This window comes from Molossus molossus, unplaced genomic scaffold, assembly GCF_014108415.1.
Source record: "Molossus molossus isolate mMolMol1 unplaced genomic scaffold, mMolMol1.p scaffold_m16_p_13, whole genome shotgun sequence".
Taxonomy (NCBI): domain Eukaryota; kingdom Metazoa; phylum Chordata; class Mammalia; order Chiroptera; family Molossidae; genus Molossus; species Molossus molossus.
Window position 1 is genome coordinate 53,790,520 of NW_023425348.1, and position 71,207 is coordinate 53,861,726.

Here is a 71,207-nt window from a genome sequence, read left to right on the forward strand (position 1 = left end):
GAGCAGGAGGCTGGAGAGAGGGTGTGTGTGGAGAGAGGGTGTGTGTGGAGAGAGGGTGTGTGTGGAGAGAGGGTGTGTGTGTGTGTGTGTGTGTGTGTTTACAAACTAGAGAGCAGGGGGCTGGAGAGGGTGTGTGTGTGTGAGTTGAGCTACAGGAAGCAAGGCACCTGTTTGAGAGCTGTGACCTCGGAATCTCACCTTGCGAGAAGTCCCAACGTGGGCGGAGGTTCGGGAAACCTCGGCCCGCGGGCGGCGGCGGCGAGATCCGCGGAGCCTGGCGGGCCTGACCCCGAGGGAAGCGGGCGCGCTTCCGGCAGACAGAGCGGCCGCCGCGCCGGGCGGCTCAGGTTTCCGTGGCAGCGCGGCCCCGAGCTCAGGTAGCTGCGGGCAGGCCTGGGCGGCGGGCTGCGGGCAGGGAAGACCTGAGTGGCGGCGGGGCCGGCCCTCGGCTGCCAGCTCCGCGCCCCTCCTCGCCCAGCTGGGGCACCGACTGACGCGGCGCGCGGCTCGCGGGCTTCTTTCCTGCGGAGGCGGCTCCTCCTGCCTCTGCGCGGGCCGGGCGCCGGGGCTCTGGGGCTCCGCAGCGCTGCGCCCCGGGAACGCTCGGCTCCCGCCCCTGCTGCGGGCTGCACCGCGGGCTCCGGCCGAGCGCGGGCGGGAGGCGCGGCCTGGCCGGGATCCCGCCGGGCCGGCTGCGGGGCCGGCCAGTCCCCCGCCCGCGGTGCTCACGGTGCGCTCTGCCCGGCGCCGCCACCTGCGCTCCGGCCCTCGGGCCGCCCCCACGGCATGGCCCTGTGCCCTGAGCCCGGTGAGTGCGCGCAGTGCTGCGCTGCTGACCTTGGGTTCGCGCCCCGCGAACCGCGCCGCCCGGGGCGGGAGTGGGGTGCCCGGGGGACGGGACCTCGGCTCCGAGGCGCCACCGCCGACCGGGCTCCTCCCCTCCCGGGCCCTCGTCTGTGCTCCTGCCCCTGCCTGCGGTGGCCTGGGCTCCTGAGGCCTCAGGTGAGCCAGCCGCATCTCAGCTCCCTGGTGGCCTAAGCTGGGTTCACAAGGTTTAGAAATATTAAGGGACCTTAACCGCCACTTAAGCGCTGGGACAGGTTTCTAGGTGCTTGAGGACCGGCAGGATGACTACTGTGGAGATGGACTTCTACCTGGAGGCAGGGAGGACAGGATGACAGGTGATGGGGTCGTTTGAGGCCTTCATCCTTACCTCTTTGGCTCTCTCCTGGCGAGGGAAGTGTACTGGGCTCTGGCAGTCTGCTTTCTGCCCTTGAACTTCCCGGTAGCTGCTTTGCTAGGGGAGCTGCTAATGGCTTGTCTTGGCTGGAGAAAGGCTCTGGGGTGAGTTTTGAGAGCGCCTGGAGTAGGAGAGGCTTGCTAACTAGAGTGTCATTTCCTCAGGCTGTTAGGTCCTTGATGTGTTCGGAAGCTTGGTGATAACAAATTGGCAAAGAAGCGATGGTGAAAGCTGGAAGCACTAGGGGGACTTTAGCATGGTCCTGCCCCCTTCCTGGCTCTCCCCCTGGATGTGGTGACCAACATTTGTCCATCTTCAGGGAAAAGCTGGCTGCAGCTGGAACCCTTCTAGGAAAAATTCCTCCTCTGGCTGTGAAGCATCAGTGCTGAGTGGTCCTCAAGCCATGGAGCCAGGCAGACAGAGCCCCTGTCAGCTTCACCTCTCTGAGCGCTGATGGCAGGTTTGGAGTAGTTAGCCTGGGCTGGCTGCAGATCCGAGGGGCTGGCTTGCTCTGAAGATGAAGGTAGGGCTTGCCGAGGTGGCTGCTGGAAGGTTCGGGGGCCTCTCAGCCCCTCTCTCAGCTCCACCTCAGTCCTTCTGAGATTCCGGATAAGGGGTGAGTAGATCTCAGCGAGGTCAAGAAATGGTGTGACATAAGGCCTATTTCTTTTGTCGTGACACTAGGTAAATTAATTTTCAGATGGCTGTAGAATTAATCCAGATCTTGAAAATATTACGGGAAAAAAAAAAATAGCCTTAGAGAAAAGCAGGATTTTCTTCCTTAAAGCTATTCAGTGGGCTTCCTGGTTCTCCCCGCCACCCCAGTATACTAATCTCTTAGTTCTCCTGTGTGCTAGCTCCATATCTAGGACAGGAGACCATGGCTTTGGGCCTTGATGTACGAGGGGCTAGGGCATAAGAGGCTGGGCTCATGGCTGGAGTATTAGCCATGCACTCTCAGCAAGAAATATCATTCATAGAGAAAGCTATTTCTCCTGCTCTGGTTTCACATTTAAACATGGTTTTCTTCTCCTTGCACCCAAGTGGGAGCTTGAGAGATAGTCTGGCACACAGTAGTACTCCGTAAGTATTGTTGAATAAAAGGATTCAGTGTCTAGATGAAAATTTATGTTCATTTTCTCAGTTGGACTCTCTTGTACCTGATGTCATGATGACAAGGATGTTGATAGATAACCCTTATAAAGCACAGAGATTTGCCAGGTACTCTTCTGAGCACTTTGCATATGCTAACTACTTTGATTGTCATGACAACTTATGAGGTCAGTACTATTATTAACCCCATTTAATAGGGAATAAAACTGAGCCAGAGAAGTTTAGTCACTTACCAAGGTTATGAAACTAAGTGGTGGAACAGGATTCAGACCTAGGTAGTCTGGCTAGAGTCCATGTTTTAAACCATACATTGTACTGAGTCTGAGCATGCTATAAATAGATGAATCATTAGCTCATCCACTCATTTATTATTTTATGTGTTCATGCATTCATAAAATATTTACTCATGCTTACTATGATCCAGGCTTGGGGACACAGTAGTGAATGAAATGGGCAAGGTCTGTCATGGAGCTGATAAAGTGGGTGAAGCCCCTTAGCCCAACTCCCATGTGATTCATGTACAGTAAATGAAATAGAAAGTGAACCCCTATAGGCAAGCCCACAGGATCCTTTTGGGGAGGGGACATACTTTTCTTAATAGGACATCATTTGATTCCAGCCTTTCTTATTTCTGTGTGTTTAGAAGGGACACTTAAGTGATAAAAGAGAATGTAGTGTGGTCTCCTGGGCAGGGCATACAGGGCCTGGGCCTGGTTATCGTAGACTGTCTTAGTGTTTCTTTGGAAGGAAAGTAGGGCTTTGAGCTGGGGACCAGTGCTTCTCAGTCCAAGGAGACTTCTAGGCCATGAGGAACAGTGACATGTTAGGTTTCAGGTGGAATTTTGAGGTCCTAAGTGACGCTTGCCCTCCTGAGACAGAGCCACAGTTTCCTCTTCAACTGCTACTCTCCTTGAGGGTCTTGAATTCCTTTGGCTCCAGCGAGACTCTTCTTGCCCATTGTCCCATCCTGTGTCATGTTAGTGGCGGTACTGCCTGTCTCCATCTGGACCTGATGGAGTGGGTCTCACACCCATAGCTGGGCCCCAGGAAGGCAGCTTTCTGTAGGCTGGAAAATGAAGGCTCATAGTGGAAGGCATTTTCCAAAGCCCAGGCCACGGGATATTAATAGGTGTTTTTTCCTTTGATGGCAGGGGTGGGAGGTCAAATAAGTCTGCTGGGTTAAACGAAGTTAAGCAACTTTCTTTACCGCAGGGCTTCTTGGATGTTTAGAGTCCGCCAATAGGAATTGTCCATGAGTCCCCATAAGGGACTATGGCATGCAGTATTTTCCCAGCCTTCCGACCTTTTATGTTCTGCAGACTACAACTTGGAATATGCGTGTTTAGACTAAAGTTAACCATAGTGTGTTTCAAGGTGCAGAATGAAATTCCCTGACTGTATCGAGTCCAGGCAGTTTCTCAGATCCATGGGCTAGGATGCTCCCATTGCAGCCCCTCTACTTCCCCCTCCCCAAAAACACACCAGCAGAAGGAATCCTTTGCCCCTTCTCCCTTCTGGCAGAATAGTACGAAGGGTTTGAATTCTTTTTCTCTATGATTTAAGTACGTTTAATTATTTAATGAATAAATATTATCCTCCCTCTAGGTTGCTTGCAGTCTGCTGGTTGCACTGCTTATGAAACAGCTGTGAGGACAGGTGGGTCATAATCTCTGGGTAGCTGAAGCCCAGCAGTGGCCCAAGGATCGTGTGTCAACCATGTAATCCTGCTCTGTACGCACAGGAATTATTATGTGGGCTCAGGAAGACTCAACCTCACGATTGGATATGAGAAGGTGACTCAGGCCCAAATGAGGGCTAGAGCCAGCCTCCCTGTAAACAACTGACCCATCCTTTCTGGGCTCTTCTCCTCAGGATTTCAACAGCACCACAGAAATAGCCATTTTGCTCACGGTTATTTCCCAGACCCATGCCACTCATCTAAGTCACTGGGAGGCTGTGTGTCTGTTCCGAGCTTCCCCACACAGGGCTGTCCTTCCAAAGGGCAGATCACGAGTGGAGCTTTGCCCCCTGTGATTCTGCTGTAGTCCACCCTGCTTGCTCTCAGAGGACTGTTTCTTTGAGTCCCTGGAGGCAGCCCTGACTTCCCCAGGGGGAGCGGCAGCTGTTGGTAGCAGGGTGATTGAGTCCACCCGGGGCCCGGGAGGCTTCTCAGAGCTGGAGGCCCACGAGGGAGCCATGAGCGGCAGTAAGGAGAGGGTGGGAGGATGGGCTCAGGTGGGCGGGGCAGGACATACCTTGTGTGTGTGTGTACACGTACGTGCGTCCATGCAGTCACACTCTGGTAGAGTCTGTCAGGCTGCCCAGTCACCTGTGATGCATAGGTTCCTTGAGGCAAGAATGGAAGGAGCGGAACAAGGTATGCCAGCTTTTCATCCGAGCTGCTCCTGCTTCAGTATCCCCTCTTTCTGAGCCTGTACTTTCCTGGGAAAAGAGGGAGCAGTTCATAGACCTTCCCTCTCTTAGAGGAGGAGGGGCGGGAGAAACTCCTGTTGGCAACTGGGCTCAGAGCTCCCCCTGCCAGTCCTCCAGTGCCCCGAGGAGGGTTGTTTTGGTGGGGCCTTCTTCGAGGAGGCAGCAGAGCCGTGTTACTGCTCAGCTGTGGGGAGGGGCCTGGGTGGTGGAGGGAGGCTGTGCTTATCTTCTGTGGTCGGTCAGGAAGGCTGAATGTACTGTTGCGTTGGGGCAGCAGTGGTTTTAGCGGCTTGCTCTGGAGAGGGCTGTGAACAGGGCCAGGACACTGCATTCAGGATCTAGCAGCCGTGGATGATTGGCATGACCCGAGCCCTTTAGGACTCTTGGAAATTTTCCACTTACATTTCATATTCACGGGAGAATTTCCAGGCCAGACTTTTCCTGCTCTTGCTGAAGGCTGATCACAGATATGCAAAGCAGAGACCTCCCACCCCAGCAGTGCAGATAGGAGCCAGCTAGCTGCACTTACACTGACTCAGCTCAGCCTCTGGGCAGTTTGCAGCCCCTGGCCTGTGTACGTGGCCTGTGTGGCATCTTCAGGAGCAGCCATGGAGACTCCAGTGCCAGGATCAGGTCTGTGTCGTGGGTTCTGACAGTGGGAGGCTGGCAAGAGCAGGAAGCAGCTTCATTTATGAAAGGAGGGGATTTAAGTGGCACTATACTTCCTTTCTGGAGGGACTGTGCTGCCATAAGCATTACCGTTTGCTGAAATTGGCATTTTACAGCTTTCTAACTCAGGGGTGCTTCTGTGGGCTCCTGGCAGGGCGTTGTATGTAACGGTGAGCTGGGCTGCATCACCGGCTGATGCCGGTGAATTCACTGAAGCCTCCCACGCCTGCTGGCTGTAGCTGGCAGAAAGTTGAAAGCCAGGCTTGAACAAGCAGCTGGAGCTGGCGCTCTGCTTTGCATCTGCAGAGTGGACTTTCCTCAGCATGCGGCCGCGTCTGGGGCTGAGAAGAGGCGAGGATGGAGGGAGGAGTTGGCAGGTGGGAACTCTGCCCAGGATATCCAGAAGACAGCAGGAGTACAGGAGGCTCCTGAGGACCACTGACGCAGCCCAGCACCCTAGCTGGGTTCCTTGGTTTACAGTAAGGCATGTCATGAAGCCTTCACCAATTATTTAAGACATTGGTAGTAGTTCTGCAGGAGATTCATAGTGGTTCTGTAAAAAAAAAGGGGGGGGGTCAGAAGGAGGGGGAGCTGTGGGGAAATGCTACTCTGACCCTTGAGCCTTTGATGTGCCTTGTGAATCTGGGTTGAGGAGCTATGGAATGTAGCATTTCCCTCATATTTGTCTATAGGACCTATTTTACCAGCAATAGGTCAACGTATGGGCTCCAGTTTGAAAAAGGCTAATTTAAGCTATTTAAGCTAAAGAAAGAGGCAGATTTGTGTAGAGAGCTGCATCTTGAAAGGCATGTTTAGGTGACTTGAGCAAGCTACAAATGCTTCATGGAAGGACATGGCAGGGTCTCACATCAGAGCCCTCATACACGAAGGACCCCCAAATGCCCATTTCTGAGGGGTCTGGGGAGGTGTGGCAGGATTAGGCTTGTGTGTGTTTGTGGGAGTAAGGCATGGGGATAGGAAGGTGGTGGTGGGTAGCTTCTGTCCAGGGTAAGAGCTACTGCAGAGATGGGTCTCACCGGTAGAATTCCCTTCGGGCTGGTCTCTCTGGGGTGAGTTAGGTGGGGGAGGACTCTAACCCCAAAACCTGGGATGTTGAAGTTTGCTTTTCTATTTTTCTCTCTCTTTATTTTTTTATTTATAAATTCATCAATCCCTTTCTGTCTCCTTTGTGTTTGTTAAAATGACAGTATAACAGCACTAATGATCCAGATCACACATTGCCCCTCACACAGGCAATCCTGCCGTCTGGTCATTCGAATGTGTGTCTCTTACAGCCTTGTCCACAAGGCGATGTACGTTCCTACCATTGTAGTCAGAGCATGGGTATCGTTTTATGTATTCATCTTTTCACTTTCTGTTATTTTGTCAGATCTTTTGACGGGGTTGCACTGCTCTCTGAATGACAATTTTGGTTGCTGAACAGTTTTTTCAAGCGAGCCGGCTCTCATTTGGACATTTTAAAGCTATGCGCATAAACCTTGCTGTGCCTTTTTCTTCCTTCAGATTCTTAGGAGCAGTTTCTAGAGAATGTTAAATGGTATGGATGCTTCCTGGCATTTGCTGCTCCTTGCCTGGGCCTCTTGGATGTCTGCTTCTGAGATACAACGTGAGCTTTTGGAATGCTGCCCTTGACCTGTGGCATTAGACTGGGGATGTGAAGGTCCAGATTCGCTCTGACCTAACAGCTCCTCCTGGGGCTAGCTCTCTGTCTTTCTTTCCGTTTCTCTCCCCTGTCACCTTCTTCTCCCAGCCTCCGCTCTGATGGTTCCCAGCGTCCTCTTCTTTCTGCTATCAGGATGTGGCAATCTCCCGTCAGCTCTGTTCTTCCTCTTTGCAGCCAGGCCTTTGCTGTCGTCTTGGTCTCGGCCCCCATAGACTAGCACAGTGACAGGTGCATCTGTCCACTCAACCCCCTGAGGGTGAGCGAAGCCCAGGAAAGGGATCCTGCTGTGGAGGGAAGGAGGAAATTGGTTCAGCAGTTAAGGGACCACAGATGTTCTTTGACTGCCCGTTACCAGTCTGCTTTCCTCCTTCCTGTCTGTGTCTTGAATTAGACCCATGTGCTGCAGAGAAGACCCAAGCAGCAAGCCTCCTGGGCACTGGAAACCTCTTTGGTACCTAGAATTATGGCACTTAGGACTGAGAGGGCCTTGGGGACCACTTAGTCTGGTGTCTTTATCTCATAGCTGAGAAAATGGTGAGATGCAGGGAATGACTGTCCCAAGGTTGCTCAGCGAGTCCCTCCTCCCCTGTAATTGCTTCCTCTCCCTGCCAGACAGCAATTGGGCACTGTCTCACCTTCATCCTCAACTGTTGGGCTGACAAAGCCACTTCTCTCTTTAAACCTTCCCTAAAGAAACCATGGGTGGACAGGAAGCTCTGCTCCCAGAGCCGCTCCTGAGGAGGTTGAAAAGATGCAGTATTCACCAATTCCATAAGTGTGAGGCTGGGGACAGTGGGGGCACCTTCCCTGACACCCAGATGGACAGAGAGAAGCAGCACAGTGTAGGGGCTAAGTGTAAAAGTGGAACCAACTGCTGGGTTCAAATCCCTGAGCAGAGGCTCAGAGAGGAACGGGACAGGGGAGCCGAGGCTGAGAACTACGTAAGTCTCTGCTCACTTACTAAAAGTGTGACCCTGGCAAATGAGCTCTCTGTGCCTTCATTTCATCATCTGTGAAATGGCAACAACAGGATTAACTGAGTTAATAAGTATAAAGGCAGAATGCACATAACAAGTGCTATGTAAGTGTAAAAATGATAGACAGGCAGAAAAACAGAAAAGAAAGGAACCAGCCAGGTGATTTAGTAACCAGGATGCAGAGAGCTGGTTAAGGGCAAGCTTGTTTCAGGAAGTGACTTTGCAGCTGGGCTGTGAAAGGTAGTGTCCAAACCTGTACAGTAGTCCCCCCTTATCTGCAGTTTTACTTTCTGTGGTTTCAGTTACCCGTGGTTGCCTGCGGCATGGAGATATTAAATAGAAAGTTCCAGAAATAAACGATTTATACATTTAAAAAAATATGTTTATATTGGTTTTTAGAGAGAGAGGAAAGGAAACGGAGAGAGAGAGAAGCATTGATGAGAGAGAAATATCTGTTGGCTGCCTCCAGTATGCTCCCTACTGGGTGGGGATCGAGCCTGCAACCCCATGCATGTGCCCTGACCGGGAATTGAACTGGAGACCTCGTGGTGCGTGGGACGACGCTCAGCCAAACTGGCTGGGTCAATTCATATGTTTGAAATTGCATGCCACTCTGGGTAGGGTGGTGAAGTCTCGTGCTGGCCTGCTCCGTCCCACCTGGGACATGAATCATCCCTTTATCCAGTGTCCCCATGCCATAGACTCTTCCTGCCCACCAGTCACTTAGCCATCTCTGTCATCAGATCGACTGTCTTACGGTGCTTGTGTTCAAGGAACCCTTATTTTACTTAATGGTGGCCCCAAAGCCGTTCACATAATGTTTATTCACATCACTTTTATTACAGTATATTGTTACAATGTTATTGTTATTGTTAATCTCCCACTCTGCCTAATTTATAAATTAAACTTTATCATATATATAAAAATATCATGGTATATCTAGGGTTCAGTATTATCTGGGGTTTTAGGCATCCATTGGTCTTGCAACGTATTCCCCATGGATAAAGGGGGGACTACTATATTTTATTTGCTGTGTCTTATTAAAATTTCCAGAGGGCGCCCGGCCAGTGTGGCTCAGTGGTTGAGCGTCAACCCATGCACCAAGAGGTCGCCAGTTCGATTTCTAGTCAAAGCACACGTCCAGGTTGTGGGCCAAATCTCCAGTGGGGGGCATCCAGGAGGCGGCCAATCCATGTTCTCTCTCATCGATGTTTCCATCTCGCTCTCCCTCTCCCTTCCTCTCTCTCTAAAATCAATAAAGAAAAAAAGAAAAAGTTCCAGAGGTCTTGGAAGACTGTGGAACCATGATTGCAAATTCTTTCTTTTCAGCACAAGGCCTTGTTTTATGTGATGGAGATGCAGCCTGGGACTCCCCAGGGCTCTGCTGTCATCTCATAGGACCTTACGATCAAACCCTTTGGGCTTTGGCCTTCCCTCCTTGCAGTGGGAGTGAGGTTTGACCGCTGCTGCACATGGGATGGTCTCCTCAGAGTCTGCACGAGGAGGGCGCTGACCTCTCCTTTCCTCTCTCCATCACCAAACAAAGCTAAGAGGCGGGGCTGCTGGGGTGCTGCACCTTTCCCGAGCTCAGGCAAACGGAAGCTCATGAGTCAGTTCATTCTTTGACTTCTGATCACTTGCTTTCTCATGAAACGTAAGTGGCCCTACACTGTTCACATCCGGTTACTTGTTGAACTAGTTTTAAAAATTGACACGCTGGGTTTTTGTAGTGGAAAATCCTGAGGAGACAGCTGACCCAAGGACAGGGGCCCTGGCCCTTATTTCAGTACCTCGTCCTCCCCCACATGGTGACTCAGGCCATCGAGTCATTCACGAAGGTTAATGCTTGTTCTTTTTCCGCTAGCCGAGATGCCGCGCCAGTTCCCCAAGCTGAGCATCTCTGAGGTGGACGAGCAAGTCCGGCTCCTGGCCGAGAAGGTGTTTGCTAAAGTGCTCCGAGAAGAGGACAGCAAAGATGCCCTGTCCCTCTTCACCGTCCCCGAGGACTGCCCCATCGGCCAGAAGGAGGCCAAGGAGAGGGAGCTGCAGAAGGAGCTGGCGGAGCAGGAGTCCATGGAGACCGTGAAAAGGTTTGTCCCCACTACTCCTCTGTTGTGTGCACAGTTGTGGGCGTTCGTCCTGAGCTGAGGTGGCTCATGGGACCTGGCCTGTCCCTGGGAGCTGAGTTTATGTCTTTCCCAAACCACTCGACCACCACTTATTTCTTCAAGGACACTTCAGTGCCTCTGTTTGACTGAAAAGATTTAAAATACCCTCTCTCCTTGCTGTTGTTTTAATAAGGAGTCACGTACGTAAATATACACCATTTCCAAATGAAATTTCCATTTTCTTTTTGGAAATTTCGGGATCTCTTGGGAATATCAACTTCACTTTCTTTTCATCCCTTGCCAAGTAGTTTGAATTACTAATGAGCTCAGTTCACTATTTACCAGGCTCTGTGCTCGGCAATGGGATGTGATAATGAACAGGGCAGATGCCGGCCCTGCTCTACAGCGTTTACAGTCGGTCTAGACAATAATTAGGTAACTGGGCGAATTAATTAAAAAATGCTAAATTATGTGCTGTGTCAGCCAGGGTGTAATCAGAAAAACAGAAACCACTTGAGTATCAGAAATAGAATTTTAATGCAAGAAGTCAGTTACAGAGGTGGCAGAGAACCGAGAAGACACGCAGGGGAGAGAGGCAGCTCGGAGATCGGACACGCAGGAAGCAGCCACCACTGTAAGCTGCAGTGCGTGAAAAGAGGTGGCGATGCTGGAGCCCAGGTGGGGAAGCTGGAACTGCGGTGCCCTTTCAGATGAACACTGAACCAAGGAGGAAAAGAGATGCCTCCCAAGGCAGAGATAGACATAGGAGATAACTGGCTTTAATCCTCCTGGTACCTTCCGGTTTCCCCCAGTGGTTGCCATTGGCCAAACCTAGCCAGAAGCCAGCTGACGCATAGCTGGACACACAGGGGAGGGTGGGGAGTGGATCTGAGGACCAAGAAGCCCAGGCCCAGACCAGGTGCTCTGAAGGAGATGAATAGGAGTTGAGAGAGGGGGGGAAAGAAAAGGTGTGTGGGTGGGGTGCAGTGGGGAGAGAGAGTCCTTTTTCAGATGGGGTAGTTAGGGAAGGTTTCTTGGAGGAGGTGACATTATAGCTGATACTTAATGGGTGTGAAGGACTAGCTATGTGTGGAGCTGGGTGAGAGCCAGGACAAAGGCCCTCTATCTGTAAGGCCCATGACCGAAGCATTAGATCAGGCTGGTCTTGTGCTCCTTGATAAGAAGTTTAGTCCAAGTACAATGGGAAACCCTCACCCTTTCCGTTGATCTCACCTGGGAGGGCATAATTAAAGAGTAGGAAGCTCTGATGAAGTGCCCAGGCTCTAGCGGGGAGCCTGCCTGGCCAGCATACTGCAGGCTTTCGTAGCTAACATAGTGGAACTGGGCTCTTTCCTGCAACCTGGTCAGCAATCAGGTTCTTCCTAAGGCACCTCCTTATTTTTAAAGGCAAGTCCTTTCCTTTCTTGGTAGTATAGAAGTTCAGTCTTTCCTTAACTTTTTTTGGAGGGAAGTAACATGTCGAGTATTGGTATGAAGGCAAGAACAGAGCTTCACCATCCAGACAATAACTGCTTTCCCTCCTCAGAGGTTATGCAGTGAAGGGGCTGTTGGTGCCACCGGCCAGTTCTGAGTGCCAGCCTTGTATTGGGAGAGGTGGGGTGGCCCGAGGCTCAGCGGCATGGTCACCCCTGCTGGGTGAAGAAGAGCATGACTGTAGAGACCCTCGTCCCCCCTGAACTGGCTTAACAGAGGGCAACTTTATGGACTGACTGGTCTGTAGGACCTTCTGTGTTGTATGAATGGAGCATTTTAGACCTGTAGTAATAAGGAGTCCTGGCATTTTTTATTACCAGGAATAAGAGGCTTCTGACTCCAGTTTTCATTACAGAGCGACACAGGGCCTGGCGTCTGTAAAGAAGAGTATTCTCTTCTTATTAATGCCCAGGCTAATGACAGAATGGAGGTCTTCTTCCTCCAGGTCTGAGTGGTGCTCCGTGGTTTCAGAAATTCCTCTGCACACTCCTCCCCAGAAATGTTGTCCTGTCCCTGCTTATTTGGTTGTGGTGGTCTTGGTTTGCAACTGTCTGCCCTTTTGACTGGAAACTCCTTGAGGAGTGTATCTGGCCCCCACACACCCCCAGGACCAGCCCAGGACTCAGCCCGTGTTGCTGAGCCGTGGCTGTGTAGCGGAGGAAAGACGTCCTGTTCCCCTCTGCCACCAGAGACTACGGCAGGGCAACCACAGCTCCCTGGACCGTTGTGTTCTGCCACTCACTAGTATGCTCTGTGATCTTGGGCAAATTAGGAAACCTCTCTGTGCCCTGATTTCTTCCTCACGTATAAAATGAGGATACTGCCCAGCCAGTGTGGCTCAGTGGATTGAGTGTTGTCCCGTGGACTGAGAGGTCCCAGTTAGATTACCGTTTGGGGCACATGCCTGGGTTGCAGACTTGACCCCCAGTAGAGGGCGTGCAGGAGGCAGCCAATTGATGTGTCTCTCTCACATCAATGTTTCTATCTCTCTCTCTCCCTTCCTCTCTCTCTAAAAAACCCAATAAAAACATATTTTAAAATGAGGATGGTAATAGTAGTTGTTGCTTTCATTAGGTGTCATGAGGAATGAGGGAATTAACATCTGTAAAAGGCTCAGGACAGTGCCCGGATCACAGTGAGCCCCATGTATATGTTCAGCATCCAACTTCCTGCTGCCAGGGTGGAGCTGGGCAGCAACAGCAGCCACTTCTTACTGTGGGCTACGCGTTTACTTTTGTCCTGTAATCCCCGCATCTTATTAAGTGGATCTTATGACCTCGATTTTGCAGATTAGAAAACTAAGGCTCAGAGAAATTAGATTAATTTGCACAAGGACACACAGCGAGTAAGTGACAGAGCAGGGACTAAAGCTCGTGTCTTTTGCTGTGGAAACAAAGAAAAAGATTTGGAATATGTACATACATATATTATAATGCAATGTGTAAAAAGATTGTCAAAAATACACCCTTTATTTTAGTGTTGGCAATATAAGTGAATTTTAAAACATTAACAAATTTAGCGTTAAATGAAAGACATTTTAAAAGGAGTGTTAAAATAAAATAGAACTCGTGTCTTTTGAGTGCTGGACCCCCCACTTTGCCCACGAGGCTCTCCCACCGTTGGTCAGGGGTGGGGTTCCATATGTAGGCTCTGGAATGACTCTGGGTGCGGCTCCCCAGGGTGTGATTACCAGCTTCTGAATGAAATGGAGGGAAGCCAGGCCAAAGCTCCACCCTACCCACTGGCTTATTTTCTGCCAAAGACATCCTGATCTGGGACTACCTGACCAATGTCTCAGTGCCCTCTGGGGCCGTGCACCCCCAATTTTGTCTTTCTGTTTCACTGCTCAGGGGAGGTTCCGTTATGCAAATACTCAGGTGTGGCCAGTTTTGTGGAGGAACCCTCTCCTCAGCTTCCTCTTCCTCTCTAGCTCCTCCCTGACACTTGAATGTGAATGGTGATATGGAGCCTTCCTGCAAGGAGCCCAGAGGCCGGCAGCCGCAGCAGGTCCGCAGAGAGGCGCAGTTTGTGAATTGTGCTCCAGGTTATGACATGAGAGGGGCTTCCGGTTTGGGGAAAGCCCTCCCTCACCCTGGCTCCTTTAATAAGCCTGAGCATTCCTGCTGCCTGGAGAAGGCTTTTCACATTCTTTATCTTTACAATGATTTTCTTTTTCTCACTTATTTAAAAAAAAAAAAAAAAGACTCGTCTAAGTCTATTGTGAAAGCACAAGCTAGAACCAGGAAGTAGAACAGTTTCTTACAAAAAAAGAAGAAAAACATGGTCTGTGCATAAGAGAGACGAACACTTGACATGTGGCAGCTCGCTGTGTAGGGTTCCGGGAGCTGTAAGAACTGAGCTGGGCTCAGACATCACCCTTCCAGAACTGGGGACCGCGTCCAGAAACCAGAGAAGCAGTGGTTACACGCTGGGTCCCAGCCTGGAGGCCAGCAGGGACGGGTGCTGCAGGGTCTCCTCGTCCAGGTCTCCACTGGGCTGTGGGCATGGCACGAGGGGAGCGGGAGGGTGTACTTCCTGTGGGATCCAAGTCAGAAAGACAGGAAACAGGAAAAGCCTGGTCGTGCCTAAAAGCTATCTTTTGTTCACTTTGAATCTCATCCTGTTACCTAGCCAGAGTTCACCTTCCCCACAAAAGGACGTAGTTGGAACTTAGCCAACACTGACAACATGAAAATTATCTGAGTAGCCAAAATGCACATTAGTGCTGTCCTGCCTCTCCTCTTTCTTCTTCTTTTAAAACAGCTTTATTGAGACAGAACTCACACGACTGCCTAGTCACCCATGTAAAATGTACAAGTCAACATTGTTACTGCATCTGCACAGTTGTGCCACCGTAGCTCCGATCCTTTTTAGAACGTTTGATCATCCCCGAAAGAAACCCGTACCTCTTAGCTGTCATCCCCCCAGTCCTCCTATCCCATCTCCTATTTATTATTCTTTTGCACAGATTCTAATAAGCTTGGTTGTTTCTTATCCTGTGACAAATTTTAGGAAGCAAATTAGAAGTGAGAGAAGGACTTTTAGAAATAGGGTCTTAGAAGTGATGCACGGGATTAGGAGCCCAGGCTTCGGGGCCAGTGCACTGGTTCCGAGGGCAGCGCCGTGGTTTACCGTGCTCGGCCCTGGGCAAGGCGCCTGACCCAGGAGCCGGCTCTCCGAGCTGCGCATTGAGGGTAATTAGAGGATCTGTCTTTGAGAATGAAATGAGCTAAAACACAAGACTGCGTGGCACAGTGCTGGAGCGTCATTCGTGTTCCTGTTTCTGTGATTGCTGTTGTTTGACAGTAGCAGCGAGGGAGGACACGGGACTGTGAGGAGCAGGGGAAGAATCTGCAGCACAGCATCTCAGAGGGAAACGTCGCGGAGTTGGTGACAGGGTCGTACAGGGGTGACCCTGAGTCACCGAGGGCACTTTAGATTATGTTCAGCATGCTCCGACTAACATACAGGAATTTTCATTTTACAAAGCCACACCAAAGTTGGTATTTTACAAAATTAGGGAATAAAGGGGACGGGCTTTACCTGAAAAATTTAGCTGTTCAAAACAGCCACTCACTCGAGAACGTGTTGAGTAGACATACAGACCTGTGCTATGAAGTAAGTGTAGCCCAGCTGAAGTTTCACACCATTTTATTTCGTGAAACTTCTCAGTCAGGGGTAGGTACCTTGTCTATTCGGGGTCATTGACAGAAGAGCTTCATTTGAACCAGTCAGTTCATCTGCTTCTCAAGTTGAGAATGGAGCATTTAAGAAGACTTAATTTAAACAGTAGTAAAGATTGTACCTCAATTTGACTTCTGGGATCTCGAGGGAGGAAGGGCAGCTGGGAGGACTGGGGAAGGGAGACAGGAGGAGGCGGGTGAATGGAGAGGGGCCCTTGGTCAGGAGGGAGGGGGGGACAGCCATAGGAAGGGGCTGATTATCTATCAGAGGGAATGAAGGCCTTGAGGTTGTGAGTCTGCACACCCAGTGGGCTTCAGTTTTGCAGATCAGAGCTACACCCACCTGGTCCGGCTGCAGGCCACTTGGTGGCAGGTCACTTGGGGCAGAGTAGTAAGGGCTGGCGGTGGGCGCCAGCACCCTCCTGTGGTCCATCTTGCAGCAGCATCGTGGCTGGCTGCTGCCGCCTTCTCCTCTGGTCTCAGTCACAGAGTAGGTGTCAGCTCTTCAGCCTTTCCCTCCTCAGCCCTGGGGTCCTCACTTCCACGCGAGTCAGTGCAGTGACAGAGGAGGCAGGAGGCGCACAGCAGCCTGTGGACGTGGGGGTTGCCTGTCCCACCTAATGGCATTCAGATTCCATTTGTTAATAAAATCCATGCTGCTGTGTGACCCCTGCCTTTGGTTCTCAACCTGTGGGCTGCAACCCCTTTAGGGGTCGAACGACCCTTTCACAGGGGTCGCCTAAGACCATTGGAAAACACGTATTTCCGATGGTGTTAGGAACCGAGACACCGCTGCTCTACGGTCTCCAGGCGGGTCGCCCACACGCAGACACGCCCACAGACAACATGAGGAGCTGTGTTAAAGGGTCGCGGCATTAGGCAGGGTGAGAACCACCGCTTTAGTGTATCTCATCTGGAGGGGTACAGGTTGCCAGAAAGATCTCTGTGTGGGGAAGCAGTTCAAACAAGCCTCCCGATTCTGGAATGTTCCTCTCTCCCTCTGGGAATGATGCCGGGAGCCTTCTCTGACTCCACTGTGCCCACCCCCAGTCTGGATTGGGTGTCTCCTCTGGGATCCCCAAATATCCAGGGTTTCTCACCACACCAACCACATTGTGTGATAACAATGATGACAGTCTGTTGAACTATCTAAGCGTCAACGCCATCACCAATCCGCCCCTGGAGTCAGGGCTTATATTTGATCAATCCGTCTACCCCCAGGGCGTGGCCCACGTGGTTTATTGATGGGGGTGGGGTCCACATGCGACCCCCTGACTCACTGTGCCTGGTTGAGAGCCTCCAGGGAAGGCTTGCTGCGCACCGCTCCCTGCTAGGGAGCCCTCTGGGCGGACACGCGGGGCAGGGGCTTCAGAGGCTCTGGGCACGCCGGCGTTCTCGAGGAGAGCAAGGAGGGCCCTGGTCCTTGACTTGGGTTTAGCATATACATCGAATGTTAGAACTGAAGACGCTGGGAGCTGAGGAGGGCTGGGGAGTGGGCAGGGTGAGGGTGGGGACACAGTGAAGGGCAGAGGCAGCCGAGGGCCATAGAGCAGGTGGGGACACCAGAACCGCTGAGAGAGGCTGTTCACCGTCTTGTGTTGACAACCTGCGGCCCAGGAGGATGAAGCCGCTCCCCGCCCCCTTGGGCTGTGGCTCGGCCTGGAGCTGGTGTCCTCACAGCCCCACACCCTGCCAGCGTTCTGGCAGGACGGTGTGTTTGCCAGGTGGACGCGTGGGCAGGGAAGGAGTGGTGTGTCAGCTGTGGCAGAGCGAGCTGGCTTACTCTGGTGCCCAGGGGTAGCACGAGGTGCAGCGGGTTCTGTGGACAGACAGATCTTGGCCCATCACAAGGAAATGCTTTCTAACAGTGGCAGCAGATCATACTTTGCTCACTGTGTGTTTATGTGCCTGACACCGGCCTAGCCCAGAGTAGACGCTTGACACATTTTTTTGAATAATGTTTGAATGCTAATGTGTTATTCAGAAATGTAGTGAGCTCTCTATCATTGGAGGTATTCAAGAAAGGCTGCCTTCATGAGAGGGTTGGGGTGTGTCATCTTTAAAGTCCTTTCTAGCCAGGAGACCTCATGGCTCTATAATTCAGATAACAGTTATGCTAAGCTTTTACTGTTGTGACACGTGTGGAACTTCAGACAGCGTTGAGAGGGAAAGACAGATGTGTGTAAACACACACACACACACACACACACACACACACACATAGCTGCTGTTCTCACTGTTGTGGGCTGAGCCTCGGTTGTATAGAATGGACACTAGGTATGGGCTTATGGTAGGCAGAATTTCTGAAATGGCCCCCCAACGATGCCCCTCCCTAATCTCCAGACCCTTTGACTATCATGAGACATCACTCCTGGGATTATGCGGTGGTATATGGCACCGTGGGCCTGAGGACAGGGAGGTTACCAGGTGGGCCTCACCTAATCCCATGAGCCCTTCAAGCAGGGAGCTTTCCCAGGCTGGTCGTACAGGAGGATGTCAGAGAGGTTCGGAGCGCCAGAGCCTGGTGTCATGCCTGGCTTTGAAGATGGAGGGGTCTGTGTGCAAGGATGAGTGACACCTGCCTAGGAGCCAGCAAGGACCCAGAGACCTCAGTCTGGCCCCATGGAACTGGATCCTGCCAGCACCCTAAATGAGCTGAGGAGTGGATTTTCTCCCAGAGTCTCCAGATACGAGCTCGGTGTGGCCAACATCTTGATTTCAGCCTTCGATACCCTGAGCAGAGTCCAGCGATGCCCACCCAGACCTCTCACCTGCAGACCTGTGAGCCAGGACACGGGCGTTGTTGAAGTCATCTGACTGTGGCAATGTGTCATGCAGCAAGAGAAAATGCACACAGGGCCCTCTCCTTGGGCTCCATTTAGCTTTCCCAGTGATCTGAGATCCAAGCTTAGTGGTTAGCGCTGGTTATTCCAAGCCCTTGCCTAAGGTGAGTCTGTCCGAGGAGTTGGCCCATCTGGTGTTAAACCTTGTGTCTGCAAAGTCTGAGCTCCAGCCCATGGATGTTCACATGTGACATCTGGGACTCACCTGAGACCAAGGCTGGAGCCATAATAATGTCTTCAAGAAGAAGAATTCTTTGGACACTAGCAGGTGGATACTGGCTTTGTCTCAGGGCAGGAGAATGTGGACATTTCTAGGACAAGCCTGGTGGTGTGATGGCTTAGTCAGCCTTCCAGCTTCCTGACTGTCGGGGGCTTTTTTACTGTTCTTACCTGTTGCTCACCTTACACGTCACCTTGCTTCTCCTAGGAGGGGCCAGCCATCAGGCGGCACTGGCTGAGGCGTATGTGGAAGTTGGCGTAGAGATTAAAAACAGTGACCTGGCAAGCATGTGAGTGACACAGAAGCCAGCCTCATGGGACCTGAGGGAGCCCGTCAGAATGTGAGAGGGAGCCTGAAGTATGGCTCTTCCTCTAAATGTGAATATCCAAACAATGCCAAAGTGAGAACCTCATTACTCAGGGTGATGACGGACCGACATGAGTTGGCATCTTCCTTGGCTCAGCTCTGTGTGATGAATGAATGGCAGGCTGGGGAAGGCTGGTCCCAAGACTCCTGGAGTTCGTTCAGGCTGAATTTTCCAAACAACCCAGTGCACCTGTTTGCAAGGCCAAGGCCAGGGCAAAAACAGACTCCTGAAAAGTGGTCACCTCTATTTTCCAGGTGGACACAGCCTTGTTCCCAGGGAGGTAATAAGGACCAGAGAGTCATGACAAGTGGTGGGTATATAAACAGGGGAAGGAACTATGGCTCCTGAAAAACCATCAGTGGGTCTGTGAAGAGATCTGGCCAAGAGCCAGGAAGAAGGCAGCTGCTTCCTGTGAGCCATGAGCCTTGTGGAGATTAACCGATTTCTCCACACCCTACAGGTGTCACTGGTGCCTAGCAAAGAGGAGGGGTTTGGTGGACTCTGGTGGGTCACGGTTGTCACCGAGTTCTTTGCTGGTGGCTGTAGGCCCTGGCTGTGGTGGATAAATGTCCATAGGCTGTTGGGCCCTCTGGCACAAGGTAGGGGAAGTAGTCCCCTTGTTTCTGGCAGTGGACACCAGGGGTGGCCTTGCTAGGGGGCTGGGTTCCTTTGGAGGCAGAAAGAGACATGGGAGAGCAGAGTGCTCAGGGCCTCACCTCACTGCTGTTGACTCCTTTCTTGGGATCCCAGGACTTGGGGTGTTGTCATTTGAAATGTTACTATTTATTTAGTGAGAAAGGTAAGTATTCACAGATCAGCACTGCAAGTAAGCATGAGTGTGTAGCATCTTAAACCAAGCTTCTTGTGCCCACTTCTCCAAGAGTTTGTGAAGCCATCTTTTGGTGCGAAGGTGACAGGTCCAGAGCGACCTGAAATTGATGCTGATTAATCTGTTTTTCATAACAGAGACACAGGTCTGTGCCTGCCCAGCAGAAGCAGCTAGGAAGGCACGTCAGGCTGAGGACTGAGCATCGGGGGGGGGTGGGGGGGGGCAGGCAGAGCAGGTACCAGGGAGCGGGGAGGCCAAGGGCTAGCTGTCACCTTGCCTTGTGACTTTGAGTAAGCCCTTTCCCATCTCTGGGCCTCTGGCTTTTATTTTATGAAACAAGGAGGTGGGACTGGTCCATCGTCTTGATGTCTTCTGCGCCAATGCTCCAAATTTCTAACTCTGTGAAATAGTGTCACTTCCCTCTGTGAGCCTGCTCATTCCTTCTTGAGGATCTTCATATGCCAGGACTTAGCGTTTGGGTTGTCTGAAGATAGCACACTGGTTGATCTGACATTGTCCTTACCTCTTCTGTCCTCACTGTTAGACCCTCGGGGTGTCTGCCCTCCATCTCCTGAGTCACTGTGTACTCGTACAGTGCGGACAGCCTACGGTCCTTCCTAGTGACCGCAGGCGGCGTCTGGATGGAAGCTCCGTATCTTGTGCCAGGAGATGTGTGAAAGTGGAAGGCGTAAGCAATTAGACCTTCTCAGCGGCAGGGCCGGCATCAGTGATTAATCAGAGCAAAATTCTCCCACCGTGTGTGTAACAAGACTGTATGTCACTGGTGCCAATTAGCTACTGACATCTCCCACTTCTGCTTGTGCTTGGCTTTTAGAAAGAAAAGTTTCAAGATGATTCGGTCCCAGTCGCTGTCTCTGCAAATGCCAGTGCAGCAAGATTGGAAGGGCCCCCCGACAGCTGCTCCAGCCATGCCTCCCGCGGCCCCTGTGCTCCCCGGGGCCACCTCCCAGCCTGTGCCGGCGCCCTACGGCATGCCCGAGTACCAGCGGGTGACCATCAGCGGGGATTACTGTGCCGGGGTAAGGTTCTCCCGCTCCCTTCTCCGTGGGCTCTGTGTGAGGGTTGTAGATGCCCTGTGCAGAGGCCGGGGCACCTTGGGCCGTTGGTTGTGCCCAGTCCTGAAGCCTGGCTGGTGTGTGGGTGTCTGGGAGGTAGCAGGCATAGGAATGGGAGAAGAAGGAGGGTCCTGGCTGAGGTACGGGGGATGGGTGTGTCTAGGGTGCTGTCCATCCCTGTGAGGAGGGCCTGGGGCTATGAGCTGGCACGCAGTGGCCCTAGCCTGTCAGGTCCGTGCTTCTCTGACCCTGTAGTGAGCCCACGGAGGAAAGCTCCCAAATGTTGAATGGATTTAAATTCCTAGTGTTGATTGGTTTGCTGATTCAACTCTTCCCACATGCTAGGCTTAGCATCCTTAGATATAGGCTAGCCCCCCCAACCAGGGAGAGAGGGTCTTTTATTTTTTTGGGTACGTGCCCCTAGGGGGAACCAAACCCAGGACTCTCTGGTCCACAGACCGATGCTCCAACCACTGAGCCAAACCGGCCAGGGCGAGAGAGGGTCTTGATGAGGCAGTGAACAAGCTGATTACACACCGAGTAAGTTAACTCAGTTGCTGAAAATGTGCTTGTTTCACCTGGTGGGACGATGCTTTTTTTTTTTATCCTCACCCGAGGATATTTTTCCATTTTTTGTACAGATAGAGTGGAAGGGAGAGAGAGAGAGAAACATCGACATGAAGGGACACATCGAGTGGCTGCCACCCGCACAACCAACCAGGGCCGGGGACAAACTGCAACCGAAGTACGTGCCCTTAGCGGGAACCGAACCCGGGTCTCTCTGGACCACAGGCCGACGCTCTAACCGCTGAGCCAAACTGGCCAGGGCAGGGACGATGCATTTTTATTTTTTACTCTGGGAAGAGAAATATCACTGAAGTTCGTGCCGGGGTTGAGTTCCATTCTATCTCCCTGTTCCTCAACCTACTACTACTGTGCCTCAGTGGGCCTTGTGATTGTCTTTTGCTTTCCTTTTGACAGCAGTTTTAGAATACATAGTCTACCTGAGAAAGCAAAGTAACTTACGACTCTTCTCACAAATTTCTCCCTAGCGATAACGAAAAATATTGTTTTGGGGGGCAATAGAGAATCCTTGCGTATGGTATAAGATTTAAAAGGTACAAAAATTAGATCTGTTCTCCAGCACCAATCCCCTTTCTCAGAGGCAGCCCTCACTCTGGCCTCTCGTGTGTTCTCACGCAGATGGCCTGTGCACTTACAACTAATTATGTACTCATAGTTTATTTATTTGTACCCAAGAATGGTTTACTATACACTTTACACAACTGAGCCTAGCTTTTTTTCACTTAACATCTTGGAGATGATGCCGTATCATTAGATAAGGAACTTCCTTGTTCTCTTTTACAAATGTGTAGTATTCCACTGTAGATGTGCAGTGTCTTATTTAAGCGCCCCTGGATGGGAATTTTGGTGGGACTGGAAACAATGCAGGTTTGTCTGAGGATGCAGCTTCCTGCCTAGGAGTCCTTGGGGTCCACCCAGCCTCTGGCATGTGGGCAAAGCAGTAGAGGGAGAGTCGAGGTGGGCTGACAGCCAGTTGAATGGGAGGCCTTTGACCTGGGGCATTAACTAGCTTCTGTGGCTGGCACGTCACAGGGCATGGAGCCCCTGATCAGGGCGGTTGGTCCCAGAGAGCTACAAGTCTGTGACAGACAGGCAGGCTGGCTGCGCAGATGTCTTGGCCCCCGGTGGGTGTGCTGTCGGCAAAAGGCTGTGGTGCCTACACGTTGGTTGGTGGCCGCTGGTCCCCTGGGATCCTGAGCACCCTCTCTGATACCGGCAGCTGTGGCCTGAGCCCCTTGCTGTGCTGAGGCCATTGTTCTGCAGACTAGTGTTTGCTTTGTCTGAGGCGTTGTCTGCTCACCTGTCCCTGCTGCTCTCAGAAGCCGTCCACCGGAAGGGCGAAGGTGGATTGACGCACTGTCATGGGGACACCTGGAGTCAGGATAGGAGAACTACTTCCTTAGCCAAAAGCAAGGAGTAAACATTTAGTAAGAGGATGAAACCATGCATGGAAAAGATACTCCAGCTCCCTTCCTCTGAGGATGGAGGGGGTGGAGGAGGGGAGGGAAGGAGGAGGTATTTCAGCTGTGTCTGGGATGATTTATGTATTCTAACCCACAAGAGACTGGAAACAATGATGAAACAATGTTAAACTTGTTGGCTCTGGAAGGAAGATACATAGATGTCTGGCATCTTATCTTTAGTGCTTGTCTGTATGTTTGAAATATTTCAAAACTAAAAATATTTTTTAATTAAAGCAGAGGAGGACCCTTTCGGGCCTCAGCCGCGTCTGTCCCTGCTCTGCTGCACCTCGTTTCCGCTGTTATGACAGTGTAGCAGCTTGTCTTCCCAGCACATCCTTCCCAGACAGACTGAGACTGATGAGCCCCTGGAGGTGGGCGTTTACCGCATTCATCTCTGAACACGAGGCCACTCCAGGACAGCAGGACCCCCTCGGGCTCCGGGGAGCAATCCCATCAGGCCCTGAAGTTTGACTTGTGACTTCTTGGCGAGTGATTCATTCTCGCTGGGTCTCCCTTCTCCCATTTGTAAAATGGGTTGTAGTGAGGACCAAGTGAAGTCTATGGGGAGGGTCTGGCACATGACACGAGTCAGTAAGTGCTTATTGACTGGGTGAATCGGGGTGATTGCCGGATGAATCAGAAGCCTGGGGGTAGCAAAGCAGCAGAGTGCACATGCAGAAGTTTTTATTTTTATTTCCAGAGGACCCTTGTGTTTTCTCAACTGAGAATGATGATACTGACCCTCGTGAGGAACAGGGCTGGCTCAGGCTTTGCCTCTTCACGGGCTGGGTACAGCCTCAGGCTTGCATTTTAATCAGCAGCGCTGGAGGCTGGCTGTGGGTGTCAGGCCTGAGTACCTGCCTCCCTCCCTAACTCTCCTCCTGTGTTGGGTCCTCAAGACCACCTGCTGGTCAGCAATTTGCTGGGAGGACTCCTAGGACTCAGCGCAAAGCTGTACTTTGCCTAGGATTTATTACCGTGAAAGGGTACAGAGCAAAACCAGCCCAGGGGACAGGTCCCCGGGGCGGAGTCTGAAAGAGACCCTCTGCTAGTGGAGTCACCGCAACACAGTTCCTCAGCGTCGTAGGGTTGTGACAACGTGTGAAGTGTCATCTACCATGGAAGCTCGTGAGAGACTCTGTGCCCAAGGTTTTCACTGAGGGGGGCCATACATCTGCGTAGCACACCCCATGTTCCAGACTCCAGAAGGAAAGCAGGTGCTCAGCATAAAGCAGAGTGTGTGCAAACCGTGTAGGCACGACGAGCTGCTCCTGTCAGTCAGGGAGTGGTGGGAATGCCCCCGACACTCAAGTCCCCAGCTGCCAGCCAAGGGCCCGCCTTGCAGCAGATCCTACTAAGGACAGTGGTCTCAGGCCGGCTGCGTGAACTCCTGTCTGCACACCTTCCCCTGCAGATCACGGTGGAGGACTACGAGCAGGCTGCCAAGAGCCTGGCCAAGGCCCTGATGATCCGGGAGAAGTATGCCCGGCTCGCCTACCACCGCTTCCCCAGGACCACGGCCCAGTACCTGGGTCATCCGCGGGCGGACACAGCACCTCCAGCAGAGGGCCTCCCAGGTACGGCGCCTTGGCTGCAGGGGGGTCCTAGGTGGGCACGGCCTAGTAGTTGGTCAGGACTTTTTACCAGCTGGATATATTTTCCCTGGATGGTTTTGTAAGGGCAGAACTTGAGTACTGGTTTCCCCGATACCGAGTTTGCTGGCTTCCCCAAGGTTGATCCCCTGGGCCTCCCCTGCAGAGCTGAGCTGTGGACGTCAGGAGAGAGAAGAAAGTCCGGATCTTGGTCGTTTTCCAGGGAGGCAGGCAGTCTCATGCGGGGTATTTAAAACAACACAACGAGACATTAAATGCTGAATTGGTGGTGGGGTGAGGGTGGGGTAAGGACAGGGGCGTGCTCCGGGCCGGGGGAAGTAGCGTCTGGGGTCAAACCTACCTGTATTCTGATCTAAGCTCTGCCACTTTTTTTGGCAAATATTTCTCCAAACCTCAGTTTCTCAGCCTGTAAAATGGAAACACTAGCAGTACCTACCCCCTGGGCCGGTTGAGAGAATTCCAGGGAGGCATGCACGGGGATGCTTCGTGCCGTTCTGGCGTCTCGTGAGAGTTCAGTCAGTGGTAGCTGTTTATGCTGTGGCTTTGGGGGAGGGGGTCAGGGAGGGCAGGTGGGCTCTGGTGGGCTGTTTGGCCTGTGAATGATCTAGGAGCAGTAGACACTGTAAGTAATATGAATGAGGATAACAGGAAACCTCGATATTGAACGTTGGTGGTGGGGGATCCAGTGAGGGCCTGGGGGTCTGTGCCCATGACCACGGCTGCCCCCTGGATGTGGTGCGTGTCAGCTCTGGCTTCCTTGAAACTTTGAGACCTGGCCTTTGAGTACCTGCTACCACCGGGGGCCCTGGGTAAATCTCAGCTCTTCTGGGCCCATTTCCCTGCCTGACTGAGGGAGGTTGATGCCACCTGCCCAAGGGCAGACAGGAATGACTGTCAAATGTGTACTTGATACAAACCGTAAGCCGAGGGGCCCTGGGCCTGAGTGTGGGGGTGGGAGCTGGGGCTCCGCCCAGGCCTCTGTACTGCCTGCCTCTCAGGGCCACGGGCACACCTGGCACACCGCAGGGACCTCTGGGCAGAGCGGAGCCCCAGCCCCACCCCTCGGCCAGAGACAGACCTTAGCACGAGCCAGGAAAAGTCATTGAGAGTGATGCCCAGTAACTTTTATGTCGGGCTTTACTATTTACAAAACATTCCCACACCCACGGTTGCAGCCCGCGCCGCAGGCTATGGAGGCAGGGGTGGGAATCCTCAGAGGAGCAGCCGGACCAGAGGTGACGTGGTTCGCTCACGTCGCAGCTGGGAAATAGCCAGCAGTTTTCTGCCTCCTGTGGGCTAACTCAACCCTGGCGGTGGGGCAGACAGTTCTGCCGGGGGCATTCCCTGCTCTGCGCTCATCTGCGGAGGGGAGGCTGCAGGGAGCTGTGGGAGGACAGGGACAGTTGTGCCCACTGGGCAGTCCCCGGTGCTGTCTGTTCTCTTATTAGGAGAAGACACAGCTGCTCTTTTTAATATGCTTGGCGGCCCTGACGTGCCCAGGAGGCTTCAGCTCATTTCAGTTAAATGGAAAACATTTGCCAGCCATGTTCCGGGGGCTGTCCGAGGGAGTGAGGGTACAGCAGTGAGCAAAACAAACACACACCACCCAAGACAGCTGAGTGAGATTGTCCACATGGTAGCAGGTGCTAAGGAAACAAACAGCAGGGAAGGTGGTATGAGGTGCCAGGTGGGGGTTGCTGGGGACAGTGGGTTTTATGTAGGATGGCCAGGACACGCCTCGCTGAGAATGCGCCTTCTGAGCCCGCGTGAGCGCATGAGGTCAAGGACACGCTGCCATCACTCTGTCCTGTTTTGCAGACTTCCACCCTCTTCCAGGGCCCCAGGAAGACCCTTACCGTGTAGACGATGCTCCCCCCAACCTGGGGTACCTGGTCCGCATGCAAGGGGGCATCCTCTTCGTGTACGGTAACAAGGAGATGCTGGAGCGCCAGGAGCCCCACAGCCTACCCTACCCCGACCTGGAGACCTACACGGTGGACATGAGCCACGTCCTGGCCCTCATCACTGATGGCCCCACGTAAGCCAGCCCCCCCCCCCCCGTCTCTTCGTGCATGGGTGCTATTTTGTAGGAAAGGGGCTGGGAACAGCCATCGAGGCCACCCCTCTGCTCTGGGTTATCTTGCCCTTAAACCATCCCAGAAAGAGAGTGTTTCCCCTCTACCTGGTGCTTAGCGGGTTTCTGCAACAATCCTCCATCATAAGCTGGCGTATTAGAGTTGGTATTACCTATCCTCATGCACAGGTGTGGGGCAGCTGTAGGCTGGTGGCCACCTGTGCACCTTAGGTCGACAGTCACCCTTCTCCCTGGGCATGAAGACAGCCCTGAACAGTCACCAGCTGAGGGCATTCCTGTGGAAGGCTGTTGGGTTTTCTGTGTTTCTGGAGGGGACAGTGCAGGAGCCTGCGGACTTTGCGCCACGACCCCATGGTGCTTGCGGGCTTGGCTCATGCTAACCCGGCAGACAGTTGTCTTCTGGACTTCGGCCCCTCACTTCTTGCTGAGCACTGAAGCTCATCAGCACTGGGAGCGCAGCAGGACTGGACCCTGAGTGGCTGCGCGGGGTGTCCCTGGGCAGGTTAGGGTCTGGGGGAGGGCGAGGATGCTGGTCACCGCTGAGGAACTTCTGTCTTGCCCTGCCTTTTGGGTGTTACTGGGAATGGGTGTGAGGCCAGTCTCCAAGGGGGGAGAGTGGGCCCAAGGAGGATGGGCAGGTGGCTCTTGCTCCTCACTGACCGGAGGGCAGATAAGATCTGGGGGGGGGGGGCAGCTCCTGGGAAGCTCACCTCAGCCAATGTGAAGAACTCGGAGGGAAGGAGGGTGAGGATGTGCTCAGTGGTTGCCCTGTCTAGGAGGCTGTTCAGGAGCATCCTGTGGGGAGATGGGCTGGGTGAGGTGACCTCTGAAATCCCTGTTGACCCCGAGACACTGCTGTGCTTTTCTCTGGTGCTCACCTTGGCTGACAGATGACCATGCTGTTCCCGGGGCTGCAGTCGCTCTTTATGAAAGTCTGAGTGACTGGATGCTAAAGGAGCTGCTGTTTGTGGGGGCACAAGGAAGCAGGTGGCATGAATTGTGGTTGAAGGCTCCGTGTGGCTGTGGGCACAGGCCTGTGGCCAGGCATCTGGGCGGTTGTGGGCTGGGAGCGGGCCTCAAACAGTGAGCACCTCACCCACCCCTGGTGGCTTTTTTGCAAGCTGGTGGGGGCATCAGTCCTAGTAGAGATTTCTGTCCAAGTAACAGACATCTCCACCGTCCTCGTCTACCCACAATGGAACCTCAGAGTCGAGAGGTCCTTGAGTCTTGGGGTTTGGGGGGAACTGTTTGGTCAGAGGGCGGTTCCTCTGCATGCTAAGGTGGGCAGGTCACGCCTGATGGCTTGACTGTATTGCTGCTCTCCTGGGCAGAAGTTGGACTCCTTTGAAAGAATGAAAGGTGGCTGAGGATAGATGGGAGAAAACAAAAAGGAAGGAGTGCAGGAGGGAGACTTACTGAGCGCTCACTCTGCCCTTCACATGCAAAGACCAGTTTAACCTCCCTCATCTGGGGCATTGCCAGCTCCTTACTGTTGTGGGAAACAGAGGCTCGGGTCAGTTGTCTAAGCACATAGAGCTGGAAGTCAAAGAACCTGTGTCGGTGCCGCCAGCTCCCTGCCCAGTCCCAGCTGCGTCACACTTCATAGAGCACAGGGATGCGGCCACCCAGCTCAGAGGGGTCTGGAAAGCCGGGCCTCCCCCCCCCCCCCCCCCCCGGGTCGGTCCCTGCAGACACTGGAGTCTCCAAGCCGCAGAGCTTGACTTGACAAGACTTCTCAACTATGGTTTTTCTCCTTTTCCAACCTGCAGGAAAACGTATTGTCACCGGCGATTGAACTTTCTGGAATCCAAATTTAGCCTTCATGAGATGTTAAATGAAATGTCTGAGTTCAAAGAGTTGAAGAGTAACCCCCACCGAGACTTCTATAATGTGAGAAAGGTGTGTCCGGACCCCTCCCTGTCGCCCTGCGCTGCCCTGAGCTGGCCGGGGCTGACCCCTGCGTGGCCTTCCTCGGCCAGAGCAGTGATGTGTGTGCAGGAGGAGGCCAGCGTGTTGCCGTCTGTGCGTCAGGCCACGTGCCCCAGACGGTGCTCGGTGCCAGTGCTGTGTCTGTCGGGATGTGCCCTCTTTCTTGGAACAGGCATGACCAGTCACTGGTCACGAGTAGCAGCCAGGTTACTTTTAAGGCAGAGGATGTATTAAATTCATGGAGAGAAAAGGCTAAGACCTCTCTGGACTTGGGAGTTCATGACTTCGCTTTTTGGGGATCGGGTGTGTTGAGAGGGAAGTACGTGCTCCTCCCTGCCCCTCCCCGAGAGTGATGGCAGGGTTTGGTCTGGGCTCAGGTGGTAAATGACCTGTCTCCAGCTTTGCCATTTTCTTCCATTTAACTAGTACACAGCGAGGCAAGGGGGTATTGCTAACGTGCGCATTTGATACTGAAGAAGAGTCACGTCCTGTCCTGTCTACAAGAAGGTCTGTTGTGACAGGAGTGGCTTTCCAGAGGCTGGTACTGAGCTGACTTAGAGAGTAGGGGGTGGCCAGGAAGAGGTGGGGGAGGGGAATGGAGGTGATGGCATTCCAGGCAGCGGTGACAGCGTATGCAAATACTGGGGCAGAGGGGTGTCAGAGGAGAGAGACTGAGTCGTGTGTTGGCACAACCTCAGACAGTGCAGTGTGGCTGGAGCTGGGGTGTGGGGGAGGACGGGTGGGCCGTGGGGGAGGGAGCTGTGTGGGGTCTGGGCCCTGCAGGGCCCCATGCGCTTCTCAGAGGAAGCAGGGAGCCGGCAGGGGCGGTGATGAGCGGGGAGAGCTGGGGGAAGGGTGGGGTTAGGCTGTCTTTGCCTGGAGAAGGAAGGGCCATACCGCAGTCTCAGTAGAGTCATCATCTCCACGGGGACCTCTGTCCCCGAGGGGCCCTCTGCAGGACTGCCCTTCCTGGGTCTGCTCTGCAAGGGGAGGCCCAGGGAGGATGTGGCTCCTCTGGGGAAGCCTGGCTCAGGCTGGCAGACTCAGCAGTGGCGGATGGAAGGCTCCTCTGGGGAGGCCCCGGGGTCATGTCTATTAAGCATCATGGAGTCTGGCATGGACTCCCACTGGATGGGACACGTAAGAAATGAGAGTCCAGCTTCAGCTGTGCGGCTTATGGACGCGGTGGGGATTCCAGGCAGAGGTGAGCGGTGGTATGGAAACACCGCCTGCCTGGCGTTCTCACCTCCAAGCACCGTCTGTTCCTTCCCTTGGGTGCTCAGACAGGTGGGGGCCTCAGGGCCTGTGCCAGCTCCTCTCCGCCCTGCCCAAATGCACCTGCGTGTCTGCACGTGCCCGGCTGGGTGCCCCAGCCCAGTGCAGTCTTGCCCTCTGTGTGAGTGCCGGGCCTGACCGCTCCCTGCCGCCTGGCCCGGAGGTGCCTGAGCCTTCACACTGTGCTGTTGGGTTTTGAATGGCTTCATTTCTCTAGTCTAGTTGCTGTCTTTCTGGACTGATGGCAGGGAGGGCCCTGATGAGTGAGTGATGTGGCCAACACCATGTGCTGGCTGGTATAATGCCCAGAGAGGTTCAGTAGATCAAATGTCTGGTCTGGCATGACTTGGAGATGCCCGGCCAGCATGGACAGCATTCCGGGCTGAGGTCAGCTGCCTCCTCACCCCAGCCCCGGCGGAGTGCCCAGCTGGCCGCAGCAGTAACTGCAGAGTGTGGCGTGGCAGCCAGCGGCTCTCTGGCCTGTGAGGCTGCTGCCGCCCTCCCTCCCCGGGAACCTCCCTTCGGCCCTTTGGGCTCTTGGAAGGGGAGCCAGGATGTCTGCTCTGGCCTCAGGTTATCCCCAGGGCTCTGTTTCTTTGGGGCTTGTTGCTGAAGAGAAGGCTCCGGGGGTTCCGAGAGAGGCCAATGGGGAGAGTGGGATTTTGTGGGGCATTTGGTGGGCCCTCAGGATTGCATGAGGATGTAGATAGCATTAAAACTATTGGAACCTATTATACCTGTTCATTTTTTTTATCCATCCATCCATTGAGTTCACTAATACATTGCACCAGGCTCTGGGGAAGGTGCTGGAGACGTCCATGCATGGTCCCTGTCCTTGAGGAGTTCCCGGTCTAGTGAAGAGTAGACAGGAAAACGCTAGAGCGGATCAGGGACATGTACAGGGAGTGTCTGTGCAGGTTCCCAGGTGGGGTCAGGGAGACTCATCAGCTCTGCTTGCAGGTCAGGACTGGCTTCCAAGGGGAGGAAGTTGTAGGAAGTTTCCAGGTGGATTAAGAAAGAGGAAGGGAGGCCGGGCTGAGGACAGGCACGTGGTGTGGGACACCATGGTGCCCCAGGCCCCTGCAAATGGCGTGGTGTGGCTGGAGCGTACCGCAGGACCACGGTGGGTGAGAGTTAAGGCCTGCAGTGAGCCTGGAATCCCAGGCTAAGGAGCTAGAGCTTAATCTTGAAGACATAAGGTGCACCGATGTTTTGTTAACAGGAGTGGTCAGATCCAATATACAATTTAAAAAGATCTCCTGATGCTGGAAGGAGGTGGATCGGGCAGCAAGAGCAGAGGGAGGGAGACCAGTTCCAAAGTCTAGAGAAGAAATGGGGAGGGGCATCCAGGCCTCCACGGTCCAAAAGGTGCCGAGGCTCTGCACTGCACACGGAGGGGTGGGCGCCCTGATTCTTGCTGCCGCAGGAGGGGGCCTGACTCACTGGTGGGCGCTGTGCTGCAGGTGGACACGCACATCCACGCGGCTGCCTGCATGAATCAGAAGCACTTGCTGCGCTTCATCAAGCACACGTACCAGACGGAGCCTGACAGAATCGTGACCGAGAAGCAGGGCCAGAAGGTCACCCTGCGGCAGGTGTTCGACAGCCTGCACATGGACCCTTACGACCTCACTGTGGATTCGCTGGACGTCCACGCGGTGAGTGGGCGTCCTCCCCGATGCCTCAGGCAGTCCTGGCTGGGGACTCAGCCTCCTGAAAAGAAGCCATGGCTGTGCTTGGAGAGAGGCTAAATGTAAAAGCAGCTCTTTCTCTTCTAGCCATGGAGACTATGAGAGATCATTTGGCCTCAGAGTAACAGGGTTGGAAGCAGCCCTGGGACAGGGGACAAGAATATGTGACTTGGAGTAGAGCAGGGTCCAGTTCTAATTCCACTTCTGTCATTTAGGAGTTGTGTGCCCCTAAGCAGCTCTCTTAGGTTTTTATTGCCTTGCCTGTAAATGGTGACTGCCAGTGCCTATTGACATTGAGAAGTTACTGAGATACTAAATGATGGTGCAGCTACTCTAGCAAACAGCAGGGAGTTTCCTCAAAGAGTTAAAGATTTACCTTATCACCCAGCAATTCCGCTCTGAGGTCTGTGGCACTGAAGGCAGAGACTAAACCGGACACTTGTACATCAGTGCTTACAGCAGCATTCTTCCCCGGGCCCAAGGGGGAGCAACCCAGCCATCTATCAATAGATGAGCGACAAAACAAAACGTGGTATATCCACACCATGGAATCTTTTTTAGCCTTAAAGAGAAATAAAGTACTGACATCTGCCACAATATGAATGACCCTTGAAAACATTATGCTAAGTCAAAAAAGCCATATGCAGAAGGACAAATGGTGTATGATCCCACGTTATGAAGTCCCTAGCCCAGGCCACTCCATCAAGGTGGAAAGAAGAGCGGTTACTAGGGAGTGGAATTTCAGTTTTACAAGATGAAAAGAGTTCTGGGGATAGATGGTGGCGATGGTTGTGCAACAATATGAATGTATTTAATACCACTCAACAGTACACTTAAAACAATTTTGATGGTAAATTTTGTATTATGTCTATTTTACCACGATAAAAAAAAAAAAATTTGTTGAATTAACAAACAAACTACTGAATGAGATGAGGTGGACAAAGTGCCTTATGAAGTCTAAGCAGTAACAGTGTTATTGGTGAAATTGGGGTGTCCTCTTCCTCACGGGGTGCTGGGGGTGGGGTCCTTACTATATCTAGAGAAAAAGAATTCCCTGAGACTCAAAGGGAGGATGAATGTTTTTACTTGTGTGGACTTACATCCCTGGGTTTCCAAAGTCCATTCCAGCCACAGAAGAAGTGTGCTGGGATTTCAGTAGAGCCAGAAGCAAAGCCCGTGTCTGGAGTTTCCATGTTGGAACTGGGTCCAGTCTAGCATCAGACTAGTCACAGTCCATTAGTCCATCATGTGGGGGTCCACGTGGCCGTGGGCCATGCGGGTGAATGCCAGGAAGCAGGAGGCGAGAGCACCCTGCAAACCAGGAGTTAAGCACAACAGGCCAGGAGGAGCGAACTTCTTTGTTCGGGGGAGCAAATATCCCAGATTTCACGCCCTTGCAGTGGCCATGCCCATTCTTGCCAATGACCTGCTCCCAGGTGTAACTGACAGGCAAGCACCTTCCCAACGTGCCCCAGCTTTACTGGACATGTGTCCACCTCTCCCTGTCCAGCCCCTTCCCCCAGTGACCTGCCCAGAATAACCCGGTGGCTCCCTGGGCGGTAAAACTGCAACTTCCTGGCAAAACTGCCCACATGACATGCCCGGAACATTTGTCCTTCCCTGTGCTCCTTTCCTGTTATAATAACTAGGTTAATTACAGCAGTCTCATTAGGACACACTTAGTGGATTGTTCCCTAGTTGAGCATTCTCTGTTCACTCAGCCAGCCTGCCTTTAGCCACAGCAGCTCAGAGCACCAGGCCCCCGGTCCTCCTTCACGGGGGCCTCACAAAGGGACCCCCAGGCTGCCCGAGTGACAGTCCAAGACTTTACACAAGAACTGACCGAGAAGACCTCTTCCAGGGTGGCCCTGTGGGAGAGCCCCTCCGAGAGGCCTGGGAGGGCACTGCAGAACGGTGCCGTGACCTGGCTGGGGTCCCCTCTCTCCAGGGCCGCCAGACGTTCCACCGCTTTGACAAGTTCAACTCTAAATACAATCCTGTGGGGGCCAGCGAGCTGCGTGACCTGTATCTGAAAACGGAGAACTACCTGGGAGGGGAGTACTTTGCTCGGATGGTCAAGGTGAGTGAGCCCTCCGCAGACACCTGGCAGCCTCTGCCGTCAGAAGTGTGCTTGGCCTCCTAGTCTTCTCCTTCCCGAATCCCTGTCCGTCCACCACCCAGCTCCAGTGAGGCTGAGGTGCTCAGGTGCCCGTGCCTGGCCCCGGCCCCACTCCCGGGCATGGGCAGGCTGGTGCTGCGTGTGTCCAGAGTGACGGCAGGCGAGAGGAGGGGGAGGGGTCCACCTCGGAGCACTCACAGCGCCCAGCCTCGCTGCCCTGTCTGTTTGCAGCCTGAACTTGGCTGGGAGCAGCTTAGCTCTATGTGGAGCCGTGTCTGCTGCCTGGCCTGGTCATGCGTGTGATGGTGCAGACCCAAGGCCTTTCTCTCCAGGAAGGAGCCTCTGCTGAGGCGAGTGAGTACTTACTCGGCAGCAAGGTGATGTAGAGGAGGCCTGCCCAGCCTGGGAGCAGGTGGCTGAGGGAGCTGCAGGATCCGGCAGCTGGGGTGCCCTTGGCCTGACCTGAGCTCTTCTTGGTGCCAGGAGGTGGCCCGGGAGCTGGAGGAGAGCAAGTACCAGTACTCGGAGCCGCGGCTCTCCATCTACGGCCGCAGTCCTGATGAGTGGCTCAGCCTGGCCCACTGGTTCATCCAGCACAAGGTCTACTCTCCCAACATGCGCTGGATCATCCAGGTGCCCCGGATCTAGTAAGTGAGGCAGCCCGCTGTCTGCTGTGCCCCTGGGACCCCAGCCTGCGCTCTGTGGGCCACTGAGTCCGCACTACTGGAGGTGGGGCCTGTTCCAGGCCAACTAGGCCTCTTCTCCCCAGGGGTTTCCTGTAGGAAGGGGTGGTTGGCAGATATGCCTTTGTGACAGACTTACTCCTTAAAGAACATGTGTGTGCACATGCCTGTGGGGACTGCGGCCGTCTCACTGCAGGCTGCGGATGTCCTTGGTGAGCATGAGGGTGTGAGTGACCTGGTGGTGGCCTCCATTGCTGGCCTTCTCCTGGACTGGACTCAGGGACCATCACTGTCCCCTCCGGTTGTCTGGCTGATGTGGGGGGTTCCCGGCTCCTGGACAGCCTGGGGCCTGTGGCAGAGAGTGTGGGTCACTGGGAATAGGACTCACCCCCATGGTCAGCCTGGGTGCCTCCACCTTCTCCCGGTGCAGCCTCTGCTTGAGAAGGCTGTCTGAGGGGCCTGGGTAGGTGCTGAGTTCGCCAGTGATGCCCATAGTGCCGACGCTGCTGGGAGTTAGAGGAGGGTCCAAGCCACGTCTCTGGCTCTACTCTGGGTGTTTCGATGGGACCCGAGCTGCCTGAGGGTGACTGAGGCCAATCTCAGGCCAAAGAGCTGTTGGGTCCACCTTAATCACCGTCTTCGCCTTCCCCAGTGACATATTTCGGTCAAAGAAGCTGCTGCCAAACTTTGGGAAGATGCTGGAGAACATCTTCCTGCCCCTCTTCGAGGCCACAATCAACCCCCAAGACCACCGGGAGCTTCACCTCTTCCTCAAATATGTAAGTGTGGGTGGAGAGGAGGGGACTCCCGGGGGCCGGTCAGGCTCTCTCCTCAGATCTGTCTCTGCAGGCAGAGTTGCCACCCCAAGACGCTCAGTTTCTAAAATAACACCGTCCTCAGGGGCAGCCTTGGGGCTGGGGTGGGGGGCGGGGGCAGGCAGCTGGGGTGGGGAGCGGGGGGTGGGGGCAGCAGCAGGGAAGGACTGAGGAGTCAGTGCCTGGCCAGGTGGGGCTGGAAAGACTGGGTCCCGCCCCTGCAACCTCCGGCTTCTTTAGAAATGCAGACACTGCAGTTCTTCTGCGTCTACCCAGAAAGATGGTCCTCACACCTTAAGTACACAAGCCCCACCGAATATATTTATCTTCCGTGCCTGGTTAGTTACGGGGAGGGAGAGAAGCGAGGTGGGAGAGACCTCGCCAGGCAGGGCATGGTCGCAGCTGGCCGCAGGCTCTGTGCCTGGCCCTGGGGTCGCTGGAGGCAGTGAGCAGTCAGTCCCGTACCTGGTGGAGGGTATGTGGATGATTTCTGACAAGGAGGGAGGCAGGGAAGATTCCAGGAAGCTGGGGTCATGGGGTAGGGGTGATTGAGGTTGTGAATGTGTGTCAGGGATGGGGGGCTACCAGGAAAGGGTTAGAACAAGCTGCGGGACAGCGCTGACACTGTGTTTCAACAGACACCGTCCTGGCTGCTGTGTGCCGAGTGGCTGGAACAGAGGTGGCTGGAGGTGGTCCCCTCCATGCCATGGCCATGCTTCACCCTCATGATTGGCCCACCTGACCCGTGGTTGGTGTTAATAATGAGCAGCATTCTGTGCTTGCTGTGGGTTAGACCCTGTGCTGGGTGCGCTCCATTTTGTCCTCACACCAGCCCTGCGGAGCTACTGGTTCCAATGTGTACACGAGGAGATAACTAAGAAGTGGCAGAACTGGAATTCATATCCAGGTGCCCGAGCAGGTGTCGTTAGCCCCGGACCGCTCTGCCTCCCGAGAGGGAAAGCGCGCGTGTGCGGGGCAGGTGCAGGTCGACAGGACCTGGCAGAGCCTGCAGGTGAGCTAGAGGGAGGAGTCCAGGGCCCTCCTGGTGCCTGGTGTCTGGAGGTGGACAGTGCACCTTTAAGAGGCCACTGTGGACAGTGGGGGAAGAGCAGGCTTGTGGAGGAGGAGCGGAAGGAGGAGGAGACCTGCGGGGGGTTCAGTTCAGGGCCCGCCTCGGTTGCCACAGTGGCGGGGCTGCCAGCCCTGAGTTCCAGCGAAGCCTGGAGCTATGAGCACAGAGCAGAGCTCGAGGTTGTCCCTGGCCCCCACGCCCACCCAGGCTGTGCCGCGAGTGACAGTGGGGACCCTGTCGCTCCTTGGGCAGATACAGCTCTGTGACAGGGAAGATTCTGCCAGTATCTCCGTGGTCCCTGCTCCTTTGGGAGAGGCTAGCAGGCCCAGCGGCAGATTTCCAGGCCCTTCCCAGAGCACTGCTGTAGCTGAGTGAAGGAAGGGCCACAGGAGAGCAAATCTGCCCCACCTGCTGGCCAAGGGGCTGTGTTTTTATAGGGCCTGACCTCTGGGGTCAGGTGACTAGGAAGCCTGTGACTTGGGAGGGGCCCCCAGGGGCATAGCTGGGGCCCCAGCTGAGGTGTAACTGGATCTCCTGAGCTTCTCCATCCTGGCTCAGGGGGTAGAGCCACCTCCTCCCAGAACCACGGCTCAGCCTTCCAAGGGCTGTGTTGGATGGGGCCCAGCTGGGCCTGTTTGGGAAGCAGCCGGCTGGTTTTTCGTGACCACACCGGGACATGCCCTTGGGTATTCTCCACCTACAGCCCGAAGTCCAGATGCTGAGCCCGTTCGTGCTCAGAGCCTGGTGGGCCCAAGTGGGCTGGTTTCTGACGGCCAAGCCCTCCCTCACGGGCCGCTGGGCAGTAAATCAGTGCATGTGTGGTGAGTACGGCAAGCAGGGCCTGACGTAGAGTAGGTGTGTGGGACATGCCTGTCCCCGCCCTCAGAGCTGTTGTCCCTGGCACAGCAGAGGAGTGGGCAGTGAGGATGGCCGCCTCACTGTTCACTGGCCCGAGTCCCCTCGCCATCGCCACCACCACAGGGGCTTAGCACGCTCGCCTGGCCTCCTGGCACCTCTGGAAGCCTGGAGGAGAGATGGTGGCACTGCCCACTCCCCACCCCTGGGAGCACTGTGCCTCCAAGGCCCCTGGCGCTCCTCTGCCTTGGCTTGATGCAGGACCCTTGTGCTGCCCAGGTGACAGGTTTCGACAGCGTGGATGATGAGTCCAAGCACAGCGACCACATGTTCTCAGACAAGAGCCCCAGCCCAGACATCTGGACCAGTGAGCAGAACCCGCCCTACAGCTACTACCTGTACTACATGTATGCCAACATCATGGTGCTCAACAACCTCCGCAGGTGGGCGAGCCGGCTCTGCTCAGGTGGCCACGGGCCTGCACTGCAAACCCAGGGACATGCCCTAGCCTCCTACACAGGGCCACATACACTCGCAGTCACGCCCACTGCAACAGACACAATCAACCACACATGCCACGAAGCCAAACCCCATGCTGTACACACATGTTCACACACACCCGCACTGACTCCTACACATGCACCTGGCCACCTCTGACATAATGCATAGGATGTGCCAATGCACATGCATGTTCACTTACCACCAAGTGTTCACACATGTGATTATTCATGCATCAAACTCTTGCACCTGCTATGTGACGGGCACTGTCTTAGGCACGGGACATGTCACTGGGAACGAAGCAGACTCAGTCCATGCTCTCATGGAGCATGGGTCACGCACAGACTTCCAGCAGTGCACACACACAAGGAGGCACATACGGCAGGAGTCCAGTGCCCGGCGCACAGGACGCTGAGCCATCCGTGCCCCTCTCTGCAAGTCTAGCATCCCTCCTGCCCGCTGGGCCTGGGGCTTCACTGGCTCAGCCTAAGTCAGAGCTAGTCCGTGGGGGTGGAGGTTGTGAATGGGACTCAAAAGGACAGGGCCTGGGGTTGGGTGGGGCAGTCTGGGCTGAGCTTTCGGCCATGGGGCTCTAGTTCTAGCTCTGCCGCTGACCTGCTCAGTGGGTTCTAATGTCTCACTCCACCCTCTGGGTTCTCTGGGTCTGTCTGTTTGTGTAACAGAGAAGTCGGACTCAGTGATTTCTTACGGCTTTTCCTGCTTTGAAGGTCTATGAATTGGGCTACAGGCCTGGTGAAGAGGGGGAGGGGAGGAGGGGATGAAGGACAGGGCAGGGTCTCTTTCTCCCGCAGGCCCCTGTTCCCCAGGGAGGGCATCTCTTGGCCTGGCCCCTGCACTTTAGGAGGGGCAGTTCCAGGTACCTGTGCTCCCCTGCCATGGTGCCGGTCTCCCCTGGAGTGGCCCTGGGCTAGGGGTGCAGGTCCCAGCCTGGGGGGTCCTGGGCAGGGTGGACCAGGGGTCCTTGCTGACCAAGAGCCCGCCTGACTTGTTCTGCAGGGAACGAGGTCTGAGCACCTTCCTCTTCCGGCCTCACTGTGGGGAGGCGGGGTCCATCACCCACCTGGTGTCTGCTTTCCTGACTGCTGACAACATTTCCCACGGGCTGCTCCTCAAGAAGGTAACGCAGCCATCCACAGACTGTCCCTCGGCGGCGGGCTCCCCTGGGCTCCCCGGGCTCCTGCCGGCCCCCGGAGCCTCTGGCCAGCGCTGCTGAAAGGTCCAGGACTTTCTCTGGGCTGGGCTGTCTGTAGTCCTCTTGGTTTCGTATTTAATTATGAAAGTAATATTATAACATGATTTAGATTTCCAAAACATGGAGAAATGGATTAAAAACCATATTGCTATTGCTTTAATAGAAACAGCCATTTACAGCTTTTTAGTTTCTTCAATTCATGTTGTTTTTTTTGCCAGAGCATATTTTTAAATGCTTATTATAATGGTGAACACAGACTGTTGGCTCCTTCTTTATCCCTTAACTCTGTTTAACAAGCATGTTTCTGAGCTGCAACATAATAGGTTCGCCCCTGTTTCCAAAGGCTGTCGGAAGGATGGCCTGCCATCCGGATGGGCCATAACTGATTCAGCCAATCTCTAGCTGTTGGACAGAGTCCGCCTTTTTGCTGATGTAATTCGTGCTCCCATGAACTCTGCATTTGGTCTATTCCATCGCTTGGAGCACTCCCATAGGGACAATGTTTGCTCAAACTGCTCCGGCCCTGGGGAGGTCTAACCACCTGTCACATTTTCATGTGGGGCAGGTGCTACATCAGAAAACCACCCTAGCCCAGTCAGGTCTGCCCCTACCCACCTCCGAAGAGCTGGAGTGTTTATAGCCTCAACCTGAATGTTTGCAGTCAAAGCAGCAAAACCATCAAGTGGGGGCATCTTCTGGACTGACCAGCTGGGGCCAGTGCCTGGGGAGGGGAGCTGAGCATGTAGGTTGGGGTCAGCTGGGGTGTGCGGCTGCCCGTCCTGCCCTGAGCTGTGCCTCCACTTTGGAGGCAAGAGGGAGCACTTCCAACACTGGGCAGGGCAGTTCCAGGGAGAGGGACACGTGATGTCCGCCGAGGTGAACAGAGAGGTCAGGGGAAGGTAGGAGATGGGGTGTCCTGGCTTTGGGGACTTGCAGACACTGCCCAGACCCCTGGCTCCCACTGATGATGCTTCTCCCCTCCCTTCCTCCCTGTCCACCCTCTCCCCTCCCCTCTTCCCTCTCTCTGGCCCTTGTTACCTGAGTTTGGTGGTTCTTTTGCAGAGTCCGGTGTTGCAGTATCTCTACTACCTGGCTCAGATCCCCATTGCCATGTCTCCTCTTAGCAACAACAGTCTGTTCCTCGAATATTCCAAAAACCCTCTGAGGGAATTCCTGCACAAGGGACTGCATGTTTCCCTCTCCACCGATGACCCCATGCAGTTCCACTACACGAAGGTGAGGCTTCAGGGGGAGGTGAGGACTTCGGTGCCCAGCAGGCACCGGTCCTGGCACCTGGCACACAGGTGGGCTGGGGGCCCAGTGAAGACAGCAGGTAAGCTCCTCATAAGGGAAGTGCTCCTTCTAGGACCCCTCTTTTGGGGTCTTTGAAAAAAAAATTTTTTTTTGTTAATCCTTATCTGAGGATATTTTTCCATTGATTTTTATTTATATTTTTTATCCTCACCTGAGGACATTTTCCCGTTTTTTGTTCAGATAGAGTGGGAGGGAGAGAGAGGAAGAGAGAAAGAGAAACATCGATGTGAAAGGGACACACTGAGTGGCTGCCACCCGCACAACCCAACCAGGGCCGGGGACAAACTGCAATCGAGGTATGTGCCCTTAGTGGGAACCGAACCCAGGTCTCTCTGGACCGCAGGCCGATGCTCTAACCGCTGAGCCAAACCAATTTTTAGATAGAATGGAAGGGAGGGAGGGAAGGAGGAAGAGGGAGGGAGGGAGGGGGAGAGAGAGAGAGAGAGAGAGAGAGAGAGGAGAGAGAGAGAGAGAGAAAGAAAGAAACATCAATGTGAGAGAAACAGATCAATTGGTTGCCTCCGGCACGACCCCAACCAGGGGCTGGGGATCAAACCTGCAACCCAGGTATATGCCCTTGACCAGAAATTGAACCTGAGACCCTTTGGTTGCTGAGCTAATGCTGTAACCGCTGAGCAAAACTGGCCAGGGCAGGGGGTCTTTGAAAGTTTAAAGGCACCGTTTCATTTCCTTGCCTTTCTCTATTTTCCCTTTCTTTGTATTTATTAGCTCTGTGACGTGGGTAAAGTTACTTGATGTCTCTGTATCGTATTCCTTTTCATGTGTAAAACAGGAAGAAAACGGCCTCTACATGTGCAAGCCTCTACTGCATTGTGAGGCTTCACTAAGATGATGAACCAAGAGTCTAATATAGTGTCGCGTATGGCCTGTATTCAAAATGTCGGCTACCATTTTTATTAATACTATTATTGTTACACTTTAGACCTCTGGGGAAAGAGAAAAGGGAAAGCCATGTCATGCATGGGGACCAGCCATTAGCACGCCAAGTACGTTTGGATGGTATTGATAAGACAGCCACTGATTTAGTAAAAACAGTGTCTTCTAGGACAGATTCTCCAAGCTTTGGTCTCAGGACCCTTTTATATGCTCAAGAATTGAGGCCCTCAGAGAGCATGAGTTATATCTAGTAATACTGAACTGTGTCAGAAACTAATGGGAAACTGAAAAATATTAACTCATTTTTATTTTATTAAACTTTTTTTTTCTTTATTAATTTTAGAGAGAGAGAAAGGGAGAGGGAGGAGAGATAGAAACATTGATGAGAGAGAACATCGACTGGCTGCCTCCTGCGTGCTCTCCACTGGGGATCGGGTCCACAGCCTGGGCATGTGCCCTGACCGGGAATCAAACCAGCCACCTCTTGGTGCACGGGTCGATGTTCAACCACTGAGCCACACCGGCTGGGCTAAAAATATTAGCGCATTAAAAAATAACATTAATAAAACTATTAAATGTTAACATAAATAGCAATTTTTATGAAAAATAAACCCTATTTCCTAAATCAAACAAAAAATGCCGAGAATGCCAATGTTTTACATTTTTGCAAATCTCTTTAATGTCCAGTGATATAAGACAGCTGGATTCTCATGTATGCATTCAATCTGTTGTGATGAATTGTTTTGATCAAAGTATGTGAAGAAAACCTTGTCTCACAAAGATATGTAGTTGGCAAGGGAGGCCCCTTGAAAAGGCCTTGGGGACCCCAGGGATCCTGGGTGTTTAAGAACCACTGCTCTAGGATGCAGAGGCAGTGGTAATGGAAGGACCCGTGATTTCCCATCCCGGATCTTGTGAAAGCACAGCCCCACACCAAACCCTTTGGGGTAACACTGTCTCACCATTGATACCGATCATTTCTCATTCTTCTTTTTTTTTTTTTATCCTCACCCGAGGATATTTTTCCATTTTTTGTACAGATAGAGTGGGAGGGAGAGAGAGAGAGAAACATCGACGTGAAGGGACACATCGAGTGGCTGCTACCCACACGACCAACCAGGGCCGGGGACAAACTGCAACCGAGGCACGTGCCCTTAGTGGGAACCGAACCCGGGTCTCTCCGGACCGCAGGCCGACGCTCTAACCGCTGAGCCAAACCGGCCAGGGCTCATTTCTCATTCTTAAGGTTCCATCTCTGCTCTTAGTACTTTACTCAGATTGACTCTGATTTTTGGACAATCTTAAGAAAAGGGTTTGTTAAATAACAAAGCTATAGAGCAGGTCCTAAAGGTATGCTTGACCAAGGCTGTCACAGGAGAGCAGGCTGCTGTCCCCATGACAAGGACAGGGTTTCCAGCATGTGCTGGCTAACACATACATACGTAGGTGCTCTTTGACATGGCTCTCCTTGGTGAGCTGAGATTTCACACAAAAACGGTCTTAGGAATTTGTCATTGAAGGGGGAGGATATTGTTTGATTATCCAGGTGCCAGTCATTAAAGAAAAATTAAATCTGCAACGTGCGATGTTTCTGGCTTTGGAGGTCTGGGCAGCACGGGCATGCATCTTCTGCCGTCTAATACGCGTCCTTTTGGGGATCTAGGAAGCACTGATGGAAGAGTACGCGATCGCAGCTCAGGTGTGGAAGCTGAGCACGTGCGACCTGTGTGAGATTGCCCGGAACAGCGTGCTGCAGAGCGGCCTCTCGCACCAGGTACGCCGTGTGGCGGTCCCGTCCCTCCTGGCCGTTCAGCACGCGCACAAGGAGTGCCTGCTGACCCGGTACTGTCCAGGCTCGGGGATCAGCGACAGAGGGCACAAGCAGGGCCTCTGTCACACTGAAGCTCATGCTCCAGGGCCAAATCCTGGGCAGGAGACTTCTGAACGTTCCTGGCTGCTGTCACTCTTTCAGGACCTCTACTCAAACGTCCTCTCCCCAGAGCCTTCCCGCATCACCCATTCTTCAACAGACACGGTTGCCACCGTTCTCCACCCCTTTAGTCTACTTTTCTTCATAATATTATCACTGATCCTGTAATGTGCAGTCATGTGTTTTTCTGTCTTTCCTTGTAGAAAGTAAGCTCCATGAGGGCAGAGACTGTTTTGTTCAACATTATATCCCTAGGGCCTAGGATAGCCCCTGGCACATCCTGGGCACTCAGTATTTCTTGAATAGATGAATAGTACCTAAATTGAATAAAAAAACTGTAGGAATGGGAACTGGACATCAGTAATTTTCTTTTTACAGGCTCCTAGGTGGTTCTGATGTGCAGGGTTGAGAACCACTGCGCTAGATGATGTCATGGGTCCCCGGGTACCTCCTCTGGGTGATGCCGCTGGTACAGGAAGAGGGCTGCCTCAGTGCTGCCCGTATTGATGCTGATGCAGAGAGGAGTTCAAGGCTGCAGATTCTGTTGTGCACTTGGTTCCTTGGACTACCCGCCCCTCTCCCCCCCCCCACCCCCAAATCCAAACAGTCTGCCCTTGTAAGCTCAGGAGGGACTTCTGAGAGTCTTCACCTTGCCTTTTCCTCACCAGCAGTAATCTTTCCTTTCTGTTCAAGGAAGGTATAGTCAGAAATGAAGGGAATGAATGTGGCTGTCAGGGTGACATCCTTGAGGACATGGAGGCCAGGAGGAATTCCATAACTGCCCCGGGAGGTCCTGAGGGAGGACCTTCTTCAGGGGCACGTCTGATTTGGTGTGGCCGAATACCAGAGCCGCAGTGTGATGTAGAGAGGGAATATAAGGTATATTGTTCGATTTGTGTTTCTCTTGATCCACAGGAAAAGCAGAAGTTTCTGGGTCAAAATTATTACAAAGAAGGACCTGAAGGCAATGATATTCGAAAGACAAATGTTGCTCAGATTCGGATGGCGTTCCGATATGAGACATTATGCAACGAGCTCAGTTTCCTGTCTGACGCCATGAAATCAGAACAGATCACAGCCCTGACCAAGTAGGTCTAGCCCTGGACATGCACTGTAACTTCCTGGTAGTTTCAAGTCGGCTGTGATTAACAGTGGTCAAGATCCCCCACTAGGACTTTCCTCCAGGGAGAGGATGCCTCTGAAGAACTTTCAAGCCTAGCGATTTTGGTTGCACTGTTCACTTTAAGATCTAACATGCCTACTTCTGTTAGTGTTTCTGAGTAATAGATGTTGACCGCTCCTTGGGGATCTGGGAGCTGGACATTTGTCTATACTCATTCCTAATTTTCCAAATATTTCTCTTGAAACCGCTAGTGCTTTCATTGTTGGGGCCAGGATCTTCCATGGTCCAAGTGCCTACTGACATGGGGTCTCCGTGGTTTTCTGCCCTAGTCCGCTGTAGGCCCTGCAGGCTAGCTGGTAGTTGTTCATTTCAGCCTCTGGCTGGCTGGCTGCCTTAAAACAAAATCAATTTCAAAGCTCCCTTTCATAAAGGAGCTACTTTGAGAGAATTAAAATAGGCAACTTCCTTCTTTGCATTTTTAATGAATTTCTTAAACTGTTTTACTTAGCCCTCCACCCTCCTTTCTACTTAGGGAGCCAAATGTGCACATGAAACAGTCACTCCTATTCTGTGTCTTGGTTTCATCTGAAAAGTGAGGGTTTAGACTAGATGAGAGGTTTTCAAATGGTGTTCTTGAACCCCCCTCCCAGTTTCAGGGTGGGAGAGGGCTGGGGGAATGAGGTTCTGGGTGCTGCCTTTGCTTCTTCATTAGGACTACATATTTTCATTTGAACTAAGGACTCTGCAAAGCACCAGACTAGATGATCTCTGTTCTTTTGGCTGTCATATTCTATGATTATAGCCCAATTATCATTTTACTTATAAAGAATTAGGGACAGAGAAGTGAGGCTTGCTTAAGGTCACACAGCTAGGAAGTAATAGGACTAGAACTAGATTTTTCTACTCCAGTCCTTTCTCCACTGTTCCAGGAGGCCTCCACTGTTCCAGTTATGCCTTTTATCACTGTAACCTGGTGTGTTTCTTTTTAAAGGCAACATTTCTCCCTTACCTAATACGCAGATTTTCCAGAAGATATAAGTGGTCCCAGGGGCCAGGATAGAAAGTATTTTTTTAAGACTGGTCTGAATTTAAGCTCTACTAATGTATTCTTCATCTGTGTTACCAGTGCCTGCTACATAGTAAGTGCTCAATAAATGTATGTTGAATAAGTGAATTTCTGTTTTGGCAACTTTTAAAGGATATGTGCCCCTATTACACAAGCTGCTCAAGGACATTGTCTATTTCTGTGGGCAAGTGCAGAATATGTGAAGTCCTTCTGAATCATTATGAGGTTGGACGAACCTTATTTTTACGTGTAAAAATTCTTATCTGACTTCAGATTTTCTTGTCCTGTGATTTTATTTTATCATGCTTGTCCCCTCCACTGGTCAACTTAGCATATGGAACAATAAATGTAGTGGGTTTTGTTTGTTTTTTTTACCAGGCAAACACATGTGCTATCTTACAGCTAATCAAGAAATTGAATGAAAACTTAGTATTATCTTAGGCATTTATTATTTTTGAAAAACCCCATTTGTATACATTTGCCCTAACATTGCAAGCATTGTACAGGTTTTCATTGTCATTTTATCTGTATCAAGCATCTGTTTTTAATTATTAAACAAAGTCTGTCATTACTATGGCTCAATAATTTAAAACTATTTCAAGTTAATAACATTTAAAGCAAATGTTTAAGAAAAGACTGGGAATCAGGAAAAGTTATCAATAACTACTAATTTATTTTTAACAAAGACTCAGATATGGATGACATTCACTAGGAAAACTAAATTTCAAACTGAAGCTCACTAGGTAAGACCCAGAAGGTAAACCTTTGCTATCTTCTTCTCTAGCTTTAGCCACATCCGTTCATTGCTTTTCCCCTGGATATTACTGTTATCTGTTCCGCCACATCATTGTACCCAACTGGCCTTTTGTGTGTGTGTGTGTGTGTGTGTGTGTGTGGCGGGATCCTACTTTCTTTCATGTTCACAGTTGGAATGAAAGGTAACTGTATACCAGCCCATGTTTCTAAAAGAACAGTTTTTGAAGTGTGCTATCCCTTACTCTAAAAGGCTCAACTTCATGTTACGTGTTACTTCAAACTGCATTGCTGAAATGATCAATGTCGTTGCTTTTTGACTCATGAAAACAAATCACAGCTCCTGGGTTGGTATTTGCCAAGGCCTGTCCTGGGCCTTTACTTCCTCAGAGCCTGGATTAAAGCAGAATTGCAAACCATCCCTCTGGCTTTCTTTCCTTGTTTCTGAGTGCTGTGTAGGTGAAACAATATTCATCTTTTCCTGGATTTGTAGACACAGCTGAGGGTGCTATGTTGGTAATAATCCTAAGTATTCTATACCTGAACAATGACTACATTATAAACAAGTGTAACTAACTATAATAAAACACTAATCAGACAAATATAGTTCCTTGGGCATTTTTATACCCTCAACCTCTAAATAAATATTTTATTAAAAAGATAGGGCATGCCAGAGAGTAAAACTATACATAGCTGCAAGATTATCAAAACATATCTGAGGAGGCATTTATGTCTTCTGAGACCAAAATGTGTTCTTCTCCATGACAATATATATCAGTAAATTTAATTATAAACTACCATTTCTTCTTATAAATGGCTTTCCTCTTCTCAGCACTAAGATTCTAATATGCTTCTCTAATTACATTAATTTGATCTTAGAAGTGATTTTACCAGGTAAACATCAAAACTGTCATAGGATGGAATATTTTATCAATTGTTTTTACTGTCCAATAGGCTAAAAAGATAAAAAACAAATGACTGTCTGTTGTAAACTGTTTCTTTGTATTGTCATTTTGTTGTCCAGCACAAATGTGGGTGATCAGCTGATTTCCCTAACCTCCAAGTAGTTTCCTTATTCCTGGATAGATTAGGTAAGCTTGACTTAATGAAGAAGAAACCAGTTAAAAATGCCAATTCTTTAGACCACCTTTTAATAAATCCAACTTCCCAATGTTAAAAGTCATCAAACCAAAAGATACTCTCAAGAAGCCTTATTACTCAGATATATATTAGGTATAAGAAAACCGAGTCCAATTTGAAATGAATTTTAAAACATAGTACACAAACATCACAACCCCCCAGAGCATAATACAAAGTAGTCCTCTGTGAAATATAAACATTTAGTATATAAGAATGTGAAGCTACATGATAAGAAAAAATCTCTTCAATTAACTAAAATTTACTTGTTAAAGATTACTTATTGTACAATATATCAGTTTATCCTAAGAATAAAACAGATACTATTATTCTCCACTTCTAAATTCAATACATAGTCAAATTCATTTTCTTAAACTAAAGTTTAAGTAATATGAGTAAACCCTTTGTTATTGAGTTAGGATAGGGAAAACTTTATAACATAAAATAAATGTGAAAAAAAACCACCACCATTTCACAAATACTAGAAGGCACACACTATACTTCCTATCATAGTAAGTGCATTTAAGTGCTTCATAATTAAAACAGACAAAGCTGTACAGAATACAAAAAGTGTACATTTCATCCATAAACAAATTTACAACTTTTTATAGATAGTTATTATAACATACCTAATATTCACATCTAAAGAATTATCACCCAGTTTAATGGAGTGAGCAAAAACCTGTGCTCACTTATTAGATAAGGCTAATAAATACATTTTACATTTCACAGTAGATCAGTTAGTATCTTGGAGCTCATACTGAAAAGTAAAAAGGTCTGGGCAATATCAAGTTACTGTGCTCACTGTCAAATAATCCCCTGAAAAGTGAAAAATTCTGAGGGATAAAATCATTGACTATCTGGGAAAGACCCAAAAATCTGGTAAGCAACTGTGTTCATTTTCAGATACATTCTTAAATGATGCAATCTGAATTGGACTCAGCAAGTCTAATCCAAAGGATTTAAAATCTTAGAGCTGACTGAGATATCAGGGGATCACCTATCCCAAGGTTTTCAAAATATGTTCCATAGAATACTAACAATCCATGGAGGAGAGTCAGGGTTCTGCAAATTTGACTTGAATTTAATTAAAACAACAACAACAACAACGAAACACTAGTCCCATCATGCAACTGTGTTACCCACCAAATTCTAACACACTGGAATATCACCAATGCGTTAATATATGTTTTCACTGGTTGGCTTTATAATATTTAATATTATAGTATATGAAATTTATATAAATAAATGAATTAGAAAGTGGTGTAAGGTGTGTGTGTGTGTGTGTGTGTGAGAGTCTGTGTGTGTGCATGCACGTGTGTGCACATGTAGCACATGTATATAGGGGTTCTGAGTAAGATTTTACCTGAAAAAGAGAAAAGATTCTATTGCTGAAATAAAATGTGAAAACCACAAATAAACTCTCAGTTTCTAAAGAATGAACCTACAAACCAGAGGAAGGGGCTTTCTCACAACCACAGAGTACATTGCCAGGTTGGTATGAATAGAGTCCTCAGTACTCTGCATAAATATCCAAAGTGTGTGAGTGTTGAGCTATTTGGTGGTACTATTTCATGCCCTGTCATGAATGTCAACCAATTAGTTATCAGTGTTTTGGGGGGTAAAAATCAAGCCTCCTTTGGTCATTTTTCTTAGAAATAAGTTATTTACTTTGCATGTCTATTAAAATCCTAGTATCCAAAAATTTTGCCATCAATAAGTAGCAACTTAAATTGTGTACCCTGGTACTTCACAGAGTATTTGTAACTAAAAAGTCAGAAAATTTACATGGAATGTTAACATTCATTCATTTTTGTTACTCCTCACCCAAGGATATTTTTTCCATTGATTTTGAGAGAGAGTGGAAGGGAATATGGGACAGGGGACAGAGAGAAACATAGATGTGAGAGAGACACATCAACTGGTTGCCTCCTACATGCACCCCAACCAAGGCCAGGGATCAAAACTGCAACCCCCGCAAAAAAACACAAAAAGCCCTGCAACCCAGGTACTTGCTCCTGACCAGGAATCGAACCCTCGAATCTTTGGTGAGGGGGGCCGATGCTCTAACCATTGAACATACTGGCCAGGGCAACATTCTGTTAAAAGCAGACATCAGGCCCTAGTTTTAATACGCTGACATAATATTTAACATAAAACAAAAATTTTACTTTATAAGCAAAATTTTTTAAAAAATGGTTGAAGTGCCACTGAACATTACAATTCCATTATGACCATACTCTTCCAAAGTATTTCAAAGGAAGTCAAGTGAAACAGTAAGAAACCCAAATTATCTCCTAATTTTCAGAGGTGTTTTATGTACATATGGTTAAAAAGCTACTTATTCTCTCTTAATCTAAGCAGTTTAAGGACTTGGCTTCAGAAAGATGCTTTCAAGTTAAGAAAATAAAAGCACCATAAACCAATATTAAATGATTTTTCATAATTTGGACATATAAAATTTAGGATATGTGATAAAAATTTCCTTCTGAAACTCCAAGATGCATGAGCATTATCAAAAGCTATTTAGAATGGTTCCTCAGCTGTGGGAAAGCAGTCCTAGAAGATTCCCCAGCCGAAGTCCATTTATAAGGCAAAGTCACACCCAACTCTATAGTCTTCACCCAAATTATACAGCATAGAAGGAAAAAGCGCTTTTAAGTAAAAAACATGTAGTTCAAAACACAGCTAAAATTATGAAATAATTGTGGATCATTTCAAGTAATAGTTATTAAAGGAGCAATGATTAACCACAAGGGGGCATACACACTCCTTAGATTCCAGCAGAAAGACTAAGTAGTAACATGCACTTCAACATAGCCTCATTTTTCAGTAATTTAAAATTCTCTCTCAGATGGCTACAACTTTTTAACATTCATGGTTTATTTATTTTTTAATCCTCATCGAGGATATATCTTTTCGATTCTAGAGAAAGCGGAAGGAAAAGGGAGAGAGAAAAACACCAATATGAGAGAGAAACATTGATCAGTTGCCTCCCATACACATCCTGAATGGGGATCGAACCTGCAACCTGGGTATGTGCCCTGACTGGGAATCGAACCCATGACCCTTAGGTGTATGGGACAACACTCTAATCACTGAGCCACACTGGCCAGGGCTCATGGTTTATTTTAAACCTAACTAGACAGATTCCAGAATGCTCCTACCCTGAAAAATAGTAGTGTTTCAGAAGCCTCTGGAAATGTTGCTGTTACCTCAGCAAAGGATTCAAGAGCAGTTAGTTTAATATGCTATATTAGAACAGATAAATAATAGAAAAATATGGTCTAAAACAGTAGCACATTTTAGTTTACCATAAATGGAAGACATGAAAAGTTTATCAAAAAAAATGGGACAAACTGTCAGAAAAGCAAAAAGAAACGAGTGGGGAAAACGGAGTTCTCTGCGCCTGTGCCACCACATCCCTGCATTCCTTCCCCATGACCCAGTATTTACAGCCCACACAGCAACGACACACTTCGCCCCACAGTCACGGTCTGTGGGGCTGGCCCGCCTCATCAGCCATGTTGAGAATATAGTTAGCCATATCATCTTCAGTGGGTGCATCTGACACCACCCAAGATTCATTTGCTCCAGTCATCTGCAGGCGGCAAATAGGGCAATTCCTGTGTCGATCACTCCTATTAGAGAAGTCAATTAAAGAATAGTTTTTTTTTCTTCTTTTATAAAACAGATTTTAAAAGTAATACATGTACATCACCTTTTTAAAAGTAAATAGCATAAAAGGATACAGTGGAAAATCTTTTTCCATCCCAATTTTTAATTCTTATCTCCAGGGGCAACTACTAATAACAATTTGTCAGTATATCTTATAGGCCATTATGTATCAGTACATGTTAGAGCTGTTTATTCTTTTAAACATATATTGTATGAATAGATCACCATTCATTTAATTAGTCTCCCACAGAAGAACATTTAGTTTTTTCCATCTTTTGCCACTATAAGCGACAAAATGGAAGCATTCAAGGTTTAAAATAAGATAACTTTACATACAGAATAATTTTCCTGACAGAAAAAGAGCTTATATATGATGACTTAAATAAGATTATGTTTTCCAAAGTGATATTTTTTGTCTTGTCAAACATTATTTTGGAAATTTTAAAAATACCATATTTGAGCCAGAAACATGTCATGCAGGGAGAATGTTTTTCTCTTCATCTCTCAGTGAAATCTGAGACCAAAGTAATTAAATTATATTAATTGCTCTTTGGCTTTTGTGCAGAAACTAAGAAATCTGTTTCAAAAACTAAATGTGAAAGCTAGAGCTGGCATATATTATTCAGATTCCTTTCTGGTTCTTCATAGATAGATACTTAACAAGATAATTATGTTGCTCTTCTGTGCACAAGTCAATTTTAAAACAGTCAGCTTCTGCTCTGGCCAACAGGGACAGACTAGACATCAGGCAACAAAGGACAATAATCCTTGACAGGTGGGAAGCAAAGAAAGTGAGCCCTACAATTGCCCCAGGTAATTGCCTTGAGAGTTTTTTGTTTTGTTTTTTTTCTTTATTGATTTCAGAGAGAGAGGAAGGGAGAGGGAGCAAGAGATAGAAACATTGATGAGAGAGAACATTGACTGGCTGCCTCCTGCATGCCCCGCACTGGGGATTTGGCCTACAACCTGGGCATGTGTCCTGACCGGGAATCAAACTGGCAACCACTTAGTATATGGGTTAACGCTCAACCACTGAGTCACACTGACCATGCTGCCTTGAGAGTTTCTAGGCCACAGAGTAAGCAGAGGGCACTGAGGTGGAGCTTGGCAGGCTCCTCTCCTAGTTGAGAGGACAGAGCTGAGAATCTCGGGAGGCTAAGGCAGTTAGACTTCACAGGTCAGAGAACTGGTGTGGAGAAAGCTGCACAAAGGGAGATTTCCCGAATCCACTGAAGGTCCCCCAGGAGTATATTCAGCAGGGTGTGTGCATGTGAGGAAACTACTCCAGGCTGAGGAATTACCCACAAGAATTTGAGGGGGCCTGGGATAGTGCCTGTTCCCACCAGCCAGACTGGAGCATTGAGTAGTCTGAAGGGTCTTGCCTCATTAGTGGGACATAATCCACTCTAAACTAAACATAGCGCTAAACTTGCCTAACAAATTGTAACAGCAAGACCCAAAAGGATCAAACTGTTTCTAAGTAACTATATCCCAGAACAAAGCTCAGAATATTTATAGTAATACAAAAATATCCAGTACCCAAAAAGGTAAAAATCACAATGTCTGGCACCCAATCAAGAACTACCAGGCATAAAAAGAAGCAGAAAAATACAACCCAAAATGAAGAGGAAAATCAATCAAAAGCAATCCAGAACCAACACAAATGTTAGAATTAGCAAAGAAGAAACTTAAAGGTTATGATAACCATATTCCATATTTTTTAAAAAAGTAGAATAAAGATCAAACATATTAAGTAGAGACACAGAAACTTTTAGAGATGAAAACTACAGCATCTGAAGTAATAAATACACTGGGTGGGAATTAATGGCAAGTTAGACATTGTAGAAAAAAAGATTAGTAATTTGAAAAGACTCAAAAAGAAAGGAGGAGAAAGAGGAAGGAGGAGGAGGGGGAGGAGGAGGAGGAGGAGGAGGAGAATAGCATCAGTGAACTGTGGGACAACTTCAAGTGGTTTAACATATGTGTTGCTGTAGTCCCAGAAGGAGAGGGGAGAGAACAGAAAAAATATTTGAGAAATAATGGCTGAAAAACTCCCAAACTGATGATATCATAAACCTACAAATCTAAAGACTCAATGAACCCTAAGCATAAGGAACTTAAAGAAAACTAGTGTAAGGCACATCACAATTAAATTGCTCAAAACCAGTGATAATGAAAAAAAAAACCTTTAAAGCATCCAGAGGGGAAAAAGATACAATACCCACACAGGAAAAAAAGATTAGGATGACAGAGATTTCTCATAGGAAACAATGCAAGAAAAATGAGAATAAAGCAAGATCATTAAAGCATTGGGGGAAAACAAACAAACAAACAAAAAACTGTCAGTCTAGAATTCTATATCCAGAAAAAAAAATTTTGAAAACTGATATTCAGACATTCAAGAAAATCCTATGTAATCTATAAAAATACTATCAAAACTAATAAACTAGTTTAGTAAGGTTGCAGAATACAAGATTGATACACAAAAATCTATTGTATTTCTATATAGCAACAACCAACCATAAACCGAAATTTAAAAATACCATTTAAAATAGCAAAAGAACTATAAAGCATTAGGGCTAAATGTGTCAAAGATATGTAACACTGAAGGCTACAAAAACTGATGAAAGAAATTAAACAAGACCTAAGTAAATGGAGAAACATACTGTGGTTGTGGATGAGAAGATTGGATATTGTTAATAAGTCAACTCTCCAAATTGGTTTATTTAACACAATCCCAATAAAAATCCTTATAGCTTTTTGTAGAAACTGACAAGTTGATGCCGAAATTCACACTGAAAATTCAAAAGACCTAGAACAGCCAAATAACTTTGAAAAAGAAGAACAAAGTTTGAGGACTAATACTTCCTGATTTTAAGACTTATAAAAAGCTAGATGATAATCAAGATATTGCAGTATTGGTATGAAACAGACAAACAGATCAATGGGACAGAATAGAACCCTAAAATATATCTACATGTATTTGAGCAACTGCTTTTCAACAGAGGTGCAGAGGCAATTTAGTGAAGATAGTGTTTTCAACAAAATGTGTTGCAACCACATGCAAAAAAAAAAAAAGAATTCTGATCAATACTTCACACCAGATTAAAAAATTAACTCAAAAGCTCTGGCTGGTTTGGCTCAGTGGTTGGAGCATTGGCCTGCAGACCGAGGAGCCCAGGATTCGGCTCCCACTAGGGGCACGTACCAAAAGAAAAAAAAAATTAACTCAAATGGATCATAGACCTAAATGTAAAACCTAAAAACTATAAACTTTTCAGAAGACAGATAAAGATTTCTTAGATATGACACTAAAATCATTATCCATAAATCACAAACTGATATATACTGGACCTTGTCAAAATTAAAAACTTCTACTCTTTGAAAGACATTCTCAAGAGAATGAAAAGGCAAATCAGAGAGTGGAAGAAAATATTTGCAAATCATATATATGTAATAAAGGATATATATCCATAATAAATAAATAACTCTCAAACTTTGAATGGATACTTTACCAAAGAAGACATTTGGATGTAAATAAGTGCATGAAAAGATGCTCAACATAATCCATCAGTAGGGAAATGCAAATTAAAACCACAATGAGATACCATGACACATTTATGGAATGGCTAAAATTAAAAGAACTGACCAGACTAAGTATTGACAAGGTTGTGGAGCAATTATAACTCTCATACACTGCTGATGGAAGTGTAAAATGGTACAACCACTTTGGAAAACAGCTGGTAGTTTCTTAAAAATTTAAAGTATACCTATCATATGATCTAGCCATACCACTCTAGGTATTTATCCAAGGAAAAAAACCACCCAAAATATATATCCATAAAATGACTTGTCCACAAATGTATATTAAAGCTTTATGTGTAAATATATCTTGGTGAGTCTGAAAACTAATATGATTTCAAAGTAGTGATCAGAGTGAATGACATTTACGTAATATGATGTAATATCCGCGACTTACATATATATCAACTGTAATATAAACAAAGATCTCTGATTCCTATGACTGACTCTATCACAGATACTAAACTTTTTGGGGAAAGGGACATGTTTTGTATCTTGACTGTCATGCTGGTTACATGATCGTAAAAGTTTGTCAAAATATACTGAAATATACACATAAAATGGGTGCATTTTATTGTGTGTATGTTACACCTCAATAAAGTTCCTTTTGAAAGTTAAAAAAAATATGGCCCTCACCAGTGTGGCTCAGTTGGTTGAGCATCATCCTATGCACTGAAACATCACTGGTTCTACATATTCCTGGTCAGGGCACATACCCAGGTTGTGGGTTTGATCCCTGGTTAGGGTGTATACGGGAGGCAACCAATCGATGTTTCTCTCTCTCTCCCCCCCTTCCTCCCTAAAATCAATTAAAACATATTTTTTAAAAAGTGTTAAAAAACTATTAATTTAATAGATATTACCAAAATGTCCTCAAAGGAGTTGCATCAATTTATATACTGACTTACAATATATAAAAGTGCTAGTTTCTCCACAAGCTTGTCAAATACTGTGTGTGTTAAAATCTTGTCCTTCTTATAAGTGAAAGTGGTTTTACATTGTTTTACTTTATATTTATATAATTATAAGGATAAATGTCTTTCACTTGATATTTGAAGAGATCTATATTTTATACTTTTGGATAGATGGGTAGGTTCTCAATAAAAGTGATGTTTTTGGCTTCTAAATTTGGGGACTGCATTTCCATTTATTTTAGCAAAAGAAACACTGTCAAAAAAAATAAAAACAAAGTAAAAAAAAAGCTTTATTTTTAATAGCTAAAAATTGGAAACAACCCAATGTCCAGCAACAGGTGAATGGATAAATAAGCTGTACAAGGAATACTACTCAGCAATAAAAAGGAATATGCTACCACATGGGTAAAAATAGAAATAATTATATTGAATGAAAGAAGCCAGACAAAAATAGAGTATATACTTTATGATTTCAGTTATAAAAATTCTAGAAAATCCAAATTATTCTGTAGTGATTGAAAGCAGAATAGTGGTTGCCTGAGCATTGGAAGGAAGGGATGGGAAGGAAATTTTACAGTGGATACAACATAACTTTTTGGGGTGATAGACTTGTTCATTATCTGTATTGTGATGATGGTTTTTGTGCATGTGTAGACATGTCAAAACATCAAATTTTACTTTAAACATATGTAGTTTATTATATATCAATTATAAATTCTCCTAAATGAGATTCTTATTTGTAAAACACTAATGAGCTTGTCTAGCTGATCTTTCAAGGTCCAATTATTCAAGAGTTCATATTGCTTCTTCTAGTCATATATAATAGAGCAATGTAGAAAGAAGAAAAAGGAAAGCATGTGATTCTAGACTCAAGTCAGGCATAAATCTCCTTAATAGTAAAAGTAAACTGCCAAGACTAAAATACATCCCTACATTTTATAAACTTTAGGTATAAAAATAAAAATAGTTTTAACCATTAGGAGGCATGCAATAAAATTCAAAGCACTAAAGAACAAAATCTCTTATACTTAACTACAATATTTTTGTATTTTTTGAAGTTTATTCAGATACATGATGCTCCCGTTAGACCTTTGCCAATCCCATGATACTGCAGATAACTTACCATTTATCAATGCACTTCTGACAAAAGCTGTGAGCACAAGGCAGGATGAGGTCAGCACGACCATCCATGCAGATACAACATTCCTCCTCATCAGTCAGCTGCTTCACCCTGCAATGTGAAAACTGAGCTGAAACAATATTCTCTGCTGTCATTCTAGTTTAAACTTTGTCTCTATTGTCTTAGAAAGCATTATCAAACATCTATGTGTCTCAGTATAAAGCAAACAACTCATGCAGTATCAGACTAAATCAACGTACCTTTTAGGGAAGGCAATTATATTAGGGAAGAAGTACTAAGAGGGGCAAATTTCATAAAGAAAGACTGGATAAAAAATAAATTCTGCAATGGTTAAAAAGAAAATTTGTATAAAAACTGGAACTACTCAAGTCTTTATGAAAATAACTTAGCCCATTAAATCATATTACATTTATATAAATGCAACCAATATATAATTTATTCACCATGCAGGATACAAAGCTCTATAAAATATGGACCTTGCCACCAGGGCCTTCTTGTGCTGATGCTGATAATGAGCATATAAATGAAAAAATAGCTTAGTCTTAAGTATCAGGTGCTATAGGAAATACAAAACAAACAAAAGAGATAGAAAGCAAAGTCTCTGTCCTCAAGGTGTTTTTTCATGTTGGGAAGAAAAGAGATGTTGAATCTTCTACTCTGGCCACAATTTAGAGTACCCTGAATGAACCTAGTGCCTTTGCATGTGGTGTTTTCCTTTCCTGGAATACCCTTGTGAGTTTGGCAAATTCCAACCTCAGTAACTGAGCCCAAAATATCTCCGTTTGCAAAACCAACATGTGTCTCAATGAAAGAACTTACATACTGTATTTCAATTGGCTGTTTATTGGTGGGTATATCTATAAACTAAATTCTTTGAATAAAGGGAGTTTGTCTTAGGTCCTCAATAAATGTTTCTTGAAGTGATTTTAATTTGCTTTTATCCTTTGTGCTGTTCTGTAACTGTAAGGTTTTCTTCATCAAGCGTGTATTACTTTTTTAATTATACAGAGATTGAATGTTTCAATGCATAGCCACTAGTCTATACGTTTAACGGTAGAAGCTACCTCTAACATGTTTTTAATTCTCTGCTGTGTTTATGCCACTAGATATAAGACATTGACATTTCACTTGGGAAATAATTAGGGTCTGGTCTAAGGGTCATTATAAAAAAGAAATCATCAAGATGTGGCAACAGATTAAATGTTATGCGTTAGTAATAGGGCAAAATAAGGTAGCCACTGAACTGAAATGGGGAAACTGAATGAAAACCTAGATGGATGTGGATCTAATGTATTTAATTTTTTTTCTACATACATTCATTTCAATGTTTAAATGCCTTTTAGGAGTTACATACTGTGCTAGACCCAGATGAACTGAAGTCTCTGCTTTTGAGGAGCTGACACTTTACATCTAAGGATGTAGACATGGGCGTCAAAAGCAAATATAACTGAATCCATAGTGACAGGATAGTGTTTTACAGTGAGGAGCAAAGGGCTATGAAGAACAGCATTCTGGATAGGGACAAAGGAAAGAACAGGAGAAATAGAAGCAGCCAGTGGAACCTGTATAACATCCCCCTGATTTTTTGCTACCTTCCAAGCAGTACAGTGACCAGAAAGAAGAAGAGTCTTGTTCTACTTGTCCTTGTTAGACCACTTATAGAGCGTTCGTGTTTATGCTCCCTTCCTGGAAAACATATTGACAGATAAAGGATTATCCAGGAAAGCCTCCAGGACATAGAAGAGTCTCATAAACAAAGGCTGAAGGAAATGGGGATGCTTATCTTGGAGAACAGAGGCTCAGTGAGGATTTCATTACTGTTTTCAAATATGTAGAAAGCTGGAAAAGAGAACAGAATTTTTTGGTGGTCCTCCAAAAGGCACTGCCATTGAAATAAGTAGAGTATAGTAGTAATTTAGTGATAATGATAGGTAACTTTTACAGATATACTATTATGGGCCAGGTACTATTCTAAGCATTTTACATATATTAACTCACTTAACTGTCTCAAGAGTCCTATGAAGTAGATACTACTGTTATCATCCTCTTTTAAAAGATGAAGAAACCAAGGAAAGAGTTTAATAACTTGTTCCAAGTTACACAGGAGTGCAGCCAGAATTTGAACACGGGCAATTTGGTTCTAGAGTCTGTGCTGCGTTGCCTCAAGATAGCCAGATTTTGAAACTAAAGGCAAATAAATCTCTCTTCAAGTTGAGCTGTGCCAGCTCTGGAGAGAGGATGACGTGGGTATTTCAAGAATGGAGTGACTTGGGGATATTCAGAAACTACCACAATGACCTTCACTATGGTATTGTGTGTGTTGCCTGCCCTGCTTTTTATATTGATGGGTTGACCACTGGAAACTGAAACGACAGAAAGTGAAAGCACAAATAAGGATAGACTACTATCTATCTACTCTAATTGCTTCAAACACATCCCTGTATAGCTGTATCCTTAAAAGACCTCCAGCCTGCTGGACTGAATAGGAAAAAGATAGTGACGGAGTGAATGGAAGCTATACACACCGTCTCCCAGGACCAAAATGGAATTACAACTAAAATAAAGACAAATCATCAGGAAAAGCCAACTGAAAAGCAGCTGGAGAGGACCCGTATAACCAGAGATGGAAAGAGGACACCAAATCGAGCCTAGTAGGAACTGCGAAGGCATGAGAGAGTGAGCTGAGAGCCCATGGGCAGCAGCTGAGGGCTTTTTTAGCTGTGAGCAGTTCCCATTGAGAAGGCTGGGGTTGAAAAAGCACCAAATCAGCTACAGCCCCTCACCTTGGGCTCTAGCAGAGGGAGGGCAGACTGGACTGGAACTGTGTAAAGAAAGTCTGGGTCTGTGGCACAGGGGAGGGGCGACACTGATAGTATCATGCTAAATCACTCCTTCATAGGACAGTAGCCATCTTACTCCAAGAGCCCCTTCCCAAAGCCCCAGGAAGAAGCAACGGAAACTCCTTCAAGAATTTAACACCAGTATGCCAGGCTAGAGAAATGCAAATTGAGATTCATTAACAGCTAGAGTCTGACAGAAAGCAAATGCCAGTCCTGTTGGAAATTCTCTTAAACCTGAGGGATTTTTCATTCAGCTGAGGGCTACAAATCCAAGCTCATCAAGTAACTGAGACTAACAGCCTTCAGGCAAAACCTAGAGGATAACAGAACCTTTGCTTGGCCTACAAATCTATCTAGGAAAGTAAGACTTCACAGTGGTGTTTAATGTGGGTCCTCCCACACTCATTCAAACCTAGTAGTGGGAGACAGTGGAACACCAACACCCATAAAAAATGTTGGCAGGCTCCAAAATGCATTGAGACCGCCAAAATGATGAAACAAAGAAACTAACCCCAAGTGAAAGAACAAGAGAATTCTATAGAAGAGATAAATGAAATGGAATTAAGCAAGATATCAGAGATCAAGTTCAGAGTTATGGTTATGAGAAAGCTCAACAGCATGAGTAAAGAGCTCAACAGCATGAGAAAGACATAGAAACATTGAAAATCAACCAACTGAAAATGAAAAACCACCAAGGGGAAATGAAAAATGACACGGCAGAAATAAAGAACACAATGGAAGGAATAACCAGCAGAGTAGAGAAAGCTGAAGACCGGATCAGGGAATTAGAAAACAGGGTAGAAAAAAAAATCACCCAATCATAGAGAACCAAAAAGAAAAAACAATTAAAAGCAAGAAGACAGCTTAAGAGAACTGTGGGACAGCATGAAACATAACAACATCTGCAACGCAGGCGTGCCAGAAGAAGAAAATGAGCAAGGGTTAGAGAATATGTTTGAAGAAATAGTAACAGAAAACTTCCCTAACTTGGTGAAGAAAAAAGGCATACAAGTTCAAGAAGTACAGAGAGCCCCAAGTAAGAAGAACCCAAATAGGCCCACACCATGACAAATAATAATAACAATGCCAAAAATTAAAACAGAGAGAGAATCTTAAAGGCAGCAAGAGATAAGTCACAGGTTACCTGTAAAGGAACCCCCATGAGGCCATCAGCTGACTTCTCAACAGAAACACTACAGGGCAGACGGGAAAGGCATGAAGTAATCAAGGTAATGAAAAACAAGGATCTGAATCCAAGACTACTATATCTAGCAAGGCTATCATTCAAAATAGAAGATAAAATAAAGAGTTTCCCAGACAAAAAAAAAAAAAAAAAAAAGGCTAAGGGAATATATTAGCACAAAACCAGCACACCAAGAAATGTTAAAAGAACTGCTTTAATAAGGAGAAGAAATAGGAAGAGAAACATAACCATAATAAACAAAAATAGCAATAAATACTTATCAATAATAACCTTAAATTTAAATGGAATGAACACTCCAATCAAAAGACACAGAGTAGTTGAATGGATAAAAAAGCATGACTCATACATATGTTGTCTACAAGAGACCCAACTCACAACAAAAGACTCACATAGGTTGAAAGTGAAGGGATAGAAAAAAATTTTACAAGTAAATAAAAAGGAAAAAAAGCTGGGATAGCAATACTCATATCCGATAAAATAGACTTCAAAATGAAGGACATAACTAGAGACAAAGAAGACCACTACATAATACTGAAAGGATCTATCCAACAAGAGGCTATGACCTTGGTAAACATTTATGCACCCAATATAGGAGCACAAAAATATATTTAAAAACTTCTGGAGGACTTCAAAGGAAAAATCAACAGCAATACAATCATAGCAGGGGACTTCAACACCCCACTGACATCACTGTATAGAACCTCTAGACAAAAAGTTAACAAGGAAACAGAGACTCTAAATGATGCACTAGATCAAATGGATTTAATAGCTATTTACAGAGAATTACATCCCAAAACTGCAGAATTCACATTCTTCTCAAGTGCACCTGGGACATTCTCAAAGACAGACCACATGTTAGGACACAAACTAAGTCTCTACAAGTTCACAAAGACTGAAATCCTATCAACCAACTTCTCAGATCACAATGGCATGAAACTAGAACTCAATTACAATAAAAACACTCAAAAACATTCAAACACATGGAAGCTAAATAGCATGTTACTAAACAATGAATGGGTTACCAAGGAGATCAAGGAAGAAATTAAAAACTTTCTGGAAACCAATAAAAATGAACACACAACAACACAAAATCTGTGGAACACAGCGAAAGCAGTCCTGAGAGGGAAGTTCATAGCACTACAGGCCTACGTCAAGAAACAAGAAAAATTTCTAATAGACTTTCTAACCCTACAACTTAGAGAACTAAAAAAGTACACACACACACACACACACACACCCAGAGCAAGTAGAAGGAAATAAATAGTAAAGGTCAGAGCAGAAATAAATGACATAGAGACTAAAAAAACAATTGAAAAGATCAATGAAATAAAGAGCTGGTTCTTTGAAAAGATAAACAAGACTGATGGAGCCTTAGCAAGACTCACCAAGAAACAAAGAGAAAGGACCCAAATAAATAAAATCTGAAACAGAAGAGGAGAAGTAACAACTGACACCACAAAAATACAAAAAAATGTTAAAAACTACTATGAACAGTTATATGCTGACAAACTGGAAAACTTAGGTGAAATGAACAAATTTCTAGAAACACACAGTCTCCCAAAAGTAAACTGGGAAGAGATAGAAAACTTGAACAGAGCAATAACAACTAAGGAAACTGAAGACGTAATCAAGAATCTCCCAACAAACAAAAGCCTGGGCCAGGACGGCTTCAGAGGGGAGTTTTCTGAACATTCACAGAACTAACACCCATTCTCCTCAAACTACTCCAAAAAATTCAAGAATAAGGAAGTCTTCCAAACTCATTTTATGAGGCCAGCATAATTCTAATTCCAAAACCAGATAAAGACACTACAAAGAAAGAAAACTACAGGCCAATAACCCTGATGAACATTGATGCCAAAATCCTTAACAAAATATTAGCAAATCGGATCCAGCAATACATCAAAAAGTTATTCACCATAACCAAGTGGGATTCATCCCAGGAATGCAGGATGGTACAATATTTGCAAATCAATAAATGTGATGCACCACATAAACAAAATGAAAGATAAAAACTATATGATTATATCAATAGACACTGAAAAAGCATTTGACAAAATCCAGCACCTATTTCTGATAAAAATGCTCACCAATGTGGGAATAGAGGGATCGTATCTCAACATAAGAAAGGCCGTATATGAAAAACCTACAGCCAACATCATACTTAATGGGCAAAAACTTAAAGCATTTTCCTTAAGAACAGGAACAACACAAAAATGCCCACTTTCACCACTCTTATTTATTTAACATACTACTGGAAGTCTTAACCACAGTAATTAGACATGAAGAAAAAAATAAGAGATCCAAATAGGAAAGGAGGAGGTAAAACTGTCATTATTTGCAGATGACATGATATCGTACATAGAAAACCCTAAAGACTCCATCAAAAATCTACTACATTTAATAAATGAATTGAGCAAAGTAACAGGATACAAAGTCAACATCAAGAAATCAATGGCATTCTTTTTTTTTTCCAAGTCCTCACCCAAGGGTATTTTTCCATTTATTTTCAGACAGAATGAGAGGGAGAAATAGAAAGAAACAAACATTGATGTGAGAGAGACACATCGATTGGTTGCCCCATGCACGACCCAAACCAGGGCCAGGATCCAAACCTCAACCGAGGTTCATGCCCTTGACCAGACTCAAACCCATGACTCTTTGCTCTGCAAGCTGATGCTTTAACTGCTGATCTAAACCAGCCAGGGCTCAATGACATTCTTATATACCAATAATAAACTCAGAGAAATAGAAACTAAAAAAAAAAAATCTCTTTTACCATTGCAGCAAAAAAATTAACATACCTAGGAATGAACTTAATCAAAGAAGTAAAGGACCTGTTTGCAGAAAACTACAGGACATTTAAAAAAGAAACAAAGGAAGATATAAAAAAGTGGAAGCATATACCTTGTTCATGGATTGGAAGAATTAACATCATTAAAATGTACACAGTACTCAAAGCAATCTATAGATTCAATGCAATCCCATTAATGTACACACTACCCAAAGCAATCTATAGATTCAATGCAATCCCTATTAAAATACCAATGACATATTTCACAGAACTAGAACAAACACTCCAAAAGTTTATATGGAACCAAAAAAACTTTGAATAGCCACAGCAATCTTGAAAAAGAAGAACAAAGTAGGAGGGATCACAATACCAGATATCAGGTTACATTACAAAGCCATTGTAATCAAAACAGCCTGGTACTGGCACAAGAGCAGGCATATAGATCAATGGAACAGAACAGAGAACCCAGAAATTGACCCAACACATTATGCTCAATTAATATTTGGCAAAGATGGCAAGAGCATACAATGGAGTAAAGACAGCCTCTTTAATAAATGGTGTTTGGAAAATTGGACAGCTACATGCAAAGAAATGAAACTAGACCACCAACTTACACCATACACAAGAATAAACTCAAAATGGATAAAAGACTTAAATGTGACTCATGAATCCATAAAAATCCTAGAAGAAAATGTAAGCAAAAAATTTCAGACATCACACACAGCAGAATTTTCAGTGATACAACACCTAAGGCAAGAGAAACAAAAAAATTAATAAACGGACTACATCAAACTAAACAGCTTCTTCACATCAAAAGAAACAAGCATCAAAATGGAAAAGGAACCCACTATATGGGAGAGCATAATTGGTAATGATACATCAGATAAGGGGTTAATTTCCAAAATATATAGAGTCCTCAGACAACTCAACAAAAGGAAGACAAAGAATCCAATTAAAAAATGGGCAGAGGACCTAAATAGACACCTCTCCAAACAGGACACACAAATAGCCAAGAGACATATGAAAAAATGCTCAATATCACTAATTATCAGAAAGATGGAAATAAAAACTACTATTAGGTATTGCCTCACATCCAGCATAATGGCCACCATCAATAAATCATCAAACAACAAGTGCTGGTGAAGGTGTGGAGAAAGGGGACTTTAGTACACTGCTGGTGGGAATACAGACTAGTGCAGCCACTATGGAAAACAATACAGTGTTTCCTCAAAAAGTTAAAAATTGATCTGCCATTTGACCCAGTGATCCCACTTCTAGGAATATATCCTAAGAAGCCTGAAATACCAGTTAGAAAGAATATATTTACCCCTACATTCATAGCAGCACTATTTTCAATTGCTAAGATATGGAAACAGCCCAGGTATCTGTCAATAGATGAGTGGATTAAAAAGCTGTGGTACATATATACAATGGAATACTATGCAGCTGTAAGAAAGAAAGATCTCTTATCCTTTGAGATGACACAGAGGGACCTGGAGAGTATTATGCTAAGCAAAAGAAGCTAATCAGAGAAAGACAAATATCACATAATCTCACTTATTTGTGGAATATAATGAACAAAATAGACCCAGAGACATAGTGGTAGGGTATAGACTGACAAACCTCAGAAGAGGGGGGTATGAGGGAGGGAAGAGATAAAACAACATATAGGCAACAACACAACTGGATTGAGAAGAGAGTGTCAATGGGGTAAAAAGGAGAAACATCTGTAACAAAAATAAATTAATATAAAAAAGAGAGAGAGCGAGCTAGATTTTGACTATCTAAGGAATAAAATACAAAAGGGATGATTTCATAATAATCAGAACCATATGTATATGAAAAGGCTTGCTCCTCTGAGGCTGTGAATCCCATTTAACTGGAGGTGTTCAAGTACAAGTTAGACTACCGTAGAATCTTACTATTCAAAGGTTATTCATGGATCAGCAGCAGTGACCCTAATTGGAAGCTTGACAGAATCTTAAGCTCCTCCTCAAAACCACTAAATGTCAAAATTTAAGAAGTACTGTAGTACAGGATCTTTATGTACCAGAGAATAATAATGCAGGTTGGAAGCATGGCTGTTATCTCCAGACAGGCATGAATGTGAATCTCAGGTAGGGCAAATCTATCTATGTCATTCATTTGTCTAAACCTCAGTTTCTTCATCTGAAATGGGCCAATAATTATATTACCCTTGGGTTGTTGTGAGGAGTTAATGACTTTATACATGTAAAGCACTCATCACAATACCTAATATCCCATAAGTACTCAATAAATGTAAACCACTAATAGAAATATGAATCAGATGTAAGGCTGAATCAAATAAATACCTCTTAAGATCCCCATTCAACTTGAAAAGTCTGGTTTTCTATGAATTAGTGTATCAGGGTGTAACTAAAAACCAAAAAACATACAAAGGCAAGAAGCAGCCCTAACTTAGTGATTCAGCATTGCATTTTCTAGTCTCGAGGGTACATGAAAAGGAATAACACCCTATCTCCTTCATTAAAATGATTGTAACAAGAAAAAAGTATCACTTTCATTTCATTTGCTAACATAGAGCTTAAATATTCTGGTAAATAATATTTTTGGTTTTTAAAACAGTATGTATAAATAATCACCATTTTAAAGAGGGAGAGAAAAAAAAATCAGAAAACCAGACATTTGTCTTTGAGAGATGAACTTTACAAAATACAAGAAAGATTAGCCTTAATGCTGCTATACTGTTATTAAACTCATTTGGAATTTCAGTAACACTTGTACAGCCCAAACCTAGAAATCCAAACAATCCTATTAAAGATAAATGGAAAATACAATTTTACTACAACATAGTATTTGGAAACCAGTTGGTTAAGAATACATCAGAAAATGCAACTAGAGCGATAAAACAGAAATGCTTGTTCAGTATATTATTAACTTTAAGGTAAAGGACACTGTCAATACAGGTTTTTGCTGTCTACTCTGTATGACAATAAGACAGAATGTCAACATGTCTGGACCTATGTAAGACTTTCCAATGAGGCGTTTACAAATTTAAATTATGGTCATGTTTGTTAAATGGTAACAGGTAGGAGCTTCCACATGCCAAAAGCATTATTAGAGAAGGAAAAGAAAGTTTAGATAGAACAAGAATATATTAGACCCGAGTAAACAAGCACCATCAGAGAAAACTCTGGCAGACTTCATTTCCCTCTGGTATCAACTACGTGTTCATTGATGTATGCCAAATCCTGGAGCCAATATTTACAACTTTAATGTTTCAATTAGATATTTTTAAGAAAAACTAGAATGATTCTGCCATTCTTGGACCTAATTTGCTGAAGGGCTTTGATGTCTTGATAAGCCAAGTATCTTATAAGAGGGGTATTAACTGCAACTCTTTTGTCATTAAATGTAAGCATGTAGAAAGTGTATTCATGGAAATGGGATTGACAGAAATATTACCTGGTATGATCCCCTTTAACTTCTCTTTAATTGGCACTCTAACAATGTCCTGAAGCACAGAATAACCCAAAAGCTAATCTGGGATATAATATCAACAGAGACAAAAAGCAATATGATTTACGATGTCACAAAGAGCACCAGCAAAAATATTAATGAAATTTCAGTAGCTTGCATATTGGAAAATAGGAGAAACATGGTACTTATGTATTGTATACCTTCCCATCCAAAGACTGGCCTGACAAGATGTTACAGATGATGAGTTTTCATCAGGGTCTTCAGAGGTGGAGCTCTGTGCCAATACTCCTGCTGCTTGACTAGTGATGTCTTTATAAAGCTGCATAAATTGGTACAAATTCATAATCCGTGATGCTTCCACAATGCCACGGCTTTTGTTAATCTAAAAATACAAAGAAAATTGAAAAACAAAACAAACAAAAAACAACCCCCCAAAATGCTGACAATTTCTCTTATCAATTTTCCCCCAAAAAGGGGAACAAATATTTAGTCAAACACCCTAGAAAATAGAAGTTTTCCAGGTTTGCCAATTACTCAACAAGTTGAGCAAGAATCTGTGCAAATGAATAATATCATGTCTCCTACATTTGTGGAGTTCAGAGTAGTTACAAAAATTTATCTCATTTGGTTCTCAAAATAACACTGTAGGGTTGATTAGTTATCATCCTGCTTAGAGTTGAAGAGGTCAGGCGACTTTCCCAGACCTAAGAAATGAATTTTAGAGATTGGTATTGACAATTATTTTCATTTTAATTTCTTGAAGAATTTCTTAATTAACGGATTTATTTGAATCCAACAAGCACATGCCTCTCTACTATAACTGAAACAATAGATCGCTTTCTTGAATACCTTAAGTTCTACTTTATACCCAAACTTCCAAACTAACAATTATATTGAAGTAAATCCCAACAAAAAGTGGTTGAGTTTTTCCCAGAAGGCCATTTTGAAGTATAGCAAAAACTCATTTAATATGAACGGAATCAGTGTCTACAGATTGTATTTAACCCTGCTCTAGCTTACTTTTTTTTTAATTGATTTTTTATTTTTAGAAAGAGGGGAAGGGAGAGAGAGAAACATTGATGTGAGAGAGAAACATTGATTGGCTGCCTCCTGCCCGCTTCCCACTTGGGATCGAGCCAGCACCCGGGCATGTGCTCTGACCAGGAGGAATCAAACCAGGACTCTCAGCCCACGGCATGATGCTCAATCCACTAAACCACACCGGCCGGGAATAGCTTACATTCTTACTGGGAGGACTTATTTAGGGCAAGTGTGAGGTAATAGGTAAGGAGAGATAATATTGCTTTCAGGCTTGAGGACTCATGGAGTGGGGCATACATTCACTTTTGAAATGACAAAGGCCAGTAGAGTTGAGGGCAAAGCGCATGAATTAATCAGCAACACGTTAGAGATGTGAAAGACTTTATTTCAGCACAGGAGATGGTAAGGAAGACTGTGGGAACAGAAGTATGCAACGAAATCTATTAAGTGCTTATCAAAATAAACAGAACTAACAAAATCCAAAAATAGAAAGAAATGAAGAATGGAGAGATTTAGATAGAGGGCCTTAAAATTGTGAATGAAATAGGTTTTAAAGTGTATTGATGGAACTGGGGATATGAGAAAGTGAAGTAGTTAAGTTACATATTAAAAAAAATATTATTATAGCAACATTTCCATATTTTGAATTAAAATAATAATAGTTGTGACTAACATTTATTGCTTACTACTCGAGAAGGCAATGAGAGGAAAAACTGAGAATCAATTATGAATCAGATTCCATGTTGTAAAAATGGCAGAACCATTGTTAATACTAAAAAAATTGGTTAAACTTTGGAATGGTAAGATCTATATGGAAATGCAAATATGTAATATTCTTTGTAATAAAAGACTATACATGGGGTTGTGGACAAATAGAATTAAAGGTGACAGGAATTTATAGATGACAAAATAGATTTTCAGAGCTGAAAAAACTGGCCAATCTTCCTTTGGAACTGCGTAATTCAGAAGAAATTAGGGAATAATTCACATAGACGTAGTATTTAACATCAAAGTTTATCAAACTGCAACTAATGTAACTATAGGATTCGTGCAACAAGTATTTATTGAGTACACATAATGTTATAGGTAATATGTGTACTGCTCTCGGCACTGGTGACATAGTGTGCATAACAAACTAAAATCCCTGCCCTCATGGAATTTACACTATAGGTAGGAGAGAAGAAAATAACATACAGACTAGACAGAAACAAGTGTTATGGAGATTAAACAGAGATGAAATGCTAACAGGTTGTAGAGAAGGCCTTGAAGAGAAGGTGACATTTAAGAACTGAAAGGGATGCAAGAATGAAGCATATAGACACTTGGGGGAAGGATCATTCCAGGCTGAGAGAGTAGGAAATGCAAAGGTTGTTAGGCAGAAGTGTGCCTGGCAAGGAGCATAGAGAGTCCAGCAAGGAGGCAAGGAGCCCAGGGTGAAATAGAATGAGAGGGAGGAGATGAGGTAAGGACAGAATATATAGGACTTTGCTGATCATGACACACACACAAAAAAACCCTCCTTACCCAGGAGTTCTTTTTTTGTTTTGTTTTTTACAGATGCAGTGTTCCATTGTGTAAATGTACCATAGGTTTTTTTTTTATCCTCACCTGAGGTCATTTTTTTTTTTCATTTATCTTCAGGTAGAGTGGGAGGGAGAGAAGGAGGAAGAGAGAGAGAGAGAAACATCGATGTGAGAGAGACACATCGCGTGGCCGCCACCCCCCCAACCCCAACCGGGGCTGGGGACATACTGCAACCAAGGTACATGCCCTTAGCGGGAACTGAACCCGGAACTCTCTAGTCTACGGGCCAACGCTCTATCCGCTGAGCCAAACCAGCCAGGGCATTACCCAGGAGTTCTTTAAGGGTTGATCAGGAATGGACTTCAGGACACTCATAAATGCTCAATTTACTGTTTATGTGCATATGAATAATTTTACTGTTTGTTTTAGAGCAGGAGTTGGGATAGAAGGCCTAAGAAAATTGTTCCTTCACTTTCACCAAAAGTTCTGTGGCCTCAAGAAGGTTAAAAACCACCTATTCTAATCTACCCATTGGTGGATGAGGCTTCCAAATACTCCATGACAGCTGCCATTATATTTTTTAGCCCATAGCCCATTTAATATATTCGAGTGTCTAAAATTTAAAGATGAACTAAGAGGATGTACAATGATGGTGAAAATATCCATTCTATAAAAATTACTAAGAGAAAACAAACATTTCTAATGGGTTTAAAAATTACTACAAAATAAATAAAATCTGGTATTATTAAAAGAAATGATCTTCTAAGATAACTAATTTTTAAGGAATCATCTTACAGCTAAGTAGGGTGTCACCTTAGGATTCCACAGCCAGGTAAATCCAAAAAGAGAGGTAAAAGGTTTACCACCACCTTTCTTGATTATAAAAATCTCTGCTATTTGGTCATTATACCAGTGAGATTCAAACAGTTAACCTGAAAGGCAATAACAGTAACCAAATTATTAACATTTATCTCAATCACATTATATTATATTGAATATGGTTCTAACCACCAACGTAGTTTAAGCTCTGTGTCAGTAGTCTCCATCACTCTCACCTTGGTACAGACCACCCGTACTATCACTTTCCAAAAGGCAGAAGAGTCAGACCCAGGTTGCACCTCGAAGAGAAGATGTTTCTCCTGGCCAGAAGCCACTTTAGCAGTTCTAAAGAGAGACAAACGCATTTGTTAACTTTATGAAAAGTCATATAAAATAATGGAGCCATGAAACCCGATTCAAGAAACCCTTTTAAAACAGAGAAAATCTTAAGAACACACACAAATAATAATAATGATTATATTAATTAGATTCTTAAAACACAGGAAAAGAGAAAGTTTTGATTAAATATACAACTTAATTTCCAAGGTTTTTAAAGTCAACAGCATAGTGGAATGATATTTATAAATCTTTTTGTCCTAACATCTTAATGGTCTTAGCTAATTTCACTCAGCCAAATTTTGACTATTGCCTCAGATGTATATAAAGTGTGGAAAAAAATTTGCTTTTGGTGAGTCCTTATTTAAGCAACAGTACTATCACTTTGAAAAAAATTTTTATAGATAATTTGGACTGGATCAAGCAAATGATTTTGAGACACTTTAAATATAGCTTTACTGTCCAGCTGGTGTGGCTCAGTGGACCGAGTGTCGCCTGTGCACCAAGAAGTCGCTGGTTGGATTCCAGGTCAGGGCACACGCCCAGCTGCAGACTTGATCCCTAGTAGGGGGCATGCAGGAGGCAGCTGATTGATATTTTTCTCTCATCAATGTTTCTATCCCCTTCTCCCTTCCTCTCTCTAAAATCAATAAAAACATATTAAAAATATATATAGATAGATCTATATCTATATATATCTCTTTACTGTCTTCCCTTAGCAGAGTAATTTTAACCTAGAGAGCTGCAGGATTCTAACATAAAAATATGCCTTTTAGAGGATAATTTAATATCGTGCCATCGATGCCAATTTAAATCAGTTCAAAGACATACTCAAATATTCTTGCTCCCTTCTATCATCACTCACATTTCTGTCTGAGCACCAGTAGGGATATCACACTCAGAACTAAGTGACTTACAGCTAAATACATTGAGGCCTTGGAAATTAAGCAACTAGTCTTAACTGTGCCAGTTCCCAGTTGTTTTCTAGCCATCAAGCCACACATCTTCCT

General features: G+C 46.8%; 2 protein-coding genes across 5 annotated transcripts in view; one reads left to right on the plus strand and one right to left on the minus strand.

The window, feature by feature from the left end:
- Positions 1–5,066: 5,066 nt before the first annotated feature.
- Positions 5,067–45,971, plus strand: AMPD3 (adenosine monophosphate deaminase 3). The gene is made up of 16 exons (XM_036257761.1): positions 5,067–5,419; positions 9,981–10,206; positions 20,496–20,700; positions 24,199–24,361; positions 26,216–26,435; positions 28,262–28,391; positions 31,160–31,354; positions 33,336–33,467; positions 33,990–34,153; positions 34,842–34,968; positions 37,211–37,374; positions 38,447–38,567; positions 39,705–39,878; positions 42,517–42,627; positions 43,699–43,871; positions 45,659–45,971. The coding sequence occupies exons 1-16, from the start codon at positions 5,395–5,397 to the stop codon at positions 45,672–45,674; spliced, it is 2,346 nt and encodes a 781-aa protein (XP_036113654.1). The 5' UTR covers positions 5,067–5,394; the 3' UTR covers positions 45,675–45,971.
- A 3,919-nt stretch (positions 45,972–49,890) lies between these two features.
- Positions 49,891–71,207, minus strand: part of RNF141 (ring finger protein 141) — a 29,613-nt gene continuing 8,296 nt past the window's right edge. The window contains exons 3-6 of one of the 4 annotated variants that reach the window (XM_036257764.1): positions 70,098–70,206; positions 66,678–66,796; positions 56,160–56,267; positions 49,891–50,503 (exon numbers count right to left, since the gene is read on the minus strand). In XM_036257764.1, the coding sequence (XP_036113657.1) occupies positions 50,353–50,503; positions 56,160–56,267; positions 66,678–66,796; positions 70,098–70,206 (487 nt within the window). In that variant the 3' untranslated portion in view covers positions 49,891–50,352. Of the gene's footprint in view, positions 50,504–53,275; positions 53,370–56,159; positions 56,268–66,677; positions 66,860–70,097; positions 70,207–71,207 lie in introns of those variants that run through there. The other 3 variants (XM_036257762.1, XM_036257766.1, XM_036257765.1) reach the window with 3 other exon arrangements.

Excerpts from the sequence above, each read along its gene's own strand:
- AMPD3 (XM_036257761.1), top strand. The coding sequence starts at position 5,395 with ATGGAGACTCCAGTGCCAGGATCAG. Across the intron at positions 10,207-20,495 it reads TCCATGGAGACCGTGAAAAG|AAAGAAAAGTTTCAAGATGA; the intron begins GTTTGTCCCCAC and ends CTTGGCTTTTAG. Across the intron at positions 34,154-34,841 it reads ATCCAGGTGCCCCGGATCTA|TGACATATTTCGGTCAAAGA; the intron begins GTAAGTGAGGCA and ends CGCCTTCCCCAG.